The sequence below is a fragment of the Calonectris borealis genome, chromosome 3 (assembly GCF_964195595.1).
Source record: "Calonectris borealis chromosome 3, bCalBor7.hap1.2, whole genome shotgun sequence".
In the NCBI taxonomy this organism is placed as follows: Eukaryota; Metazoa; Chordata; class Aves; order Procellariiformes; family Procellariidae; genus Calonectris; species Calonectris borealis.
The window spans coordinates 37,865,472-37,937,560 of NC_134314.1; the positions used below are offsets into that span (position 1 = coordinate 37,865,472).

General features: G+C 41.6%; 1 protein-coding gene across 1 annotated transcript; it reads right to left on the reverse strand.

Annotated features, from left to right (window-relative positions):
• Positions 1 to 24,505: 24,505 nt before the first annotated feature.
• On the reverse strand, positions 24,506 to 56,580 carry ELOVL4 (ELOVL fatty acid elongase 4). The gene is made up of 6 exons (XM_075145369.1): positions 56,151 to 56,580; positions 38,740 to 38,927; positions 35,318 to 35,398; positions 28,512 to 28,683; positions 26,148 to 26,275; positions 24,506 to 25,632 (listed from the first exon to the last, which is right to left on the reverse strand). Exons 1-6 carry the CDS (start codon positions 56,260 to 56,262, stop codon positions 25,357 to 25,359), a joined length of 957 nt encoding a protein of 318 aa, XP_075001470.1. The 5' UTR covers positions 56,263 to 56,580; the 3' UTR covers positions 24,506 to 25,356.
• Between the last annotated feature and the right edge of the window lie 15,509 nt (positions 56,581 to 72,089).

Genomic DNA, 72,089 nt, shown 5'->3' on the forward strand with positions numbered 1-72,089 from the left:
TCACTCTATAATCATTGTTACAATAGATAATAAGTGGTACTTACAGCTGGTGGGAAAATCACACCAATACTTTTGTGTCGGGGGCCATACAGTGAACCAGGCTGAGGAACCGATCTGGTTAAGAGTAATCCATTAAAGAAGGTTCATTTAAGACCCAGATAAGGGTCATTTTATGGTCCCACAAAAGCTGTGAAGGCAAAACTGAGGAGGTGACATGGGGCTGGGAGTGCTGAGAGACAGGGCAGGATGGGAGCCATCAAAGGGAACCTTTGTCAAATGGCAGCCTGGCAGGCAGTATAGCTGGTGTCCTCACTAAGTCAGTCAGCTGCTAAGTCATAGGTAATCATTGGCCTAAAATGTGCCTTCAGTAAACCTATGCATCTGTGTAGTATAGGCTCAAGCAAATGAACCGTACCCCACATCAGTATCTGACTGGTGCAACCAAACCTGCCCAGGGACACTACGCCAGGAAAGGATTTGAGATGACACGTCACTGAGTCAAGAGGCAACACGTGAAAGGGAAATTAATATTTATTCAGAGCCAACTTTAATTTGTTCAAAATAGCACAGGTTTTAAGTTCTTAAGGGTCCCTGGGTGTTTAATACATTTTAAATGCCTGATGATGAATTAAGTTTCAAGATCTTCTCTTTCTTATATTGATGTGGGTCTGAGGGGAGATAAAAAGTTGGATTTGATGTCATTGTTATCTAATTAGACTTGTTTGGCCTTTCATTAGCCAGTGCAATTGCTCCCTCGGACCTGTCCATGTAGCGTGATTTGTAATTCAGCACAGAATGGGTTTCCTTGGCTTCACCTAATTGCTCAAATTTTTATTTGTCAACTGCTGTAGATCACAACCATTTTCAGTTCTGCATAGACAGGCAAATGCTACTTAAAATAACCCACATCCTGCAATTCTTCCCTCAGGAGCTTATCCATGAACATTTTCAGTGTACCGATTAATGAGACCAAGCTTCCTCCTCCCACTCGTCTGATTAAAATATTTAAAGGAATACTAGACAAATTCAGCATGTCTAGTAAGTACTAGACGTGCTCTTCTCGGTATTAGCTGACTCTTGCTCATCTTGATAAAAGAGGGAGAGGAAATCTCTATAAATCAGAAGTCTGCTACTGTCTCAGTCAGGAATGCTCTCCTCCAGTGAAGGGGACAAGCTTTAACATGTTACAAATAGGTGTCAGATGGGACCAAATATTATGAAACAAGTGATGAAATAGGCAGCAAAGCTATTATACCCTGTAAGTTAAAGAAGTATCTGTTGCAACTGGATTTTTTTAAAAATTAATAATTGGGTCTGCCAAAATGGTTCAAAGGTCTGTAATTCAAAGGGAAAATGAGAAGTCCTGGTGTGAGAATTTAGGGGTCTTGGCATGAAATCTGTTAATCTTACCGTTCGTATATGATAAACATGTCTGACTTTTGGTAATGGGATGTTACGGCAGGCATCAGGCGCTGCCCATTTCAGCTGCTCATATGTGAATCACACAGATTCTTCTTGTCAAAGGCAATGGTCTCTCTTCATCTGCTCATCATTTTCGATACCAGCTGCACTCAGCCGGTATCACAGGACTAATCTATATATTCCTAGGAGAGGTATAAAATTTATGAGAGTGCCAAGTGAACTGCATCCAAATGGGCCACTCTGAGGTTAGTCGTTAATAACGAAAAACATTTCCTCTACAACAATGATTTAGGTATCCTAATTTTCATATATCTGGACATGAAATCAATGGGCAGGCATGTGTGCTATGCTCAGCACATGTAAGCAGGTATGTTTGGGAAGGCATGAACACAGAGCAAGAAACAGTGACTTCTGTTACAAGTATGGCTCCTGCAAATATATATCCATATACTGACTTTAAACTACCTTTAAATGTATGTGCCTCTGCATCCTCTACAACCTTTAGCCTCTTGAAACTCTCTGTGAATCACCGTCCCTTCGTGAAGTTGTGAAATATTGTCAGTGACATTTTGGAAACAGGGAAGAGGGAGGCTGAAGGCTGAGTTCACAAAGGCAAGCTGGAGCTGAAATACAACCGTGTCATGCCCCAGGTTACGTGCCAAGTCTCCGATAAAGCTCAGAAACAACCAGGAGCCTCCTGAAGCCAAAAGCACGTCCTCGGCAGAATGCAAACTGCTCGGCAAACCTTCCTCTGCTACACTTGCAAGCAGACAGTACGGCTTTGCCCCAGCCCAGGAAACCCACGTGTGAGGGTAGGCTCCAGCCCCTTTGCACCGGCCAAGTCAAAAGAAGTGAGGCTGGAGAAGCAAGCGCTACAGAAAGGAAGAAGTAGACTTTCTTACTGGAAAGCTCTTCCCGTATTTTAAAAAAATATATTTTCAATACTTCTAGTAAGAAGGTTAATGGGAACTTTAAAAAGAGCTTTCTATCCTACAATTTTCCTCTGATTTTCCTGCTAAGAAAGAAAAGTGGCGTGTGGGAAGAAATGCTGACAGGAGGTGTTTCTGATGGAGTCAGTGGTGACCAGGAGCAGGATGCAGCTGCTCGACCATGACATAATTACTTCATCTCTCTATCAAGAGAAAACCCTGATAAGACAGTATTGACTGGGGAGGGAAAATTTAAAGCTCTGCTGATAAATGCTGAGTGGGAATGAGACAAGCTGCTTGGACAGGAGATCCCCGTGGAAGAGGGTGCATGAGATGACAGTGACATCCAGGTCTCACCACTCAGCTCTGGGGCTTCTCATCTCCCTGCAGAGATGTCCCCTCCACGGTGGGTCCTGGGGTCCGCGGGGCAGGAGGACCATGGGCAATGTGGGTTTTGATGCCAGTGAGCTGAACGTGAAAGTCAAGGTATTAATGGTCCTACCAGGTTTGGGAGCTTGAGGTGTGAACCTCTACCCTGTTACTGTAGTGATGCGGCACCGAGCCTTTGCCGTCCGCTGGCCAGCCGAGCCCCCCTGCAGCACCGCAGGCTGCCCTGGGTGGGCACATGGGCTTCCCACACAGCCCACCCACCGAAATGGGTGGGAGGAGGAAGAGTGAAAGGAGAAAGGAGGGTGAGAAGAAAAGGCCAGGAGAGGTTTGTTGGGAGGAGGTGCAGGGCAGGCAACGGAGTGATACAGAGACAAACGAGCAGGCGGAGCGACCGAGCCACGCGCGTGCGGTGTGCCTGGTGCAGCTCCCATCCTTCCAGGTCAGGAGAGGCTGCTCTGATTAATGATTTCACCAGCACATTGGAGAGATGCTAAAGAACTTTCTGCTTAATCCACAAGCAAGGCACAAATAGTTTTTGATGGAAAGCAATATTAAAATTGTTGATTTTTACAGAAAAAAATAACATCCATTAATCAAACAAATGGCACACTCAGGAATTGAGCAGTGTGGGAGAGCAAATTGATTACAGGAGTTGTCTATTCCCCCTACGTCTCTCAGCATTTCAAAGTGTACATAATACCAAGCTTTATTATTTGCTGGCCCTTTAAGTTGGAATTGAAATGCAATTAAAATAGCACTTGAGAGAGCCATACATTTTAATTAATGGCCTGCATTGCTGAGAAGTTGGAAAACAAAGAGAGCATTGCCCACTTGCAATGAGTAAATCAAGACGGATGCGTTCCTGGGCGTCCATACATCAATATGACGACATAATCTAGTAAAGCAAGAAACCCATCTCTGCTGTAATATCACTCGTTTTGCTTCAGAAATTTAGCCCAACGGGTGCGTATGATAAGTTGAGCACCAGCTGAACAGCCTCAGTTTTTAAAAATGGGACAAAATATATCTAAGGGGATGCGGTTCTTCTGCAGGGCTCCAAAACCAAAAGGAGCCCCCGTGAGACTCAGCCCGCAAACTCCCCTCCCCACCGTGCTGCTTCTCCTCTTGGTTTCCAGCCCCCAGAGCTCTTGCCCTGAGCTGCCAAATTGGCAGCTCAGAGGCAGCGGTCGCAGACGGGGGTGACACTACGAGTGGTGTGAGAGAGGTGCGAGCCCCGTGATGTGAAGTCCGGGGTTTGCTCCAGCTCAACAAGCTTGTTGGAGCCTGGGCCAGCGCGTGCTCTCCCCAGCAAGCAGGGACATTGCTGGGAAGTATCCTGGCTAATCCCTGCTGCTCCCGGCGGCACCGTTCCCACGGACAGCTTGGATGCAGCATCCCTTTTTTGGAGGCTACCTGGATTATACAGTATATATATATGTGTGTGTATATATATATGCATATTTATGGCAAAGACTGGTACCAGGCAGGTTTGCAAGCATCGATTTAGACTTTATCTCCCAGTCCCTAAGTTCATGAATATTTTATGTGATTGTCGTGGTTTAACCTGGCAGGCAGCAAAATACCACGCAGCCACTCGCTCACTCCTCCCCTCCCCGGTGGGATGGGGAGAGAATCGGAAGGGTAAGAGTGAGAAAAACTCGTGGGTTGAGATAAAGACAGTTTAATAGAATGGAAAAGGGAAAATAATAATAATAATAATAGAATATACAAAATGAGTGATGCACAATGCAATTAATCACCACCCGCGCTGACCGATAACCAAGTAGTGATCGCTACTTCCTGGATCACACCTGGCTTCTATCACCTCTGCCTTTTCCTTAAATATGGTTGGAAAATATTTCTCAAGTGGAAAACAGTTGTTTGTACATTTTGTTTATTTTTTTTCTCAGCATTTAATAGCTCTTTTTAAATGCATCACCAAGGTTTTCTAGCAACTGGCAGTCATAGTAACATGCGCCCACTTCAGAGTGCGTGATTTATCCCTGAGATCAGAAGAAGGTGGGTGGCCCTTAATCCACACCTGCGTATTCACTGGGGAAGCAGCAAAGCTGAAGTGGGAAGTCTGCTTGAGTGTGCAGGTCTCCTCCTGACAGCATTTTAGCAGGATCTGGAATATCATATTGTCACTCAGACTTCTGAAAAGAAGCCCAAACAGGCCCCTTACCAGTCCCATTTGGTTTTCTGAGGTATCAAAAAGCCGGAACGGGAGATGCACATGAAATGTTACTAGCGGCTGAAGCAAAGGGACCTAATTAGAGGCCTAGATAAGTGCACTGAAGTGAAGACAGGGAATTTAGATGAAACAAAAAGACGCCGTGTAATTATTAAAATAACTAATGTGTTGCTTTATAAACCATGATGAACCACGTACTGAGGGTTATGCTGTGTTCTGAACTTTGATTGACTCATACAGTTATGTCTTAACTGCCAACTTTTATAGCAAGACAAAACAAGCACAGCCAATCCCCTAGTGATCGTGCCCCTGTACTCGGCACTGGTGAGGCCGCACCTCAAATCCTGTGTTCAGGTTTGGGCCCCTCACTACAAGAAGGACATGGAGGTGCTGGAGCGTGTCCAGAGGAGGGCAACGAAGCTGGTGAAGGGCCTGGAGCACAAGTCTTATGAGGAGCGGCTGAGGGAACTGGGGTTGTTTAGCCTGGAGAAGAGGAGGCTGAGGGGAGACCTCATCGCGCTCTACAACTACCTGAAAGGAGGTTGTAGCGAGGTGGGTGTTGGTCTCTTCTCCCAAGTAACTAGCGATAGGACGAGAGGAAATGGCCTCAAGTTGCGCCAAGGGAGGTTTAGACTGGACATTAGGAGAAATTTCTTTACTGAAAGAGTGGTCAGGCCTTGGAACAGGCTGCCCAGGGAAGTGGTTGAGTCACCATCCCTGGAATTATTTAGAAGATGTGTAGATGAGGCGCTTAGGGACATGGTGTAGTGGGCATGGTGGTGTTGGGTTGACGGTTGGACTGGATGATTTTAGAGGTCTTTTCCAACCTTAATGATTCTATGATTCTATGATTCTATCTGAGCCCCCAAATCTACGTGCTATCATTGATGCCAAGGAGAAAATTCCCTTCTCTAATGATCAAAGACTGAAGGTGAACTTGAACTTTCCAAGAACCTGAGGTGGAGTTTGAATAAGGATTCGTAAGGAACATGGCATGAGCCTTTGGGTCAGGTACCCAAGGTGACATACTAAAAATAATGGAAGATATCTTCCCTTCTTTTGTCATCTGTCCATACTGCTGTGGGCACTCAGACCTGACCGCTTTCCACCTCAGAGGGCCATCCCACTGGCCGTCTTCTGCACGTTCATTGCTTTTGTCCTGCCTATTCTGCAAGTGAAAACCATGAAAACCAGCTGTCGGTGTAACTCGTAAAGAAATGGCAAGTTCTCCCAGCTGGCATGCTAGAGAAGTGAGAAAATTGCATTATCCCGAACTAAAAGTGGGTAAAATCCATTCACCTACAGTTACCCTTGAGTATACCTTTGCTTTGTCTGAGTTTTGAATCCAGTCTGCAGGTGTATTTAAGCAGAATGTTTGCAATGGAACCTAATTGGGAACAAGTTAATATGGGAGGAAAAAAATAAATCCCCTGGGAAGCTACTGAAGATCTTCACTTCCAGCATTTAAAAGCTTTCCTTAAAAGCTACACCACGTTTTCTGGCAGCAAGTCCTTACAGTGCTCCCTCATCCATGCTCATAATCAGCACTGGTTATTTTTGTCGCCATCACCTCCAGCCCTCTCAGGTGCTCTCCCCACCGGTGTATTCCTCAGAGGAGGCTCCGACAGAGATGTAGCACATGTACTGGAAACGGGTAAAGCCATTTCACGGGTATGTCTGTGAAAGAAACAAACCGCACACCTAAAGCTACTCACAGCTATCAATTGGGGTTTGCTAATCAAAAATGAGAAGAGTCAATTTTTTCAGGAATTCATCCCTCTTTTTTTTTGTAAAGCCAGGCAGCTTGCGTGCCTATCCTCAAAAGGTAAGCTTTCAGGGGAAAAAACAGGACCAAAATCCTGAGCTTCTCAAGATTCAAGATCTGGTACAAAATAGAAAGCCATAGCTAGACTCAACTGGGAGGATGGTGACCCAAAATGTTTGCTTGCCTCCCCACTACAGCCTTTCCGTGACTAAAGCCACTCGTGATTATAAGGCACCATCGATCGGACCCAACCTCAGGAAATCCCAATGCTATTGACTGGTTTCTGGCAGGAGAGGAAGGATACCCTAAATGTGCCCTCTTTTTATACATCTTCCCTACAGACGTGCTGTCTCCTGGCAGAGCCCAGGCACTGAGCTAGGTGGACCTTTCTCTGGTCTTTTCTAGGGTCCCCTCTGGTGTGGCAGTCCCTATGTTGCTGTAACAACCCCCAGATTTTCTTCTTGCTGCCTCCAAAAGTGGCACCTGCTCTCCTAGGTGTTGCACGCTAGTCTATGTTTGTCTCAGTTTTGCCTTCCTGTTTGCTTATTGCTAAGAAGGATTTCAGGGTTGCAGGTGAGCCTCCCGCAGCCCACCAGGACCTTTGGGCTTGGTGCCCATGACCCATGGCCACAGGCAGATGTGATTCACAACTACTTCTTCAGCATACTGCAGGTTAATGGCAAAGCAGCCGAGGCTTGGGCTGCCCCCAGGAAATTGGGACATCCAGAAAAAGAAGAAAAAAGGGCTCCAGGATGATTAAAATGACACCCTGCAGGACCAAGCCACTGCTGGGGTGGAGCGTCCCTTTGCAGGACCCCAAACTGCATTGATAACACCTGAGGTTTCCCCGTGGGGCAGCTCAGGGGCTGAACAGGTTAACTGAGAAAAAAACACATTAGATCTTTAAAAACAGTATTGGTAGGCAGCCCTGCGCTGTGTAATAGAAAGCAAACTTGGCACAGGCTGGGTAATCCTGTGATATTTTGAAGAAATCGTGCCCCCTGCTGATTTAATTAGATTTTTTTTAGCCTCGGCTCTAAACCTGGTGAGAACATTCAAACATACTGATTAGCATTCAAGGTCAATAACTCAGATGTCCTGCTGGATAGTAAAAATCTTCTCTTTCAACCCTGAAATAAGATGCTTATTATTGATTTTTTGGAAGCAGAAAGCAAAAGATGAATGTCATACCCTTGCAGGGCCAGCCTTTCTGAGACCATGCCTAGCATTTGCATGCCCTTTGTAGCATTTAATGGGGAAATAAAAGCCTGGAATAATAACACAAACAGAAATTTGTGACCAGGGGATTCGCCAGGTTTATAAAGCCTCCGTGGATGTTTGTGACTTACCTGCATGGTAAAATCATCTCATTTTCTAGCCTGCCTACAAAGGCGAGTCATCGGCTGCCCATTTAAAACGATCTCGAGTGATTAGCACAAGAAAAATAGATTGCTGTGAAATAGCAATCACTGTTGTTTTACGAGATGTTTTTTTATACCCCAATATCTCAGATCAACTCTCTCAATGGCCAGCAGTATAAAAAAAATGCACATTTTTTTTCAGAAAACCTCAGCTGTGTCAAACTGGCTAGCAGGAAGGTCACCTCCAAAGCTTCTCTCCTTGCAGGTCGCACAGCAAAAGCAGGAAAGAAAGGAAGAAAACCCAACGGCGTGCTGTCATGGGGGTGCAATCTGGGCTCCTGGCCAGCCCCGCACTCCTGTCCCGCAGCGGGGCTGGACACAGGCTCACGCTCCCCGCTCCGCTCCCCGGCAAAGGGCCACCAAATCCCCATTTCCCAGTGCCCAGTTTCCATCTGCCAACTTGGGGTTGCTGGAGCGATGGTACAGAGATGTGCCTGCCGGATTTAAGCTAGTCCAGCATTCCTTTCCACTAAACTCCTCCTTACTGTGCTCTCTGGTCCTGTATTGTGCTCTGCTATTGTTAATGCAACTCAGTGACATTTTCTTTTGGCTTTCCTCTCCCAGTCGCCAGATTGCAAACCTGCCTTCGCTGGAAGGTCATTGAGTACCCTCTAGTGGATATTTTTGGAAAATATAGCTCAGCTCTTTATTGGTCTCCGAAGGCTTAGCAGCAGCTCTCTGGAAAGCCTTGTGTTTATAGTTAAGATACACAGGGGATGGATTACAGTAAGTACAGCACATGCTAACAGTTGCAAACTCTTACAAGAGCTCCTTCTCTTTAGTTAAATCAAACTCGAAGGGCAAACAAGATTAAAAATCAATACTTCAGAGAGAAACTGCTTGAGTTTTTTGAACTAGTAGATGTGTACAAGGGCAAAAATACCTGTAAGGAAAAATCAATCTGCCAATAGCTTTCATTTTCAGCTTTTGGAATAGCCTGGGACGGCACCGGGGCCCCAACTTATGGCATCCAAGGACAGGCTGGAAATTATGGCAGGGAGCTCCTGGGAGGAGCAAGGATATATCCCCATGATTGGCCTCCTTACCCTTTATTTATTGATTTTATTAATCATCCCTTTTTAAAAATTAGCTAATGCGTTTGATCTTTGCTTCCCGTGAACTCTATGCGGTGGATTAGCCTTCGCAAACAGCCAAACTCCCACCCAGCCACTCACTCACTCGCCCGCCTCAGAAAACAGGATGAAAAAGGTCTTGTGTTAAGGTAAGGAGAGGGAGCTCACTTGCCAGTTACCATCACAGGCAAATCAGACTTGACCGGGGGAAAAATATTTTAATTTGTTGCCAATTAAAATAGATTCAGGTAGTGACAACGAAAGACAAACATTAAAATGATACCTTTCTTCTCCCCCTTTTCCCAGGCTCAGCTTTGTTCCCAACTCCTCTACCTCCTCCTCCCCCCACGTTGCACAGGAGGGTGGGGAATGGGAGCTGGGGTCAGTCTGCAACAGCTTCTCTCTGCCGCTCCTTCCTCCTCATGCTTTTCGCCTGCTGCAGTGTGGGGTCCTCCATGGGCTGCAGTCCTTCAGGATAAACCTGCTCCAGCATGGGTCCTCAACTGCATGATGGACATCTGCTCCAACTCCTGGAGTACCTCCTCCCCTTCCCCCTTCCTCCTCCTTCTCCGACCTTGGTGTTCCCCTCTGCTGTTTCTCACTTTTTCCCTCCTCCTCTGCCCATCCAGCTTTTTCTGCCCTTTCTGATACAACCTACTGATAATATTTTCACTAAAATATTGTATGGTACTGGACCAAAAGATTCACAGAAAACCAAAAATCTGCCTACACAGAGTGCAGACAGTCTCCATGCAGAAAAACCCTCCATGCCTTTCTCCTCTTCATCACAGCGAGCAGCGTTCGTTTCCGTTCCTGTCATCTATCAGTCCAATCCCTCTCTCAGCAGTCTCATCGGTTCACCTTGGGTTGATGTCAGACTAAATGTCGTACAATTACCAGGCTCATCTTTATGCCTTTTTAACAGTGGCTTAATGCTAATACTCTGTAAGGCTTCAGAAATTTCCCCGGTACACCAGGATGTACTGAAAATGAAGATGAGTGGGCCAATTATCTCCTCGGCAGATCTTCCAGGCCTCCTGAGTGTGTAGCAAGACTTAAACCTATTTATGTCTAATACAGATTCTTAATGTCCTCACTTATAACTTAGCAGCTAAAAAATATGACTTCTCTCATTTTGCTTGAATATACCATCCTGCTTCTTGCTAAATGTGTAACAGAAATATTTCTCTGTCTTTACCTTTTCTCCCCCATCTCCTCCGTAGGGAGTTGCTGCGGCTGCTGCCCGCTGTTTTTCAGGGACATCCGTCAGGCTTTGCCCTTTGCGTGTCTCATTTCTCTCCAGGAGCACAAGCTCCATGCTGGTCTGCTGCATATTTCACAAAAAATACAGTACTTCGCTGGCTTAAAAGGACCCCTCCTGGTTGTATGTTGGCTCTTCACCTCCTTTTTTAACGTCATCTTTCCTTGTGGAGCTTTTGGCTGTGGCTCCCAAAGCTGAACCTCATGTGCCACTTTTATGCCAAATGTTGGTCACTGTTGAAGCTTCAATTTCTGAACAACCCTGATAGGCGGAGTTTTGCTTTTGCTGGGAATCACCGTTATTTCCAGCAAGTAGCTGGTTGTCCATTTGCCATGATTTAACAGTAAACCAGACTCTCTATACATGTAGGTAAAAGACCAGTGGAGCCCTGAACCCTCTCTCTAACCTCCTACTTTGGATCCTCCATAGTCCACCCTCTCCACTAACAGCTGAGACACCTCCAGCCTCCCTCTGCCCCATCCCTGGGTTGGTCAAGGTTTATGAAGAGGCTGGGACCCCGTGGGGGACCCACGCTGGAGCAGTCTGTTCCTGAAGGACTGCACCCATGGAAAGGACCCGCGCTGGAGCAGTTCGTGAAGAACTGCTGCCCATGGGAGGGACTCACATTGGAGAAGTTCATGGAGGACTGTCTCCTGTGGGAGGGACCCCACGCTGGAGCAGGGGAGGAGTATGAGGAGTCCTCCCCCTGAGGAGGAAGGAGCGGCAGAGACACCGTGTGATGAACTGACCGCAACCCCCATTCCCCATCCACCTGCGCCGCTCAGGGGCAGGAGGTAGAGAAATTGGGAGTAAAGTTGAGCCCAGGAAGAAGGGAGGGGTGGGGGAAGGTGTTTTTTAGAGCTGTTCTTATTTGTCGTTATACTATTCATTGCAGGGTGCAATAAATTAATTTAAATTTCCTCGAGTCAAATCTATTTTGCCCGTGATGGTAATTGCTGAGTGATCTCCCTGTCCTTGTTTTGACCCATGAGCCTTTTGTTGTATTTTCTCCCCCCCCGCCCAGCTGAGGAGGGGAGTGATAGAGCGGCTTGGTGGGCACCTGGCATCCAGCCAAGGTCAACCCACCACACAGGGATGTGCCAGCTCAAGCACCAAAGAGACAGTCTGTTTTACAGAGTAAGCAGAAGTGTTTGTTTCCGTGTGATTTCAAGCACAAGCAACAAACACGTATAGCAAAAAATAAATTGGCTTAGCCAGCGCTTCGAAGGGCGTGAGCTGCCACCCATGGTAATTTCAACATGACACCTGCCGCCTTCCCCTTCGCAAAAGGCCGCTCGAGTGATTCACGTGCTTGTCTACTGATGTTCCCGGCTTCTTAAACCACACCACTTACTCTTTGTCTTGGACCCAAAACTTTCAAATGGTTTTTAAAAGGCTTTGTTTTTTTTTTCCCCTGGTGTTCACAGCACCTTCTTTTGAAAGAGAGGTGTTCCCAGCCTCTGCCCCGAGAGACAGGGCTGGCAGCGGGAAGTCGCCCTCCTCCCCTGCCTTACTCACCTCGCTCACGCTCGCTTTTCCCCACGAAGGGATGATGGAGCCGCCGCCTCCCTCCCCACGGGCGAGAGTTGAGACACCCAGCCGCCGGGAGCTCTCCGGTTCTCCCCAGCAAGGGGTGCCTTGCCCTTTTCTGATTAGGCTAGAAAGTTATAATGCTGATGTGCAGTCAGGCTGCAAAGTTACGACGCTGATCCAAATGGAACGCCAGGACATGTGGGCACCTCTTCCCCCTGCTTTATTGCCGGGTGGAGGAAGGCTGGGGGCTGCAGGAGCATCGTGCTTCCACACCCTCCTCTTTTTTGTGCTGGATCCCCCCGTGCCAGCCCAGCCTCTCACCATTTCAAAGAACCTTCAAAATCTGTCGTAAAAAGCATCACAATTTTTTTTTTTAAAATTAGCACAGATGGCAAGGACTACGTTTTAAGAGGAACAAGGAGCTCTGCATCTCTCCAGCCCTGCAAGGGGAGCCATAGGGGGCTGGCACAGTGGGTGGGCTCCACGCTCAGCGACGCTTTCCCAACGCCTCCGGTGACTGATCCACTCGGCAAAGCGGCAATTCTGGTTATGTTCAGTTCCTTCATCCTTTTTCTCTCCCTTTCCAGAAGTGACAACTTTTCTGTTTGCACCTCCATTGCATCACCACCCCCCTCTACAGCTGCCCTGCATTTTTTTGCCTAACAGCATGTAATTAATCAGCTCAGGTTTGTAATAAAACATGACGCCCATTTAATAGACTGAGTCACCGGGAGAGCCAAGCAAAATGAGCCGATGGGAAGGATGGCAACGGGAGATAAGGCAGGGCTGTCAGCAGGCGAGGGGCAGGCCTGCCTTGCACAGCCAGCGCTCCGCGGCAGCAGCCTGGGCGACACCGAGACCAAACCTGCTCCTGTTTCCTCGTTGCTTGGTGATGTTTTGGCAGGTTTTCCTGCTTTACCCAGCGTTTCTGCGGCGGGAGCCGGATTGGTCAATCCTTTCCGTAAGCGATGGGCATGAGCGCAGGGTTAGGCTGGGAACCGGGAAACAAACAGAACGGGTGGAGCGGAGAGGTGACTGCCACCCCCGTGGGGACACCCACCCTCCGGGCAAGGGGAGGGGGCGGACCCCACCGAGGGGATGAGCCTTTCGGGGGGAGCCACCAGCCTGTGGCTGGCACTTCAAACGTTGGGCTGATTTCTATTCGTAGCTTTTTTTTGTTGCCAGCTGCAGTAGTCACATCGTTAGTCTTCATTAGGGGGTGATAAAATACACGCAGGTAGAACCCAGGGTAAAACCAGCTGATCACCAGCACTGTGCTTTATGAGCTCTGGAGTCGCAAGACAAAGCAGTTTTGTGGCATGATAAAAGAATCTCCCTCTGGTGGCTCAGAGATCGTCAAAGCTAACGAAGAGTTGTCCTTACGCGGCTGACAAAGGCTTCAGGGCTCACATACAAACTGCTGAACTGATGTATCAGGGAGCGCTCCTTAGTAACACCAGGAAGATGTTGGGGGTTTGTACAATTTAGTTTAAGTAAAGAGATGCAGAAAAATAACAGCAACAGCAGATTAGTTTCATTTTAACATTAGAAAGACAGAAAATAGCCCGTATAGACTCAACGTAAGAGATGATACACGCACCTTGGAAACAGAAGGATTGACAAAAGTGAAAAGTGCAACATCGTAATTTCAATAATGGGGGTGTCTGGGTGTGTATATCCAGACACACATAGCACAAGTAAACACTCATTTTATGGTTAACACAACTGCAGTTGTGTTGAAGCTTTTTAGGCAAAATCATTTTAGCTTTGTTTCATTGAGTTATGAGTATTTCCATATGACTGCCTTTCAGCTGTTTGTTAGAAAAGGCTTATCTAGAAAACTTTTATGATGTCAGCTAATTACATCCCAAATTAAAAAGATTTTATTATTCGTGAACAAGACAGTGGGATTTGGCATTTGCTTTCAGCATTCAGCGAAATTCCTATTTAATCTTGCGCAAACTGATTTGATCTCTTATCCCAGACCAGAAACTTCAAAAGTTGTGACGGTACAAATGGCGCGTTGCAGGATATTCATTGCACAAGGAGATTCCGGCTGCTTTGGGGATGGGCAGGAGAGCAAAAGCTCTGCCAGATCTCTGTATGGCCATGCCCAGGGAGGCAGCAGCAGCTGGGGGACCTCGGTTCCAGTCGCTCGGTGCAACGAGTCCCGTACAGAGCTTGCAGCCGCAGCAGCAGCCACCTTGTGATAGTCTGCCACAGCTGTGGAAGGAACAGGATCAAAGGAGAGAGTCACCACTACCCAAGTTCTTGCAAGTCTTGTTCCTGGTTGTTTACCAAGTATTCCAACCACTTCATGAATATATCTTTTTTTAATTGGAAAAAAATATTAACAAAGAGCTAGCACTAACACAAATTACCTACCCCACTTTTTATTGTTGAATAAATAATCTCCTTACTTTATAGCGCTGCCAGGAGGGATAACGCTATGGTTAAGGCATGACACTATGCTGCAGAAAGGGTGTCTGCTCAAAACTTGTTCAGTCCTCTCTCATCCTTGCCTGTAGCCACTGGAAAACATACAAACCTCCTGCAGTTAAACAGGTAGCCATTCCAGATAAACTATAGGTCTTCTCCTTTGGTTTTCTTTTCCTGTTAAGGTGAAAAAACCCGCAAAGCTAAACACCTGAAAGGGGCCTTTTATTGATGTTGAGAAGCTCCTGAAAGAGCAGCTGAAAGCATTTGCTTTTGGTGGTAGGTGAACACTAGAAAAGCCACTTTAAGTTTACCCATCAGTTAAATTTTTAAAGCCAAGGAGGTGGAGCTGCAGAAATGCCCTAGCTATTGCTGCCAGAACATTATTTAGCTGTTCCTTAGAAAACATCAGCAATTAGGAAAGGCTCCAAGTTTTCCTAAGGAAACACTGTAGTGAAATGCATCATGAAGCTGGCTGTGCCTTCACCTGTGTCCGTCCCTGGGCAGTGCCATCTGCTAACAGCTCGCAGGTTGTGGGAAACCGCCGTCTAGAAAATGTTTTGCAAGAGGATGCAGTCTCCGGCTAAATCACATGCAGCAGAAATCCAGCACCTGCTATTTTTATTTATTTATATATTTAAATCACTGTTGAGTCAATCCAGTAAGCCTCCACAGGTAAACCAGTCCCAAGGAATAGGAATGACCAGCGATGACAACGTTGTAATTTTAAAAGGGGGTCAGGGCCAAATGTTCCTATGATTTCTAATTCTTTCACCTTCCATGGGATGCCAGGGCAATGGCGCTGGGCGTGTATGGATTCCTCCTTGCTAACATAAAATGCTGCTTCTGCTCCAGAATTTCCAGCTTCAGGAACTGAAATTCTGGCTCAAACGTTCAGACTGCATTAGAAGAGTTGAAAAAAGAAATCAAGAAATACAATTAGCCCACCCCTCATCTCTGAATGAGTGCATCATTAATCTCTTTTCTAAAGCATTCTTCACCAACATAAAGGCTATTTTATTTAAGCAACAAAGAGAAACAGGTTGCAGCTGGGGCTTTAAAACCTGAGATACTGATTTTCTTAAAATAAATAGCATTAGTAAGCAATAATGAGGACATTTCTTAATTTGGTTGCTTCTGCTACTAAAATAGCAGAGGACACAAAAAGAACACTAAGTAATTACCTCAGTGAGCACACTCTTCAGGGATTTTTCTTCTTTACCTTATTCCTCAATGCTGAGGAAAGAGATGACAAAGCTGTGTTGAATGTAATGACTTTAAAAAAATTACTATTTATTTAAATCAAGGATTTAGGACACAAAAAAGCTGTGTTTTTTTCTGAATTCCTGGTTCCTAAACATAACTTTTGCAGCTAATAATAGCACATATCTCTATACCCTGGCCAAGCCACAGTGCTGGAAAAAAGCTGTTGACTATATCTACTTTCTGGCAGATTATGGAATATTTTTAATTTATAATTCAGATCCAGAATACACTGCTCACCAGGTCATAACAATGTTGATAGCTAATCTTAGTGTCTAGCATTATGCTTACAAAGGGAGTTTTGCTCATGAAGGAGGTACTGTACAGCTTTCTGTGCCTGTTCTAACAACAAAAAAAGAACCACATTGCCTCAAGATGTTATGTTGCCAAAATTGCTACACCAAAATTTAAATTGAGAACAAAGCCCAAAATCACTTGACCGGCTAAAACGACATGTTATTTTCAGCATCCTTGCAATTCAAAAGCAAGCAAACCAGTAACGCTTTGTGCATCTGTTTGTAACCCAGCATATGTTCCTACCTCCCATGGAAAACATGCATCAAGATATGATGTGGAAAAAATACCAAGAATCTTTTGGTCAGATTAAAATACCTACATAGGCCCCAGTCAGTCATTAAAATTCCAAAGAAAATGCATTACAGACAAGTAAATGAATTCCTTCTGTTTAACGCATCACCTGCTAGGGTTGCTGAGCAGCCACCTTCTAATAGCTGCAATGAACCACTGAGAGCCCAGTGCTGCTCCCTGGTAGCCGGTGGCAGGACCAGATGCTCAAAAAGTCAAAGAGTCAAGGTGTTGAAAGGATGAGAAATTGCCTCAAACAGGTGCTGAACCATACTTTTGCAAGGTAACATGTCAGTCTAAGTATATTAAAAAACAAAACAAAACAAAACCCAGGCTTGCACAATTTAGAATTCAAGTTGTCGTCCTAATGGTTCAGTTCCTAACAGTGCAAGGATTATAATAAATTGGTACCTCTGTAGCTTTAAACAGGCTTTAGACGAGACTTTCTAGATCCAAGGGATTTATAGATCTGTGAGACAGACAACTTATGCCAACTGCTTATCATTACGGTAGTACAGGTGTGTTCTGTAGTGCTGGTGCAACCAGAGGCATTCAAGAGTATGAGCTACAAGCGTTGCACATACAATCTCATATCTGAGCCCTTATCAAAAGAATATTTAATAAAGTGTCAGAAAGCAAGGGGAAAAAAAAAAAAATCTTCCCATGCACTTGTCTGCAGAACAAAGCAGGTTTCTTCCTCAGTAAAGAATCTGCCACAGCCAGCACTGCCTAAGTTCAAAATACATTGCCACTTCTCCAAGTGTTTTACTAAAGTAATTATACCTTCATGGTAAAGTCTTTAAAAAAAAATCTAAACAGAAAAAAACCCTAAATTTTTTGGTACTTATTTTTCTATTATTCTCTGAATATCTTAGTGTGCAATGTAAAGTCTAGATGGTAAGTGAGCTCTTACAAATTCTGCTAGCATCATGGAGTGTCCTTAGCTAGTGAAAATTCTCACTGAAGTAAGTGAAACTTCACCTAGAGACACCAAAAAGCATCGAAAAGTCAGGATGAGAATTTTTACCTGTGCAAGAAAGTATTTGTACTAGTTACCTGACTTTGAAATAAAAAACAAAAGTCAGATTTATATAAAAATCCATTTTTTATTAAACTCTGTTCACAGAAGAGAATAGCTCAGTATAAAATCTCTAACAAAGTGATTTTATAGCGCAGTAAACTCTCTGCCTCTCGCAGCCATAAGCTCTGGTTATGAGTGTACAATACGCCTTCGTATCATAGAATACAAAACTGGAGTTTGTCCTTGTAGCCCTGTATGTGTTACGTGGGAAGACAAAAATTTAATAAAAGCTGATCCTTTTTCTAGCTTATTGTATCCAGAACACCCAGTTTTGTAGCGATGCTTTGAGACCATTATACACGACGTATTGTTATTAGTCAACCTTCTCAGACCGTGCGGCTGCTATTAGGTATTTCAGCCTGTAAGAGGAGTCACTTCAAATGCCCCAGTGACAAATCCCAGCAGTAAAATATTTCCTGAACACCCAAAGCAATCTTCGTCCAAGGGGCCACCCTAGCAGAGCGGAAGAGCAGAAAGGCATGCACAGGGCTTAAAGACAGCAAAGGGGAAAAAAGGGGAAGTTTTCAGTAAAAAACTAGCTATTACATAAAGCCTCACTTTCTGAAGAAATCCTGAAAGTTTTTTTTTTCCTTTCTTTTTATTTAACTGGAGTATTTACAGCACATTTGCTTTACGTCAACAACTAAGAACTGAAAAGCATGCTAGGCTCTCTACGAATACTGAATCCAGAGCAACATGTTCCTCAAACTCTGTACCTCAAGTTGTCAGTGGAAAGTGTTCAAACACCCCCTGCCAAGTTTGGTGATTTGAGAGCAGGCAGAACTGCAAAAAAAATTTCTCTCTGGCCCAAGGACTTCTCCTGCCCCTTCTGCCAAATGTGTGGAAACCAGGTCAGACACCAAATCCCAGGTGAGAATCTGCTGCCCAGTAAATTCACAATGGGCTAGATGGACCCAGACTGCTGTTCCCTGTGCCCAGGAGCAGCATTTGAGGAGAAGCCACTGTACCAAGTGATGCCATGGACTTGAAACCCTTGACTGTACAACACCCCAGAGTCCATTTCAACATTTTACTCACTTGCAACTGCTACAAGATCTTTCTATGAAGTACATGCCACTCTGGAATAATTTAGTAAGCAAGCACCTGACCTGAAAACACATTTACAAAAAGAAACAAAGCAATAATAGGAGCTCTGCAAAATAGGTTTTTCGTAGTTATATAGCAATTTTCATCTTCACAGAGCTTTCTGTTATTGCAAGAAGCTCCTTAGGAAGCTCTGAAAAAGATTAAACAGAAAATACAGAGCAAATATTAATTATTTGTGAGTCCTGCCAATACAGGACTACGGCATTTGTCATTACTTCCACTGTAAACGTTTGTGGTTCGATAAATAGCTCTCTTTATTGTAATTTAAGACAAAGCAATTTTTATGTACTTCAGAATGTACTTATGCACAAGTACACTACTTGTATACTGTTACAGCATCTAGAAATAATAAATACACGGCAGTAACAGTTAGACTAGTCATTAAACTCCTGCAACATCTAAAGGCAAGGGCAAAAACTAGAGAAGCAACTACTCCACGTTCTCCAGCTTTTGGCCAAGTTATTTCTTGTATTTCTCTAGTTTTCTCTCATAAACGATACCAGCACAAAGGTGGTTTTCTCATGAAACAAATTAAGACGATACACTGCAAGAATAAACAGTTCTCAATCTAAAGATAAGGTCAGACAACATTTATTTTTGAATCATTTCAAGAATCAAAGACAACTTCTCATTTAGCAGACAAAAACCTACCCAATAGTGATTTGACAGACAGCAGTGATGCCATACGAGCTCGTATCAATTCCCACGTATTGAATCAAAATGCAAATAGCTTTTTCCCCTTAAAGCTGTACTGACTGTATGGTGCTCTGGCAGAAACTACTGGCACTGTTTTAATACTACCAGACCAGCGTGCACTAACCAGGCCCTGGACAACTAGCACTGAGATGATCAAAAGAGCCATAATCTTGCCCATCAATAAGCATCTTTGTAATTAAGTCAAATGCAATGTCAGTGACGCATTAGGCAATCAATAGAAAAGCGTGTGCGCATTCATCAGGCTACCTAGAAGTCTCAAGCATAAAAAAAACACTGAAAGGCACTAGTCCATAGAACGTACTACCTTCAAAACTGTCTTTGAGTACATGCTTCATTTGCATCCAAGACTACAGCGTCCGTTCTCCCAATCTCTTGCGGTAACTCCAGTGCTTTCAGCTGAGCAAGCAAACAGGTAACAAAACCTTTCCCCCAGTCCCAATTTCCTGGACGTTAAGAAGCAAGTGATACAATAAGAAAACCAAACATGAAAAACAAAGGATCCAGTCTATTCCATCCAATCACCTGATGAATCTAACTTGACCAAGTGTCCTTATTTTTAATGACTGGAGGGGAATAAGTATTATTCAAAAGATGCCTGGACAGAGTGCGCACCACCAGCATATGTTAGTCTCTGAACACTTCGTGTATTTTCCGATTTCAGGGAGGATGTAAGCAATGAATTGAAGCAACAGCTGTGAATTATGCAAGAGATAATTGACCACACCGTATTTTGCCATGATGTCAGACTTGATTCTCTGCTACCCAACATCCAGAGTAGCTATTTGCACTTAGGTGCCAGGAGTGCAACATCAGTGCAACTCAGTATTATAAGGTTGATTACTGAGATCATACTTGGTGGACTAGCTATGAAGGAACTTATCGTACACAGCAACATGTAATCGTGAATTACGCCTACTGCCAGGAGTGCTCCAGATTCGCCGGGATGAGAGACACCACATTAGCACAATGCGGTGTCCAGCAAAGCTAAACCACGCGTCTAATTGTATTCCTAATTGTTGATACTTTCAAGACCAAACAATCTGGAGCCTAGAGTACAGCATGCAGATTCTTTTACCACCACCTTTTCAAAATAGAAGATTGATTGAGGAGGTTTCTTAGCTAGAATCATTATATTCAGGCATTACATCCATTTTTCACTTTGCTGATCCTTCCTCTCCTGCATATCCAAGGCACAAACCATACTGGGGTAGTAGCAAAGGCCAACTCCATCCGACGCTTTCACTTTATCCCAGCCTTAAAATGATGTTTAGACCGAATGTGATGCCGATACATGTGCTGCACAGCCAGAATATATTCCAGGAGACTTGTTTTTTGTTTAAATGGACATCCTATTTTCAGTCAGTTCCCTAGACTTCAAAGCCACTAGACTACCATTTTGGGGCAATACTCAAAATTAGAAAGTCCCCTAGACCTTAAAATGGGAGGATGTGCCACAAAAGTGTTTCTCTCAAACTTCTGGGCTACATAACAGATTACATCAACAAAACCTGCACAACACTGTAAAATTAGCAAGCATCTCGAAGCAAGATGGGACCCAGAAGAACATTCTATGGAATACATAAAACCAAACTCAAACAGCATGAAAAAAGTAATTTTTATTTTTATTGTTTACAAAAGCATGAACACCTTACGCAAAAGCAGCGTCCTGAACCATACATTTCCCACATCCTCCTGGGATATTGGCAGAAAGCAAGTATTTTCTTTGTTCTTTAGGGTTAAATGTACACTGCTGAGGTAATTGGGAACCACCCCACTGATTTCCATGGAGCTCTGACTGCTTACGTTAGCAAAGGGGCCAACTCATCAGAGTTTTGCTCTAGGTGCCAAATTGGCTTAGTCTGTGCTTCTAACTAAGATGAATACACTATCCAGATACTTAATGAGCTCTCCATTCTCTTTAATTTTAACTGAAACAGATCTAATTTTAAATATCTGTTTAAACATTATCACTCTCATCCCACACCAACTTCATGCAAGGTTTAACTTTATGCACCATAAACAATTTTACTCAATTTTTTAAGACAGAGCAAGTGTGCTTATAAGCTATTTAGGAGTGAGACCTTTCAGCACAATAGCCATTTACTCCTTTCTTATCTGCCTCCCCAGCACATGGAGGTCAAGCGCTTACTCTGAAGAAACGTGCCCTAAGGTTAACCTGAAAAAAAATGTGCAGCATTTTTATTTTGCCTTCATCTTTTTCTCCTGATCTGGAGCTGAAAGTAGTTAATGGTCATATAATCAAATAGGCCATGCTTTTGAACCTACAGAGAAACATTTATTTATTTATTAAAAAAGTGTTCTGTTAAACAGAGAATTTGACTGCAATGACTTCAAAAGACTTACCTGGAGCAAATTACTCATACTGTTTCCTAAAACGATCCCTACTATAAAACAGCATAATTCCTCAGCTCCTCCAAATTGAGGTCCCTCCCCTCAGAATCTACAACTGATGCCTCAAAATACTTATTACACTGGGAGAAATGGCTCTGGCTGGTCTGCCATCCTATGTCTAAAATGACTGACAAATGCTATTTATGTCTGCAAGACTGACATTGGATCTATGGATCAATGAAAACTGCTTCATTTTACTGCTCGAGCTGTAGGAACTGTTCTATTAGCTCCTGCCAACTTCACATTAAAGAAATATAATTTACTTCACATATTGAAAGAACCTGCTAAGAACCCATATATATATATATACACACACACACTATGTATGTGTACACATATATATACACACACATATATAGATAATTTGTATTTATTTTACACTGACAAAGTGCTAAAAGAATCCAACAACTGTCACTGCTAGAGATGAGGCTAAATGAAATGGTATCAGTTATATGGCATCAAATAATTATGAGACTCTGGTCCAAGGGCTTCAGAACTGTTAGCAAAAATGCATCTTTCATTGGCAAAAAACCGAAAAGTTCCAAATGGTTTGAATTTCACTTTTAAATAAACTGAAAGCATTTAGGAAAAAAAAATTAAAAAAACACCATGCAAAGTAGATTTTAGAATTTAAATTTCAGTTCTGTGTATAGAAAACAGACATTTATACACATATTCTAATACTTTCGTGGCAAAATCCTGAGGTGCCTTGGACTCAATGATGACTTTAATGAATCTGGCAGTATCTCACATGTGCATCATTGCTTCAAATTTTGAAAAAGAAAAAGCTGTGCAAGTTCAGCCTTGTATTCTGTGAATCTGGCTGCATAGGCAGAAACAGAAGTATTGCACTCAAGACCACGCCTACAAAAATGCACATTTAATAAGGCCATTATATTCAAGATCATACTGGGACTCAAGTCACATGAACAATCAAACACATCAAAAATAGACCTAGGAAAACCATATTGCAAAAGATGGACTCAAACCAGCAGTGTTCCAGCAATTTAATAACTGATTTTTTTTTTCCCCATGAAATGTCAATCTCTCAAACTGTTTTTACCTGCAGGGCCTGACAACACGATGCGTATGTATGCATGCATTCTCACAATGCGTTGTTTCATTTTTTCTTAAAAGTTACCAAGTGCTCCGGAGTTTGAGGGTAGGATTCTACTCAAGTTCTGCCAATAAGGTTCAAGTTGTTATCAACTTTAAGCAGCTTCCATGCATGATGAGGGGAGAGAAGATTTGACTTTCAGTTATTTAAATATTTGCCAACATGCAAGACATAATTCTTACTTTACAAAGTGTAGCAAAGACATAATTGAACCTGTGCTGGAATACTTCTCAGTATGCTCTTTCAGAGCTAGATCACATTAGGAGTATCAGTTTATCTGGTCTGGCTTACTGAAAGAAAGACAGAGCAAACAACCAATTTAACACAATACAAGGAATGATACAGGTTTAGAAGTTAGCTGCCCACATCCCATAGCAAATAGAAAGAAGCTACCCTTTAATCAAAGTGGGGTAAGCTACCTTGAATTTACAGTAGGGTAAGTGTATTCACACCAGCCATTACCTTGGAGTAGCAGGTGTGTTGTAAATCTGCTAGTTTGCTTTGTAGTTATTTGCTCCTTTAGCCGTCCCAAAGTTACCCAGCCAGCCAGCATTTTGGCTTGGTTAAGGGTAGTGGCATTTGTTCAAGAAGGAAGGGTAGACCACTATCCCTCTTCCCCATGCCACAATACATAAATACATAGTTATGCAAATGCAAAAAGCATCAGTACAAAGGCTGGAAGAATCACAAGACACAGCAGATAGGAAACTTAATGGTCACATGCATTACAGGTCAGCAGAGACATTCTTTCACAATCCTATATTCTGCTATAAAATCCACCGTGGTGGAGATTATGAATGAACTACCTTGCAGCTGAATCAACTCCAGCATTAGGAATTATTTCTGAATACAGCAGACTATGTCCAACCCTTTTTTTCCTAGGACCTATTTTTTGGGTTTAGACAGTTTTTAGTACATAGACAAGAGACAAACCTGAGACACAGAAGACGTGACCTGTTTGCATATTATAAACAGACAAATGGATAATCAAGATGCAAAAACTATTAAACATGTCACACAGCTACACCTACAGCTCTGTGTACTTTTCCTGCAACAATGGTGTCACTTGCTGGATGCAGGTTTGTCACTAACTACGAATATGGTTTTGACCAGAGCTGGGAGGAATGCATTTAGACAGCAACAACGCAGCTCTTGCAGTGATGAGCAAGGAACATGGGAGTTCAGGATATGCTTTCTAATTCCACCCCTGTCTTATACTCCTTGCATGCTGAGCAGCTCAAAACATGTCTCTTAGTAATCACATTATTTGGAAGGAGAATAACTCTTTCCATATTTTCTTCACAAAAGGAGCAGTAAGAAGTCCATTAATGTATCACGCAAGAGGAAAAGCTGTCTAGAAGGCTTCTACTTACTTTAGCAGTTTTGACTAAAAACTGATTAGCAGAATCACTTTGTCAATTAGGTTGAAAAGAGCCGAGAATATTTTGGGAATAGAGTTTCAGAAGCCCATCTCTGACATTCACATTAAAATGGTGGCCTGATTACTAGCAATACTTTGTCTGCAAGTGTCTAAACAAATAGAGTTTTGATGGGTATCAAGCAGTAGCAGCATTTTCAACATTTTATGTTTGCTGTATTTAGTACTTTTTAACCGAATTCTCTCTCCCAATAAAGTGACTGTCTTGTAGTTAGCATGACTACCCATACACACGGCATTTCTAAATGGAATTACATATCGTTGTTTTCTCTCCACCATAATCTTATCTTACCATTTTCAGTATCAGTCAGCATCACAGGTTCAATGCAAGTCACAGACAACAAGCAGCAGACCTACTTTTACTGCTTCCTTCAAACAATGTATTGTTTCATATTTATACATTCTTAAAATGTTTTCTTCACTTAGCTATACTAAAAGTACCACTCCAAAATTTAAGTTTACTTTGAAAAAGGTTATTGATGACTTCACCAAAAAATACCGCCAAAAATCCCTTTTACTCCCACAGGAAATCATATTTTCTCCTGAATTAGTGTTAACGGATATTTATATTAGAGGAGTCCATATTTCAGAAACCAGTTATTTAATGCTCAATACTCTTTTCAGCAGATGAAGAGGTAGGTATATTTCCATACAAGAAAAAAAAAAACAAAACAAACTGTAACAGACAATTAAATCAAGTAATGTCTGAAAAGTCAAACACTGTTCTGACAGCACATAATGTGTCTGAAGATACTCTCCAAGGAGGACAAGAAAAGTTGCGCATTCTGATAAGATAATACGTCATAATTTGAAATTTAATAATTTTCTGGAAAGAAAACACAAGTATCCAAATGCTACTTCCTTCCCCTCCCTCCCCCAAAGAAATGTGGGTGCCAACAAAACTGCCTGTATCAATGGTAGTATTAACTTTTGGAGTGCTAAACATGGAATCAACTGCAATTCTTCCTTACATTCACCAACACCAGCAGTCTACAAGTTTACACAGAGACCATATGCATGATAATTACATAATTACAATAGAAATTCAACTTTAGTGTTGTTCTTAAAACAATCTTCATAAATAATGAAAATATCTGTGTTCTAGCTCTTCAGTAACCTAAGGTTAATTGGTACAGATAGTGTTTTTTTCTTCCTTTTATAAACCAAACTGGAGGTTCCTCACTGCCAACAATGGTTAAGGCCTGGATCAAGTTATTCTCCTTTTGCTTTTCCCTTTTTCTGCTTTTTTCCATTTTCCACCACTGCATTATTTTCTGGTTTGCTTACTCCATTTGCAACAGCACCATTTGCTATTTTGCCATTCTTTACAGGTTCCTTGGGCAGCTTATATGTCCGATAGTAGAAGTTACCAAACAGGAAAATGAAGGTGACAGCATAGAAAATTACACCCCAGTGCATCCATTTAGGGAAAGGACAATCAATATAAATAGACAAGGCTGTGTGGCCAATAGTCACATGGAACTGCACCTGAAAGACAGAAAATACAGAATCAAGAAGGTCTGGATATATTCTGTAGGTCTGACTGCACCAATGTATACCGATCGATTAAGTTATGAAAACTGCTAAATTGGGAGGCAGTAGGGAAGCTGGATTTGGCTGTCACATCATGCATGCACACATATGCTTGACCAGGGATATCAAATTTATTGCAGTACCTGGCACCAGTTTTCAGAAATAGGAAAATGAGAAGACATTAAGAGATCTGGATTTTCTCTACCTTTTGAACAGGTTTTTGCAATTCAGTTGAAACAACCAGTAAGTAGTATTAGACTTTACTCACACAACTCTTATCTATGCTGCATATTTTTTTTTGAGAAATGAAATAAACACTTCCATCTCCAGGAAGTATTCTAACTTCAGCTGTGAGTATCAGACAGCTAAGAACTTCTGCAAGAAGCAACATCTGTTCCAAAGCTCTGCAAATGCAAATCCAAATCCACTCAGAGGCAGTACCTTCTGAGATACAGCGGAATTTTACTTACCAATTGCAATATAGTCAAATATCGTTTCCACCACAGGTATTTCTGAAATTTAGGGCCACAGGCAGCTAATCCGTAATACATGTACATAATGACATGAATAAATGCATTCATCTGAGCTCCAAAAAAAGCTGTCCAGAAACAGAAGGGAAGATTGTCATGTAATTTTGACCAAAAAAAAAAAAAAAAAAAGAGAGAAGTCTTTTCTAGTCTTATTCATGTGATAGTAAAAATTATAAAGCACAGGACATGCCAGGATTCCATCTTTGAAATATTCAATAGTATAGTATGCACCTGACTGCCAACATGTGCTGACATAAATAGCTGTTCAAGCAAGTAGTATGTCACATCTTTCATGGAACTACTTATGCAAAAGCTTTTCATAAGATTTTTGTTGAACAGAGATAAATCACACGGATTCCACATTAGTTATTGTAGTATAACTGCAATTGTTTTGCTAAAGGATTATTAAAAGCTGTATTTGACAATGTGAAGTATAAAGTATTAGGTTCTGAACTTAAATCTTTTAAACTGTATTTAAATGCACAAGATTCACTTCTCAGGAAGAAGTCAAGAAACTTATATGGAAGTCTGATTAAATAGGCCAAAAAATCATGCAAAGCAAAACTTCACTTGTGGTTATAAGACATCTAAGGGCATTGCCAAGTGAGTTTGTCTAAATTGCTCATCTTTAGTTTCCTTATTTATGACTTAAAATATCCAGCATTCTTAAATACATAAATGTATAGTGTAACTTTTTCCAGAATGATCCATGCTGGAAACGAAGATGACAGTTCTCATTTGCATTAAGATCTCTTTGCTCTGTCAAGATTAGCAGCCATTTAACAGAAACAAATTATATCTTGTTAAGGTAGTCTTACACTGCCAGAGAGGCTCAGTAAGGCTCTAATGTGTAAGATTAGGGCAATACAGACAATAGCTGCTGACATCAAACAGCTCAGATGCCCATGTGGTCTAGACTCAGTTAGTTATAATAGGGTCTCGTTTATAATAGATCTGTCTATGTAAGCAATGTGCTATCAACTAGAAAACAGAAGAACATAGATCTATCCACATTTATGCAGTAGCACTAATAAATGCAGAAGAGCAACTATTGCTCTTCCTTTTGCAGGGGCTAGACACTAAGAGGCAGTGCAAGAACACCAAAACTTGAAATAAATTTGGAAATAGTTGCAACTGTTGTATTGAAGACTACTGATATTTAGCATGAAAAGTCTGAAAAGCCAAGAAGAGGGAGGGCATTTTGAGATATCCAGGGAATTTCTAAGTAAGACTACAAGTAAGCATCCAGTCTCCAATAAAGTTATTTTATGGTGCAGTAGCCAATAAAGATCAGAAGTGTCTGGTTGAGTACCTGCATCCTGCAGATTACTTGGGAGAAATTCAAGGATAGTCACAGATACTCATTTTAAATATTTCTTCTTTTGAATATAAGTAACCACTCACTACAAGATATCTATAGTAAATAAGAGCATAAACCCCCCCATGCATTAAGTATTAGTGTGGTTTGACAAAAAAAACCCCAAAATATTAGTTTGGTGTAGTGTTTACAGTATGTTATTTTCAGTGTCTTAAGCCTACAAAGCACATTACAAACAAAACAGGGTATTTTCCCTGAACCCTCAGCTCTGTAGAGCTTATAATTTGAGAGAGACAAGGCAAAACAACAGGAACAAGGGTACAATGCAGGCAAGGGAGGATGGGGCAAGTACAATGGAATAAAATTCTTTGATGGGGGCTTTAGAAAGGAAGCAAGGAAAAAAAAAAGGCTGATAATGAATTACAGACTTGTGTCATTATGAATAGGTTTTAAAAGTTAATCGACTGATTTATTGGCTCACCTTCACGGGAAGGTTTCAGAATTTTATACATGCCTCTCTCTAAAAAAAGAAGGCAACCCCCAAACTCAGATACAAGGCCAAAATAACGTCTCCATTAACTTCATTACGTTTGCACACAGATTGTGGCCCGTAATTAGATTTTGCAGTTCTCTGTATCTGCAAAAATTAAAAGTTAGGCAAAACACCTTCATCTTTCTATTTCATACAGAACAAGGATAATTTTGAAGACAGAACTTCAGGCTTCCAATTGATGCCCATGAGGAAAAAAAAAAGTTTTGCAATTCATTAGATTATTGCCCTGTTATCTTTTCCTCCCCCAGGTTTCCCACAGAGGAAGACTGTATGCGTTAAAGCTACTGCACTGCTTCAGTGCTATTTAAACACTGTATATTACACACTTGTATACTATAATGTTAAGTCTATGAAAACTTTTCTCCATTGCTACCAAACAATAAGAATTCTCTCTTGTGTCCAGTGAAAAGGGTATGGAAGGAAGGGAGCTCACCTTGTCCACCTGCAACCCACTTAATACCAATCCACCACAAGGTGAACATGGTAAAATGGTGATAGACATGAAGGAAACTAATTTGGTTAAATTTCTTCCTCAGGATGAAGAATACTGTATCCAAATATTCAATTCCTTTAGAGACATAATACCACCATAAAGCAGCAGCTATCTGAAATGAAAGAAAAGACAACACAGACATTTTAGTGATTCCAAGCCGAATGGAATAAAGTTCTCTCTACCTATCTGCTGCAAAAGAAGGATACCTCTTCCTTCCCCAAATCCTGGTAAGTGTTGAGGTGGAGTCATAAAACATCTGACGGTATGAGAATAACAACAAAACCAATACTCCATTCATCTATTCTGGATATGGAAGTATTATTCCAAGTCTACTGCTCACAAGTCACAACCTTAAAAAAGAGCTAACATAATTAAAAGCTTTGCCATCTCTGAACAGTTACCAGTTAAACACAGGGAGTTTGTGTCCTCATTCTCTATCCTAAGCTTCATGAGAGAAGACTACCACAGGGCTTCCTGTACTAATGAGGCAACACTTTGATGTGGTCAGAACAACGAGGCAGAAACATTATGATAAAATGAAGTTGCAAAGGTTGAAACCTTATATGAAATTCTTTCAGTACCACAGGCATATAGGTGGGAAGATAGCAAATCACTCTTACAAGCTAGGTGCGGTACAGATTTTGCATCCCTTAGAGCAATATTCCCCTCAGCTTCTTCTGGTCTGCTCAGGAAGCCCCTCTGGAAAGCAGTATTCCCCCAGTGGCTCTGTGCCATTCAGGAAAGAGAAGAAATGAGACCACAGGAGCCACACAAGCTGTAGAGATAGAACCCATCTGCCCAACAGGGCAGTGCTACACACCCAAAATTCTTTTTCTAATCCACCCATCACAGTGAATCTTCCCAAGATGCAACATAAACATGGCTTCCTGCTGAAATCAGGATATTGTTGTACCAGGTAAAGCCCAGAAGCTCTGCACAGCAATTTGCTAATACTATGATATGGGGGTATGGAGGTGGTGGGGACTCGCTTCCAGATCCCAAAGCATAGCAACAAGTCTAGTTCCTGGCACTGTAAGTCATCTAGCTCGTTATGCAAGGGTGGGACCAGAACATATCCCAGATGGTGACTCACAATACAGAATGAAGGGGGGGGGGGGAACCAAAACGTTGGAGATGGCACCACCAGCAAGGAAAGCAGGCAATGTCACTACACACCTATTTGTAAGAAGTTCACCTGGTTTTTCAGGACTCATCTGATGGCAAATCAGACTTTCTTACCTTAACATGGTGTGAAATAACCCCACCACCCCCTCAGTCCCCAGGGGAGACAGAAGAGAAAAAGTTAAGACAGCAGTAGCTTCCGTTCCCAAATACAGACATACTGTTAAGCAAGTGAGAGAAAGGGGAATTAGGACAACGAGCAGTACAGAGCAATGCTACAGCCTTGCATGGTGTTTTCCTCCGCCTCTCCAAACCAGTGGGAAAGGAACGCATCTCTTCTCAGAGTAAGCTTGTCACAGCCATCATTGGACTGGTGAACAATTTAGGAGAGATTACAGCAGAAGCAAAAAAGCAGCACGGGAGCAGAAGAGTGAGGCAGATCTGCATTGCAGACTCTGCAGTTTCCCAAAGGGACTGCACAACTTACTGTTGCCAAACTGCAGACTTCTATGTATCCATTAATGCATACCCTTCTCACTCTCTGGACATGATTTAGCTTACTTCAGGTCTCAGGAAGAGGAGGCAGATTTTGTCAATTTTACATAAAAAGATATAATATCTGTTGAAGCTGGACAGAGGCTTAATGAGAGAAAAGTGACTCCCACAGATCTTGGAGTTCCCAGACTCACAGGCAAGCTGCAAGAACCATCAATGTATAGATATCTATGTTGCTCAATATCCAGTACAGTTCTGCCTCTGGGACAGGTAGCCAGGTGTTTAATAACACCCACATCAAGGCTTTGTCTCACACCCATGGATTAGCATAACAGTCCAGCATCTTTTACAGATCTTTGCTAAAGCAGCATCTCTTAAATAAATTAAGATAAGCATCTTTTCATCTCATGAGTTAACAATAAACACTTTGGACTGTATCTATAAAACGACAAGCCAGCACTACAATACTCAAGCTCTTTGGAGGTCCTTCCGTCCGAGAAACTTTTAAAGAATCAATAGGTCAGTTACAAGCAAACTGCAAAGTTGATGTGCATTTTGTTAAAGAATCAGTGGAACAATAAGCCAAATAGCCAATTTACTGTATGACATAGAGCAAAATGTAAGTGGAGAAAAAACCAACAAAAAACCTTATGTTTTATGCCCAAGATGCCACAGGTTCACTCTATGCTCCTAGATAAGTCATTTACACACCTCATTCCTCTTCTTTTGAATTCCACCTGCCTTGCACAGAAAGCAATTACAACCCACGGATCAAGATCGGCTGAACTTTTGATCAAAATGCTTCCCATCACTTAAGAACAAAAATAGCCTCCATTTCTTTGCAGGATTATACCTGTTGATTTTTGTGTTCCTGTAGATTTTTTTGCCTGACAGCTCTTTTGCTCTCTTCCTATCATAAAATCTTATTACCATTTATTCTCAAACCTGATAGGTTTTGTGTACTGATGATCTATTTCAGTGCTCCCAATGACTTATACAGATGTTTTGATCATCAGCTTATAGATGCAGAAAAAATGAAACAGATGTTAAGTCATTTGCCCGCAGCCGTGCATGCAATCAGTGACAGAGGGCAGAAATAAAGCAGGACAATACACCGATGCGTAAGGTATGTCAGGAGCAGATGGCTACTATTAAACTTCTTTTGCAAAGCATCAGAAGTTAGGACCTAACCTGCAGCCTTTCTTTGGACACAGTATGAAAGAAAGATTGAGTTTAAAAGAAAATATGCATTGAAAAGGCATATTCCTAAAATGAGTAATACTAGTCACAACCATACCTTTTCTGGCAATTTTCATATGTGCCAGTCTAAGTCAGTTAAAACACCAGATGGCACAGAAAGATTACATTACAGCCTAGGATTAAGGGGGTCAACAAGAGGTCCAATCCCATGACCTCTGCCTGCTGCAGCGTTTTTGAATGGAGGGCTGTTTTAACCTGGGACTCCATTCCTGCACTCTCCTTCCACGTTTCAGGTTGGAGACAGTTATCCGCTAAGGGGTTTGAAGGGACAGGTATTTCTTAGAAGGTAACAGTAACATGAAAAATTAAAGCGGCTTTTAAAGAGAACTCTTTTCCCTGCTTCAGTTTAGAATATTTGTTTACAGGACCATGAAGTCTATTTTGTTAAGTTAGGCTCCCTTTTTACGTAAGTTTAAAGTAAATTATTATTATATTTATTTCATAAGAGGAAACTACTCAAGGTCTAGACATAAATACAAACAATGCAGATTACAATTACAATACAGAAGACAACCACAGCTCAGCTTTATGATTACAATCAGCACACTTAAAACTAGGAGCTAACTAATTCACATAGCCCCAGATTCCTAATTCTCAGCTCTCCAGAAATGCTAATAAATAGATGAACCTTGACCTGGGAAACAAGGACACACAAATGTAAGCAGAAGAGGAAAGTGACTACTCACAGACACTAACATGCCTGAAGTTAGACAGTATTAGGAAATTGTTCACTCCAAATACTGGAGCTTCCAAAGGAATACTACAAAGTATGGATTTAACACCTCAGCCTTTTGCATTTATTGTTTTGACTCCTCAGCTATAACCAAAAAAGTTCTTCCAAGATGCAGCTGCAGCTCCTTCAAAATCCCTTCTTGGAGATTTCTTCCCCCTTTTCTTTCTTCTCTACTATGAACATTTTGTAATAATAAATTACAAAACACGCTCCTCAACTTCCTGCCAGCAGTCAGTAAGGTGGCTATCTACTACACCCAGAAGATAAGGCCTTTAGAAAGGAGTTTATTTCTGCAACTGTGGAATCTAATTTCCACCCCTGCTTGTTCCAGTCGTCCATTGCCTCTTGTAGAACAACAGCCAAGAGAGCCTGGATGAGATTAACAGGTGTAGGTAAATTCAAAACAGTACGTAGGAGGATCAACTTCTTCATACTATGTGTAGACTAATTACAGTATTAATTGTCAGTGAAAGCCAGAAGCTGGATAAAGCTGAAGAAAACATACAAATTCATGGAAGAATATCCCCTTAAAAACTGGCAAAACAAAGAGGCTATGTCCGACTTAAGAGGTCTGTGAGCTGCAAATCGCTGGAGTTGCTAGACTATACAGGGGAAGTGTCACCACATGCCCTCACGCTGTTCCCTTGAAATCACCATTGGCTTACTGTCTTTAGACACGATGTGGGTTGGAGAGGAGAGGAAAGACGCTCTCTGACCCCGAGGATAGCCAAGCTTTTTTTTTTTTTTTTTTGAACCATTTACCAGCTCTCTGTACTCCCTTGAGGAACAAAGGATGGTTTCTTGACCCTTCATTTTGAGCAGGAGCTCTGGTCAAAAGGGGCCACTACATGGCAACATCGTAGTGGCACATTCGCAAAAAGGTAGCAACAGAGGTCATACCAGGACTTCTAAGTTCCCATTTAGACTGCTACATGCAATTAGTTTCACATTTCTCAATATTTGTTCCAGCTTTTTAAGCCCCACAATAAAGTCATGTATGAAGCTGTTGCTTTCCAGAGCATGTTCCATAATGCATTCTGGGCTCAGTGCTGTTTCCATTTGAGTTAGTCCCAGTCTCCTTTATTTGACTAATACAGGACTCATGTACTCATTCTCTTACAAATAAAGTTACTGCATTTGTAATTAATCCTACTGTTGCAGTGCAGCTTTCCTCTTCAGAGAAAACCCGGCGCCAAGAGATACTAGACATTTAGTACCGAGATCTATTAAAAAAGAGATTTATCGATTCTAAACTCAAATCTGCAAACAGAAGCTCATATTTACTTACATTTGAAAATTGCTTTTGCAGGTTTATATTAAGAAAAATGATGGTGAAAGGAATCTTGAGGAGGTTTGGGTTTTTTTTTTTGTCCTATGAGTGTCAAAACCCAACAACGTACCTTCTAAATGCAGAGCATTGTACTGTAAAGCAGGCCAGAAACGTGTCCTAGACTCTTTAGTTAGACAAAGTACACTTGTGGAAAGCGTCGTTTTCTACTTGCAACTTATTTACCTAAACTGAGAATTCATCCAAAAGAACTACCGGATAATGATCACGATAAGGGTCTTGACTGATAACATACTATACAGTTCCTGCAACAATTTGAGAGAACTCAATTTTCCCTGCTTCCTCAACTCTCTCAGTTGCAAACTGAACATGTTACAACTTAAAACTTTAGAAATAAAGTTTATGCAAATCCAAAAGTTTGCAAAAAAACTGAAAGAGTCAGGAAATCCAAAGAGTAGATATTGCTAGAGCAACCTTTCTTTTCTGGACATATCATATGCAATAAATACATTGTGCAGGTCATTTTGCCTTTATTTCATTGTATAATAATGCTTTGTTTGTCGTAATGACCAAAACAGAAGATAATTCTTTTCAGCAAGTCTAACCCCCGCACAGCCTTCCACAAACAAGTGCACTTAAAAGTGAGGCTATGAAACAGAATTTTTGCATACTAAAAGTCATTACCTTTTGTACTTAGCTATTATAAAAATTCCTTCAATATATGCCATACCAGTCCTTAATATCATCCAGCTGAGTACAAGGGCATTCTATTTTGCGTATCTACTGAAAAAAAAACCTGTCAAGCATTTGTTATACTTGGCTAGATTTTGTTTTTAAACAAAATTATTAACAGAAGTATTCTAGTGACTGGAATAGTGAGTGCACAGTATTGGCAAAGGTGAAAGATAGGCAACTACCATAAGGCCAATAAAAATCTGCACACAGCGTTGTTCTGCAATATCAGCCATTATACATAAGGTGTAAGTCTCAGACCTATCCTTCCTACTACCATCTCTGCCATGCACACAAGCTTTTGAGTAATACTACCCATGAACCCATGTCTACCCTTGTAGATATTTTTTGAAATGTGTTATAAATATTAAATGTATTTAGACTATAACACGCTTTCATTACATTTTCAGGAACATGTTCTAATCTGTAGATGAAACTTGCAAGAACAGCTGAGAGATTCTCAAGTGTCAGCTCTGCTGGAAGGTAAGGCTTAGTTAGTACATGAGCTAATCAACAATGTTACAGAAGTTAACAAGCATCTGCACTTTGATTTTAATTTGAAAGCTTTCCAAAAAATACACATTTGAAATCTAAGCTTCTGCAATGAAATGTACTGATAATACATTTGCCAGAAGCCAGCAAGACCTCATGAAGCCAAATATGAGTAAAGCAGACAAAAAGTTACCTCACCAGTACAAGTGAAGTGCAACCACAGTGTATGCTGACAAATCTTACTTGCTTCGATCTAGCTAGAACACTACACCTTTACTGTGGTTACCCTGGTATCATAAACTTCAGCAAGGTCTAGGAACCAAAGTATGTATACAAAGCTTATCCTGGATTGTACAACCGCGGATGAAGCCAAGGATGGTATCTTTAAGACTACTCTTACTTGTAGCAGTCAGATGAAAGTTAATGCAAATACACTGATGCACTTTGATTAAACCTGCTATGTGCGATGTAGTCCAACCTCAAGCGATCCGTGAGAATATAACGGGATACAGTCATGGCTGACAGCAGAACTTTGGAAACACCATTTTCAGACAAGACTTAAACCATCATGTAGTGCAATATATTACACACATTCATATACAAATACAAAAAAGAAATACTCACCCTAACTTCATAAACATTATCTGAATAATCCACAGTCTGGCAGACATAGCTGTACCCTCGAGCTCTTGATGACAAAAACAGCTGAAAATATTAAAGTCATACATGAGGGGAAAGATGCTACATAAAACGTGTTCATAACAATTATCAGCAGATTTCTTGCTACATCAAACTTACCTGAACAGAAATATTGAAAATATCCTTATTAGTCTTGAGAATACTATTGAAGAATACTATTCTAACAACCTGTTGTTACACAGTACCTATTTTTTTCTTGCAAATTAAAAAGAAAGTACTGATTTGTCCCTGCATGTATCTGCCCAGATAATTAGAGCCCTGTACAAATTAGTAAGAATTCCAGTATGACCTTAAGCTATTCAAACAGGAGTATTTACTCTGACAGCTCTAGCTTCAGAGACAGAAAATACCTAATTGCTTTCACTACGAATGACAGAAAGACTATTCCCATGATGGATTAGAGAGAACTCTCTCCAATAGACAGGGATTAGATAATTTGGATCTACTTTTCTTAAAATAGTATACCAATCAAAATCCAGGAAAAAAGCCCTGAACAGCCAATGCTGAGCACCCATAAAACATATTGAGAGAAACTGGATGAAGAAATGTTCCCCATTTTGTGCCAACAGAAATGGCCTAAAGCACATGAAGTGCTCTTGTAAGGCCACTCCAAATAAACCACATTGCAGTAACTGAACAGGAGAAGATAAACTTGACATTTGAGCAAGTTCCCATTGGAAAAAAGAACACTTGCCTAGAGCTGTACAAGGTTCAAGTAATACTTCCAATCTTGACATTCATAAATTTTATGATCCAAGATTGTTTAAAGCCAGGTAATCCCACCCTGTTAAGGATCAAAAAAGACAGCAGTGGAGCAGACATAACCTGTAAATTGTGAGCTGTAGAAGTAAAGAAGAGTGATACAAAAAGATCTCCAAAATAAACATAGGTAGGCACTAACTATTCTTACCACTAACCTGACTTCCATCTCATTCCATCTCAGATTGAATTCAAGTTTACTTCAGTATGTCAACTAGCACACAACACTAGGAGCGCGGACAGATGCGGAGATAAGTGTTATCCAGATAAAACCAACATACAAAACGTTGTGAAACTCTGGACTGACTTGCTGCACATGTCTGTTAAGGAGGGAAGTGAAAGAAACATCCACAGAAGTGATCCCAAGAAGGAAATTGAACTACTTCTGCATCATCCAAGTCCATTTACAAACTGCTGTAACACCACTACTCTCCAGTGTGGTCCCATACATGCACGAGCACATTTGATAGTATCAGAGAAAAGCAGGGAACAGTTTAGTCTGCACTGTTACAGAAACTAACCAATCTCTACTGCGACCTACTGGGTAATTTGACCAAGGTTCACCTGGCAAAAGGCAGTAAATTGACTTCACCAGACTGCCTCAAAGTAGAATAAAAAATTCAAGATTTTGTGGCAAAATAGGGGCAGCGCATCTGGGACTTCTGCATGTTCTAAGCAAAATTTGCTCCTAATTTGAATCTGAACTGGAGTCCAACGTATGGGAGTCTTGGACTAGACAACCAAGCAGTGCTTTATGGACTTACCATTTTAACGTAATTTATCACGGATGAACAATACAGCTTGCCATCAGGATGATTATTTAAATAACATTTAAAGGCATTTCACATTCAAATTCTGTTCTCAGCAATAACTGGAAACTTTACAGTCATTCACAAAATACAAACTGTGTATCATTGTACTCATAACAATTACACTACTCATGCAAATTACAACAGTGGCACACTGGTATTGTAAACCTCACATAGACTGAAGCAGAAGTTGCCTGGTTAAAGAGAACAATTGAAACTTGAACACCTTCCTCCTATCAGTCTCTAAGATCAAGAAAAGACGCTTCCTGTAAATGTTGTATCCATAGCCTTAACATCCATTGAATAACAACCTACCATTTGAAATAGCAGGAAACCAGAACTTCTGTCTATGTCTAAAACTATGAGCTTTCAGCCTATCAGTAGTAAACGCATATTTGTGGGCCCATTCATTTCACGTTAATTCAGTGATTTGGAAATGCCATGCCAACACACGTGTTATCCTATAAGCAACATAGGTTTGAAAATGAATTGACCACAAGTCTGGTAGAATTCAGCTTACGGATAAAACAAACAAATTTAAAAGAATAAGTGAGAAAGACAGACATGGCAAACACACTGCAGAATTCATTTCAGAAGCGTTTCAGTTTTAACCTACCAAGATGATTGGATTTCATCCATTCCCACAACTATCCTTGGGTGTCAGCATTAAATTCTGTTGTACCTGTAGTATTTTATAACTTAGTTGAATAGTGCAAGGAAACAATTTAGAAAAAATGATGACTGAGGTGTGATGGCTAAAATTTTACCGAACTATGTCTTAAAAAAAGGCTGAAACCAGCTAATGATTTTATTATAGAAGCTCTGGGGAAGGGTCAATATGCAGATCATCCAGATACGCCATGCTTTCCAGGCAAAAGTACAGAACAGATGGGCCAGAAAAAGAGTTCTGCAATACGGTAATTTAACTGCTCTGTTCATTTGCTTAGTTCTGCAAACAGATTTTGCAAATTTATGATCCGAGGTCTTCCAGGAAGACGACTCTCAATCCACATGAGCAAAGTCACAGCAGCATAAACTACTCCTTAGCATCAGCTATATTCTGGACAGCTATCCTTGAATAATGATTACCGAACTGTTAAAGTAATCCCACTTAGCTACTGCTAAAGAGCTGGTCCACTGCATTGTTACTAGTCATTTCCTCTGTACAGAAAACTTAACAAAGGAGAAATGCAGCAACACTGAAATTTATTAAAATTAACACACTCAGAACATTGCAAACCAAACATTAGAAGATTGCATCTTTTTATTTTTATTTGAAGATACAGTACACTTCATTTTTATTCTTATTCTAAAAGATAACTTACAGACAAGATACTTTTCCTCACTACAGACAATGGACAACTGAATTTCTAAAAATGATAAACACATTGAAGGCACCAACAAACAGCTCAATTTCTAACAAGATACATTCTGACACCTTTTAGGATTACTAAAAAGAAAAAAAAATCAGTTACAAGTGTTAAATCTCTACAGATTTTAGTTAATCTGTCCAGTATTTACACTAACATAAGTCTAAGAAGAACTTGGAATAGCTAGTACACAAATTATCTCTATAGACTCATTTAGTGCATTTCTTCTCAAACAGAACGTACCTAGCTACAGAAATACTCACATCAAAGGCAAACTCAGCTTTAAAAGTCTGTGCAAAACATTCACCCTCAATAGACATCATGAATATGTAAGATTATTTTCATTTTGCCATCTGTAGACACCCTCAGACTTAAATAAGAATTCCCTCCTGCGAGAGAGCATACACACCTCTTTGAAAATGAAGAAGTTGAGTAGAACCATTCCAAAGTTGTAAACAACCAACAGGAAACGTAACTGGAAGGGCTCTCTTGTCTTCATCCATTTAGGGCCCAGCCAGACAGTGAGGAGATAAATAGTGCTTATAGTCAGTGTTGGAAATGGAGACTGCATCAAGGGCCAATCATCAACACGTTTGTCTGGGGGGGGGTGAAGCAAACAGAAGGAATCAGTAAGGTCTGAACAAAATATATTTCATCATCATTTTAAGCATTGCATTTGCTAAGTATTATTCTCTCCCGGAATAGCTGCATCGGATAGTAGAAACATAATACACTCATTCTTTCTAGGAAGGTTAAAGAAAATAGTTTTAAAAAACCCCACTATATCACATTACCTCACACAGAGATTCATCATGTCATGCAAGTTCTATTGTGCAGTTCTACAATCGAAAACAATAATGCAAACAGAATCGCATGAGCCCAAACACAACCCAACCCACAAATCCCCCCAAAACCAATTTTGCTTATGATTAACAGTGACTGCAGCGGCAACATAACCAACATCACTGCAAATGAAAGATACACAAATTTGGCAAAATACTGATAAAATTAATAGCTTTTATTAGTTTAAAATTAGGCACTAAAAAGCCTCCAATTAATTTTATACAGTTATATGACGCTAACCAAGTACCTTTGCTATTTGATGTAGGTCAGTCTCGTGTGTTTCAGACAGAATACTAACAATGTTACTGGAAAACAACTAAATAAAAGAGTTTAAAGGGATGGTTCTAGTTAATTAGAGTAATCTCTGCTGCATAGGGGAGACAAAGGTTTTATTTACAGTCTCCTTCAGTCACTCACGTGATCCAGAGTTACACATACTCTAGGGCCCAGAATATGTTATATTAAGTTCTGGATCTGTATCAAAAAAAAGCACTCTTACCCGATGAACCAGTGACATCTAGGATTAGAAGATGGCTCTGCTACAGAGGAGGGAAGGGAGAGCCTACAGTGACACCGCCTTATTCAGTGTTTCCTTTCCCCCCCTCCCCCCGCCCCGAAGGCTAATCTCTAGTTATAGCAAGAGATAAGAGGGAACTATTCCATAACTATCAATACTTCAGATACTGCACAGCTCTACAATACTAACTGGATTGTTTTCCAGATGCTTAGGCCAGTTGGAGTTCAGACAGAAATCATCCACAGGGCTCCTTGGGAAGCTCAGACATCTAAAACACCTGCCTTCAGTCATTTGTGGGTAAACTCACAAATAGCAATACAGTTGCCCACAGACTTACTTAGAGGACAAGTTTCTTTTGGAGAACTGTTTTTCTTCATGGTAACCCAAAGACAGTGAAAAAAACCTATACCATAAATTAATTCCTAATTCCAGGCGTACTAACAGGTAAGTTAGAAAACCCTTCTTATCTACAAAATGAGGAACTCTGATACAATGAGGAAAGTACAGAACAGCACTGCCATTACTCCTCCACTTCTTTCTCATTTCCTTAGTTGCCCTTAAGATCATAAATTAGAACCTCATTTTAGGAGCAGATTTCATGTGACCCTCTATTTCTAATAAACAACACATATTGTGATCTACAGAAAGACAGTGTGCATGACACTGACTCTTTTTGCTTCCAGTTGATTTAACAATACTTGACCTGCACATTGCAAGTAAGATGCTAGGAGGCCTAAAAAGAAGTGAAAAAGAAGAAAGAAAAACCAGCCAAGCTGCTTCCATTACGGCTGTTAATATCAAAAGAGAGAAGTCATCCTAATGCATGGAAAGCTTCAGCAAGCTGACACTGCCAGAATGATGGGAGTCAGCCTTGTGACCGCAGCCACCAACAGAAGCCAAGGGCAAGATAGGGCAAGGAATACAGAGAGGAGTGGCAAAAAATTAGATAGATCGGCTGTAGAAACACAGGCAGTGAAACAGAACTGAAGAAAGTGAGAGAAGACACTTACTTTTCAGCAAGTCCCTGGAACAGATACTTCTATTATAATATAATGTACTTTCTGTAAAACATGAGAATGATTGCTTTATAGTACAGTATAGTGTCTTGGGATGTAAAGGAACAGCCCCATTTTCCAAACCTCACAAAATGCAACCTATTGAAGCTGCATTGCAATTATTACACTACCTCCCTCACACTTTAGTTCCTGCTTGCTTTTAGCAATCGCTCTACCAATCTGAATTTAAAAGTAAAAGATAACACCATTTAAAAAACAAGAGAAATAGAGAACCGCATCATCCACCTGATACGAAGTAATGGGCAAAGACTCATCTCCACCAAGCAAGAAGAAAGGTGTCACTTCTTAATTAAGAGACAGCTGTGGGAATAGCCAACATGTGACATGCTTTAATCAAATCTGCATCTCACTTCAGACACTGTAGCGTGCAAAGAGTTAAGAGCAGGTGAGGCAAGAGACCCAGTTGCTTTCCCAGCCTTCTTGCACTAAGCAATATAAAGAGGCAAGGACATATTAAAGAATCTCTTTTCTATTTTCTAACCCAGTGTTTCATGGTATCCTGAATGCTAAAGTGACAATACGAAAAACGTGAAAAAGGAATAAGATTTGAATTTTACCCCGGAGCTGAATGTTACCACCCACTGCTGAAAATAGGAAACGATGACCTATTCCAGATTCCTTTTTGGGACAGGAGACAAAGGTTTCTAGAGGGAAGAATGAGGATTCACTAGAGGATGAAAAGAAAGACAAAGGGACAACTTTTATGAAAGCCCAGCTGCAAGTGAGTTTTGCCTCACGTTTCATCAGCACTGTAAACAATTCTTTCACCTACTTTCCACAAATACTACAAATAGAAGAACTTAATTGGAGAAGACCAAGAGATATATTTAATTAACTCTGACAACAACATACGAGCACCTGGGCAGCTGCCATTACACTTCCATACCTGTATCACGGTTTCAGCCTGTTACCTTCACTCTGCACAAGATTTCTGGGCAGTGAGCCACCACATCTCAGAGACAAGTCTTAAAGTATTTGCAAGAAAAGCATAGCTTACTGGTACAGACCACATAACACACTTCCCAGGGAATCTATCTGATTGTGATTTTAAGGGCCTGACCTCTCCTAGGACAATTAATTGTGCTTTGAACACAAAATGCCTGTATGACAGGGAATACAGTAGGCGAGTCAGTTCTGGAGTGCATCCTGGCCAAAACAGAAGCATATCAATAGTCAAAAAGTTTATTCTAATTCCTACTGTGCTAACTAAGAACAACACCTTGCACTTATTTTGAGGGCATTTAGGAGACTCTGCATATGATTATTTTTCACTAATACTGTGGCATCAGAAAATATGCTATTCATCCCAGAACTTTCTAGATTTAGAAACTTGTTCATCACAAGATCTTGCCTGGATAATGCCAAGTAACTTGTTCAGTTTTAAGTAAGTTCCACACACCATTCTTGTTGCACAGAAGGTATTACAAAACCAATTTCATTTCAGTTTACCAGGCAAGCCTGCTTGTCCGTGCTCTACACAGAAAACACATAGTTACATGCAGACCCTTGTTCCAAACTTCTTTTCAGATACCCTCTTTCAAACCAAGATAAATTCACTCTCTTAAGTCATCTGCTTAAGTGTCAAACCTCCCAAGCTACTCCAACACCCTCCTCCCTCCCACCCCGCACCCTGTTTTAGCAAAACCAGCATAATTGCATCCTACTTACTAGCTGGTGCTGATGACCACAAATGATTTCTGCAAATTACAGAGAACTGTGATAGCTTAAAGGGACATATGAGTGTATTAAATCCTGCAGTACTTCACACGCAATAGGTACATTATTACCTGAAAGATGAAATAAGCTTCAAATAAAAAGGCCAGCTCCCTGAATTAAAAAATCCCTCCAACTGCTTTGAAGCAAAATGACCAATGCCTTTACCTGATTAGAATTGACAGAGACTGACTGAATCTTTCAGAGGATTAACGGGTTTGTCTTTCAAATCCTAAGACCCACATTCTAATTTGATCACAAATAAAATGTCTGTTGTGATGGCACAGCCTGTAGTACAGTGCTTTTTTTGTAAAGTGGGAGAAGTTTTAGAACAAACATTTAAAGTTGCACTCAATTGTAAAAGTGAATCCAGAGTAGAATAAGGCATCTGCTAACATGTTCCTGATAGAAACTTACTGTTATGTAAGGAAAGAATATGAAATGTTTATACACACAAGGTTTTCCTGTCATTTTGTGTATATACATTTTAAAGTTTCACATTGCAAAGACAAGACAAGAAATAGAAGAACATATCTATATTTTTTTATATATATATTTTTATATATATATATATATATATATATATAAAAAAAAAAAAATTGAAATTGCCCTGAGGCACTTACCCTTGCAGGATTTAATTCTTTACATGGGGCAATTAACAGGAAATACACACATAAAACCCTCTGATTTCTTCCTCCAAAGCAAGAACAAGAGCAGGACCAGTGAAAAGGACTGAATAGCCTACCCGGTAATGTCCAAAGAGGACATAATTAATCTATATTGAAATATGGAAGGCAAATGAAGATGAATTTCAGTAAGTAAGGCTGCACTGATGGTGGTCTAGAGTTAAAAATCACAAGAAACTTCTCTGAAACATACCGTAAGTGGTTTAATATGCAAATGCTTCTGTTAAATGTGGTTCAGCATTTCCTTTCCAACAGAGAGGATTTTAGATCATATTACTGAGCCTATGATCATTTTTTTTTCTTTCCTCAAGAAGGACAAACTTTAAAAACAAGCAAACAAATGCATAGCACGGTCGCTCCTACATTCATCAGGAGAAATCCTGAAACAATTCAATGGTGATTATCTCTGCTTTTAATATTAGTTTTAGATAAAATATCACATAAATAAAATATATGACTTTTGAAATTCCCTGCATTCATATTAGATTCAAAATCAGCACTTAGCAAGTCTTTATTTTTACTTTAACAACATATGTATTCCTTAGCTATAAGGTCACTACTCACTAATTTATCTGGAGAGCCTTTCGAAGTTATTAATAGCTATTGATACTATTCTCAGCGCAAAGGCACTTACAGTGCCAATCCAGCACATCCATCTGTCCAATTACATTTCTAAAGACACTGCAGAAATGATGGTGACTGTTTAAAAGTGGTTCTTAACAGTGAGAGCTCTCTGCAGATCAAGCCATTTATTTTAACAGGAAGTCCTCTCAAAGCCCAATGTCAAGTTTAAGAAAGATTTCCTTAAACGAGTGAAATTTTAATTCCACAACATAAGGAAGGTAAATCAGTATCATCTAATTGGAGTATTGTTCTATGAACTACACTGTTTTAATTATCTAAGAATTTCACAGATCTTGTTAACTCTGCTAGCACTATAATGGAAGGATATTACAAAATGAAAACACGCATCATATAAGAAAACATGTGAGAAACATAACTTCATGCACCTTAAAAGGTTTACAGAGCTTTCACATTAAATTCCTTTGTAGTATTATAGTGCCCCGCTCCCCCCCTTTTCTTTCTGGTTACAGATTAATATTCTATACAACATACTTTTCTTTCTGCATTTGTATTAGAAATACTGGCTCAGTCCTGTAAATATTTACAGGTGAATATAAGGTTCACTGTGGCTATACAACCACTGCAGACTGGCTCAGTTGAAAGTAAACTCAAATAAGCATCTACATGATTAGACCCTAGGCTTTTAAACTAAATGGAGTAAAGCATCAGAATCACTTAGGAGTACATTTACTGTTACCAGTTTGTAGAGATTCCAAGAAAAAAAGCTCAGTCTTTGACTCACTAAAGCCTCAAAATGTACAAATGGAACAACAACAGCTGAAGCTATAAACTTAGCCTTTAAAACAGTACATAACTAACTACATGGGCTGTGCAACTTGAGACTGAAGATTGTTAGAGAAGTACCATTGCAGAGTCAAAATTGAGAGGCCATATATCTTTGGATTGAATACCTACAGAAGTTAAAATTTTCTATTCCCTTATTTACTACAATTTTAATAGAGCAGTTTATATGGCCCAAAATGAATCATTCTTTTAAAGGTCTCCAGTTCTTGAATTAACTTGTCTACTTTGATACCGATTATTCATTGCATATATTGCACTCTGCTCCTCAATTATCTCAGTTTATCAAGTTTCTTTATGATAAATCCTACGATAGAGGATTGAAGCTCGTGCACGAACTAAAATAACATGCCTATTGCCTCACTCCTGTTCCAATCAGAAAAAAGTCTATGTCCTCTAGGACATTCCTGCAGACAGATTGCTGCAGGAAAGCAAAAGGATTGGGACACAAGGAATGTCCAGTTTATGCTTCTTTCTCACCTTTATATCACCTATCATACTTGGCAATATCTGCAGTCTTCCAGCACTATGGGTATTTCTAAGGAGTCTGACAGGGTCAAAAGATACCTGTACCTAACTCAGGAACATTGCAATCTAGTATAATCTACAAAACAAAGGCCATGAAACTTCCCTTAATGCATGTTTTAGCTAAGAGATCTTCCTTAGAAGAATTTCCCATTTTACTATAGGATATGTCATTTCAGAGGCAGAGAACCCAGTAGAACATGCAACAGCTTGCTGTAAAATGTTAACTAGACCCACTGCATAAATTTGCTCCCTAAATCTAAAGGATTTAGGATTAAACTTTAATCAATTTGTGATACTTTTCCCTGCTAGACTGAAGACCCATCTTTCACCAATTTCCTTTTTCCTTCTCATTTGGGTAGTTATAAGCAGCTATCAGGTCACTCACTAGCTGCTTTTTTAAAAATTATTTTATTTAAAGAAACACCTTATTTCATTCACCTGAAGGCATATTTTCCAATCCTTTAATGATTTTCATGGATCTTCTCTGGATAGTCTACAAACATTTAAATCAGCCTTGGACCTGTTTGACAGGGAAAATTAACTATACCAATCAAGTCCCTGCCACTTTCCCTCACAGAAGAATTCTGTATTATCACAATAACGTCATAGCATCAGTGGTGGTTATGACCGGCAAGAAAACAAAGAGGCAAGTATGTTACTGGTAAAGCTAAGGATGACATGCACACAATGCTATATGGCCAAAGGTCCCCAAAACCTGGCAAAAAAAGCACAACAGCTGGCCTGATTTAAGTAATTTTTTTAAATACAGACCAGTACGGAGAAAACATGTTTACTTTGATCTTCAATAATGAACAGAAATATCTGAGTTCAGTATTTTGTCTATCCTCGAGCTTTAACTAGCCAAAACCAAACTAATTTGTTTGGGCTGAGAACAAGAGATTAATCAAAACTTTATAACAAAATTTTATGGCAAAGCATTGTTGTTTTAACAAGCTATGAAACATCAAGCTAAGATGCAAGAATAAAAATATTCAGTCTCAAGCATAATGAACAATGAAAGCATATACTCTGAAAAACAAAAGAACAAAATCCACAGATTTCAAAAGTTTGCAGACGAAGCTGTACAAATCCTGTTGCACTGAGAAATGAGACATGCCTGCCCCAAAACCAAAAGGTCTACAGACAGGACTGACAGGTACTGCCTATAACCAGATGCGACTTTGTTTTAAATTTCAGGGCTTTGTAATTGACTGTTTAGTCTTCTTTAACGCTATATACAGCAACATAAAATCAAAATACCACGCAGCTAAGAAGAACATCTCCTGCAGCTAATGAACACCTGTGTAATATGCATGTGTTTCATAAATTCCCATTAAAGTAACAGGAGTGCCTAATCCCCATTTGTTGTTAAAAGGTCAGATGTATTTTAACTAATATTCGCATTATTCTAACTAGCATTCCAGTCTTCCTGGGACTCCCATCATAGCATATTGTCTTTGTGCCTGTACACAGCAATTACAGGATACACTTGTTTCAAGACAAGGATAATAATGGCATTATTATGAAGTTCAGGAGCTGTATCAATTCACCATCAAGTCTCAGGATTTTCAAGTCTAAGAGATTGCCTTGTTCAAATTATTTTTGATTTACCTCCTCAGTTGATTATGATTATTTGTGAGGACAGTGCAAACACTCTGCTTCAAGGAATAATAAAAATATAATCCTCATTGAAGCTTACACAAGATTTGCAAGATAAGAAGCCCTTGAGGCACGTAGCATTCTTCCTTCCGTTTGTCAAATCTTAGTTTTCCAAACGTCACAAAAACAAGATGCACTCCCAATGCAGCATGCCTTTTCTTAAACGTTACAAGTGAAGTAAACAGATGAAAAAAACAAAGGAAAAAAAACACCAACCAACCTACAGGATGCAATTTTATGAACTATTTGCAGAACCCTATGATCCAGCCTATGTCTCTGTATTTCTAAAGAAATAAAAGTGCTGCATAAAACACACTTCAACAAGCTTTCCTTCTACGTTGTTTTCTTTATTGAAACTTTTATTCAAACTTCTCTGGTCTTAGCCAAAACTATTTCCGAGAGCTCTGACTGGAGATGTCATTACTTCACACAAAAGTGGTGGGTTTTGGTACTTTGAAAATAGTTGTAGGGCTATCAATAAGCAGTAATACAAACACAGGATTTATGCACATTCAATGTTGCAATAACAGATTAGACTATTGGCCCATCTGGTATGATTCAGGGTTTCATAATGCCGAAGGGGATGATCATAGAATAAATCTTCTCTATAGACAGATTTTTTTATTGGCTTCCCTCAGGTAGAAGCTAACATCCTTGAAAAATGTGAAGGATTATTAATAACAGTTTAATAATAACTCTGCAAGGCCTTATCCACTGTAGAGAGACATGTGTTACATACTCAGCATACACGGGACAGTAAGTTCAGCACTGATACACGTCTTGCTGAAGTGCTAGCACAGCGGAAGGATACTGATGCTTAACTACACAGCAAATGTAAACAACTTATGTTGCTGCTCTCTCAACACAGAATGATTTGGGGTTGCAGATCAACATTTAGAGACTCCTAGATGCAGTGATTGAACACGTAAGAAAACCAGCAAGTGAAATCTACGTAAAAATAATACCAGAAAGCTACGGGAGAACATTTGCAAGGAGCTGCACAGAAATCTCTCTGATAAACTACTGTTTTTTCTGTTTGCATCAGCATGAGGATGCTGGTCATCAATTTGGTTTTACAGAAGGATGAATGAGGTGGGAATTCTGTTTTGACTAAAAACTACAAAAGGAGTTATTGAAAGATATTAGCTCTTATCTGCAAAGTTCAGGGGCAGTAGTAAAATTTACAGTTGTGAGGTACATTAGGTCTTCTGTTAGCATAACACAAGTACATCAGTCAAAGCCTCCAAAGAAAAATAACACTGCAAAACATTTTCCTCAGCATGCCTTCGGCATCAACAAAAATGACAAATTCAAAAAAAGAGACTAATTTTGAAATGTTGATTTTCAAAACATGAACTTAATGAGAAAATGTTCTTATACCCAAAGATGACCAGAAGAATGATCAGTGTCTGAATCTTTCACTGATGAAGTATACAGTAGCAAAATCATCCATCTGGCAGCTAGATAATGCCATACCCAAGTGACTATTACAACTAAGTCTTTTCGCTTCCACAATCGTGTTACCTTTCATGGTAACGTATGGCCCCCAAATCTAAGCTTTTCTAATGGCTTCTGCAATACAGTTTCTCACTCTTGATCAAAAATTCATGAATCACTGAAACTGATATTAGAAAGAGTAGGAAAAAATCTGACCTAAATATGAAAGCAGTTTGGGGTAATCTATGTGTAAGTATTTCTATTGGGCACATCTGTTCCTAGTAAACCACTAAATATTACATGCAAACTCAGAAAATATGGTTATGAAGTCTCTTATTTACAGCCCAGCTATTCAATTTAGCACCTGTATTTCTTTTTTTTTTTTCCTTTAGAGATCTTAAACCATTTAAAAACAAGATGTTACAATGATGCTCTAGGAACAGAAGGACATAAAATCTTGTCTAGAGAGGTAAGATTTAATGGTTCAACAGAACAAGTGAGACATGGGTTATAAAATCCCTTCTTCCAGCACATTCTGTAAGCATTTAGAAAGCAATAAAACAATCTCTCATATTTGCTATAACTGGGAGAGGGAAACAAGGAGATGATACCAATAAGTAGATAAAAAAGAAAAAAAAAATATATTAGAAAAACACCATGGTCAAGCATGCAAACCGAAGCGTAATGTATACAAGAGCTGGAAGAAGACACTTTTGAGATACTGCAGAAGGAGATAAGAGGAATAGGAAAATATGATGGAAATAAACCAAATAGTCAAGAGTACACGGTTATGCTGAAACAGAGGCGTACATGTGGGAAGTGGATGGATGGAGTGAAACTAGGGAAGAATCTCCTGGTACAAGCAGACACAATGCCACAGAGAGAGAGAAACTCCGGGGCAGGAGTTAAGGATCAAACCACTGAAATTATTCAAGTACATAAAGAAAGGAGTTGAGTTGCAGGCACGTAAGCGAGTTAACCTGACACAACCTGGAGCAGTGAATGCCCACAGGCGTGTCATTATCTTGCATCAAATGCAAGCCAAATTGAGGTAGCTTATTCCCCCTCACCTTCCATGAGAGAAAGGTAAACTAGCTCATGTTTATCTTGAGATCCAAGCACACACAATGGGAGTTAATATAAGACACGCTGCACTCAATTCATCTCTAGGCTTGCCTTGGAGCTACTCATTGCTTTACCTACAGTCTGGGGTGCAGTCCTGAAAATCCCCACAGAGCTGACACCTAAGTCTCGGCAGGCCTGAATTTCAGAGCTGCCTTCATTTATGCCCTTAAAATGCCACAAGACCATGAAGTCCACATGCTCAGAAGCACTTGAGTCTTGACAAAATTAAGCACGGTTGTACCCACTTGTCATCTAAACAAGATCCAGAAACTAGGTATCCCCCACCTACACCTTCCTAAAGGAGATGTCAGTCAGACACTCCCACACATGAGTTCCTTATGAAATGAAACGGTAGCTTCAAGTTTGTTTTCAAATACAGCAGAGCCCTGTCATGTAACAGTTTACGAGTCAGAGAAGTCCTACCTCATGGATCAGATCTGCCCTTAAAAGCACACTGCCCCAACTTCTGTGCTCCAGGCACACTCCACTCATACCAACACTCTTTAAAAGCCAAAGCTCTCATCCTTTTTATGGCCAATTCTTTTTAGCTAAATGAACTCTCATTTAGCTCCAGTTTTTCAGGCCATTCATGTTTAGCCCCATTTGCCTTACCTCAAAAAACTCTTTACACACCACAGCCTTTTCCCCCCCTAGTCTTGCATCCTAGCAAATTCTTCCTCCTAAAGTTCTCTCCATGTCTGCCTGGAGCCTTTTCATCTATTCACTTTTAATCTAAGTGCTCCCTTAATTCTTTCCATGTGAATCAAGTAACTCCAAAAACCTGTCTGGACTGGCAGAGGAAAAAGTGAAGTCCTGCTTCACCCACTCCTCATGGCTCCTGATCTACAAGACCTTAAAAAGAACTACAACCTATGTTTCCTACACCTTCCTCCACTAATTCTCCTTATGCAGCCTTTGACAATCTTTCCTGGTTGCACAGGACAGTATAGCATATCTGCCTTGAATACAGCCTATTCTGGCCTTTCATAGCTATAACCATAGCCCTGCTACATGCCTCTTCATCCTGAGCACAGCGTAAATACAGAATGACTACCACAATCAAACTTCTAGTTGAGTTTCTCCAAGTAGAGACAGCTACCTACGAACAACAGTTCAACCACTATGCTCAACCAATTTATGCAACAATGCAGTCCCCAGGATGAATGCATCTGCTTCATGCCACAGATATTTCAACTGCTCAAGAATTCTTCACCTCTTGTTGCAGTATGTGGCTCCAGGACCACATGCCAATTTGCACCTCACTAATGGCATGCAACCTTAGCTGAGAAACATGATCTGCTGAGAAGTCCACAACAGTAATTTACAGTCTGCTGCAATTTTAAACATCCAGTCATTTGGCCTTCTGCAGTAGGTACTAAGGTCATGCAATCAGCTTGGTTAAATTTTGTATAAAGCAGTTTCCCAACCTTTTTCCACGGAATCTGCTTTAAGAGTATTCGTAACATCTTATTTCCGCCGAGGTTTCAAGACATGCTATCTACACAGCCTTAAAAGGAATTTTCAGAAGTTCAGTTATGCTCTTACCATTTTGTCCAAACATTTCCTTTTGGTTCTGGAATATGCTGATGAGTGCTCAAATAGAAGTTTGTATCACATTCTTGCTGGTGCTTTTTGAAGGCTTTTTTCTGTTTCATCACTTTGCTGGAGCTGAGAGTTGGACATGATCACCTACAACTCCTCCTCCTTCATTTTAGGAAAGGGAAGTCTTCCACTCACAACTCAACTCCTTTTCCATAGTGTCAGCTTTGCTTTAGGCTACTCCCTCAGGCTTGAGTTCTTGAAGCTTGGTGATCCAAAAATCTCTAAGCAGGCATTTCCACTTCAAGTAATGCACTTTTCTGAATGATGTTTCCATTTCCAAAGGTGCTTGGTATCTGGTTTGTTCTGATTATCTTTTGAGTTCCGCAATCTGATAAAATCTCCTGGTCATGAAACGTGGGTGGAATTTCCCTCAAACACCCAGCAAATTGTCTTCAATACTGACAGCTGTTTTCTCCTCACTAATAAAGTCCCTCCCTCCACTGACAGGCAGTTAAATGTGATGCTTAATGACATGAATCAAGTAAACTGGGATGCTCCTATTGCTCAGTTTGGTTGACAGTAGACTCACATAACCTAGCCTTTAACATTCTTTACTTTTGTAATCGATTTCTCCAAGTGCTGCTTCTGCCACACGTTTTTCTTTGTGTTTCTGCCACAGGACAGCCAAACCCAATTACCCTAGCTTCTCCAGTTTCTGGTGTGTTTCTTCCTGTCTAATCCTTGTGTTTTACACAGTCATGGTCACAGATCGAAAAAACTGTTCCCTTGAGAAGAAAATTGTATCTGCAAGACAAATATCATGCCAAATCACCGAGTCCGATGCTCAGCCAGCCCTCCGAAAGCTTAGGAACACTGCTTTGTTCTGCTTTGTTCCTGTGAAACAGGCTTCATGAACCTTCATCTCGCCCTTCGTTCTCTCTCCCCATCATCACCCCCTGAAGAACTTTCATCGGGATTCTACTTGCCTCCAGCTTTGGCGCAAATCCTCAAATACAACAAGGTACCACTTGCACTCAGACTGTTCTGCTAACCACCCCAATGAACTTTCCTCAAGCATAAACATTCAGGATCCTTTGGCCATACTTGGTTTCTGCATGGCGGAAAGAATGAGGAATAAGAAGAAGAAAGGTGATTTCTTCCAGTTCTGTTCCCTGGACTGAAAAAAGAAACTGAACTCGAACTTCCTAAGCATTCTTAACTTAGTCCCAAGATCTTCCTGGCAAAAGTTTTTATAGCAATTTGAGTTCCCATGGAAGCTGCTCCACCTGATCACTTTTAAGGCAAGCAGCTGTAAGTTTCTTGTGTTTCCCATACTCATCGCCTTACACTTCTGACCCAACTGATAAAAGCTTCGATTGATATTGCTCCTGAATAAGATGCTACTTAGAAGACTACCACTAAAGTGAAAGTTTGCATCTTTCTCCTCTCTCCTTTCCTCCTGATGGAAAAAGTCTGTAATCTTATTAACTGCAACAGCTGTAAATAGTTGCTGTTCCAAAGCAGTCCCACGTGGCCTGGGATGGCCCTGCCTTCTTTTAACTTTGAGCTCCAAGAACAATCATTCTCACCCAAAGTCTGTAAATCCTTCTGTTCTTTAGCTCAATACATTCAAATTAACTAGTTCCTCTAAAATAAATCTTTTTGATACAGGGTTTCACAAATCTCCTTTCAGAGCCACAGTCTCCTACTCCCCCTCCCCAACTGCCAGTGGTCTCTTCACCCATGTCTTGAGATTTCCACATTCTTCTTTCCTGGATTGTGTCCTGAGTTATTCATCTTAATAGTTCCCCTGGACTCAGCCTGGAACCTCCCTTTAAGTCACTTGCTCAGTCATCTAATCATACCCTTAATCCTTCCTGGCAGATCTAACCCCAACCAGCTACCCGAGCCGAGAGAAAGAAAGAAGCCCTGCCCTACCTATTACACATTACTGGTCCCATGCCCTTACAGAAATAATGGCATGGAATTCCTAGATCATCTTTCCTGATAGTAACTGTTCCCCCGACCACCTTTTTTTTTTCCTGATGACCGCTAAGACCATGTTTTTGTCCTTTCCACCTCTCCTTGAAGTTTATGGCTTCCTAAATGATCTCCTTCAGCCTTTTCAGGTGAATATATGGTTACAACGGACTTTAGGCTTTCATGAAAGGGGTCTAAAAAGATAGTCAAGGAAGGAGAGGAAAGAAAAAAAGTATTTCAACAGATTTACAAGGAAAAACATATTAAGCTAAGGCTGAAAATGTATTTGATAATATATATGGGGAAAAAGTCACAGAATACTGTTATTATTCCCAAATGCAAGATTTAAGAAAAAAAACCAAAAACAAACCAACAACCAACAAACCAAACGCACAAACAAACTAGCTTTAGATAACACGCTTAATGCTAAAAAAAATTGTGACATCATTAAAAAAAAAAATCCAGTTAGGCTTATCATATACTAGGTCTTTTGGGGTTCTTTTTGGTCTCAGGAAAGGTCAATTGCTTTTTCAATAGCACAAAGCAGGGGAGGGAAAAGACCAAATCTTTACAGCACAAAAATAAAGCAGCACAAGACTCAGTGGGATGTTCTGGCACAGTTCTACACAAGTTTCATCACAGGAGTCCAGGGCAGCATTTAGAAAAACACCTGCTGGCAGGACAATCCTGCTGAATACTGAGAACAGGGCTAAAGACAGACTTAGGTGTCCAATAAAAAATGGAAGCAAAAACTGGAGAGAATAAGCAAATTTGGTTTTATATGAATGAGAAGTTTTTGTGTGGGAGTAGTAGTGGGAATAAAATTTCTTCACATTTTATTGTGTAATTTTGCTGTGTAGTAGCGTTTCAGTATGATTTATTGTGTAATGCTATTGCATGGCATCATTTGTTGAGCAACTTTGCTGCGTGGTATAGTTTTTTATTTAATGATATTGAATGTTAGGCAATGGTCTTGCATGCCATAATTCGTGTTTTCTGTTGAGCAACATCACTGCCATAGTTCTTGACACAAAGGTGAACTGCATGAATTCACATAACAGTGCTGAATTCATGATTTTAACATACATTCACTCAGAGATGGCAAATGGAGACTATTATTTTTTTCTGAACGAAGACACGTGCAGAAAAGTCGCAAACTGAGCAGGTATTTAAGCAGAACTTAGGGCATTAAGATATGTTTTCATTAAATAGCAATGCAGCATTGCCTCATAAATGACACTTCCTTATCCGGAGCTACCTTGTAACTACATCGTGTGATATTACATGTTTCAGATATCCACACCTGACTGTAAAAACTACAGGAAGACCTTGTTTTATGTACTACTGGGTATAAGTAAGAAGAGTAACGTGCTTTTGATGTGACTTAGGCTCTGTCCAAAACTATCCTTGCAGGGAGCTGCTGAAATCCAGAATCTGAACAAGAAACTCTCCACCCACACTACTGAACTTAGAGCAATAATTTAAAATTTGCATTAGTAAATTAGTAAAAGACTTAAGCATATTTTAGATGCCATCACAGTGTCATCTTACTACTGCTTAAGATTGTCCAAAGCAGCAAGAGGAGGAAAGAAAAGTTTGCCCTATATGTAGTATTAATGTAAGTTACTTATCTTTACATTTGTTACATAAACTTCCCTTTTCATCCCTCTTTTTTTCCCCCTATCATTTTTGCTTATAACAAACGTGGTCCGTATATAGACTTAAATAACATGTTTGAAGTTCAGGAAATGTATCAGAACTTGAAATCTTTTCCCAAACAAATCAAGTAATCCATAAGAATATCAACTTTGTACCCACATCCATTTTTATATCCATTTGAAAATGCTGTTGATTGGCTAGAACAGCATCTCTTTCATGCATTACCTGGCAGTCTACAAACAATTTTATGTTGCAAGAGACAGAGAAAGACAGCAAACACTGGTAGGTTACAATGCAGTGCTGCTGCAAGCATTTTTATTTGATCTCATATTCTGGCAGGTTTTAAATACAGAAGAAAAAAATATGCATGCAGGCCTAATTTTTAAAATATGGCAAAAAACTCAGAAGATAGGCTAGGAAGGCAAATGGGGGGGGGGAGAAAAAGTGAGCTCTCTCCATCTATAACATAAGATTAATTTATTATCTGACAGATGGCAGAAAGGAGGGGGGCGGAAAAGAAAAGACTGCTGATGCAGTAGTGAGCTTCCCGTCTGTGATAAAGGCCTCACATTCTCACTTATCATGCTGCCACAAAATACGTCTATAGTCGCATTCACTCCAGAGTTTTGCTCTGTATATTTCTAGGTTTAAATCAAAATAGCCTAGACCTCATCGCTGTGTGGACCACTAGAAAGTGAAGAAAACATCCAGAGAAGTGATTCTTCTGCCAACTGCCCAAGGCTACTCACAACAGCAACTGTGAAAGCTGCAACTCTACCCTGCTCATTTCATTTGACCAACGAGAGAGAACCTTTCATGCTGACCAATGCTTCCAGAGCTACCAGTCATTGTAGCAAGTTACCATCTCATCTGCTGTCCCAGCACTGAAAGCTGCTTTTTCACATTTCTCCACGTTCCAAGACATTTTCTCTTCCTTCAGCATCTTCCACATTGCAGTCATGGGGTGCCAATACAAAAACGGAGCATATTGAAAACGGAAAACAGCAGAACCAACCCAAACGCACTTAATATAAAACGAAAAGCTTCCACGTTGACAGTAACAATCATTTCCTCATTTAGTTTGCTGAACTCCACGCGATGCTGTCACAGGATTCCCACCTGCCGCAGAAGCCAAAGGCCGCCTGAGCTCCGGCACGAATTACCGGAGGGCCTCGCTAACCTCCGACATCAGATTCCCGTATGACCACCCCAAGGCACGCTGCGGTGAGAGGGAACCAGCGGAACGACGGCTCTGGGAAGCGGATTTTGCTACGTCCAGCCCGCAGGCGCCCGGGGGACACCCTCACCTTGCCGCCAAGAGATGCCCGGCGCACCCCGGGCCGTTACACGGGATTAAGAGAGATAAACAAACAAAGCACCCGAGCACACCCAGAAGGACGAGGAGGAGAAGCGGGGGCGGAGGGCCTGGCCCTCCGCCGCGGTCCCAGGGCCGGGGACCCGGGCCCGGGCCCGCCCGCTGCCTCAGCCCCCTTGGCGCGCGCCGCCGTCTCCCGGGAGACGGAGCCATTTTGAACCGCTGCGCCTCAGTGACAGCGGGCGGAGGGCGCCGGGCACGGCGATGGCGGTGCCGGGGCTGCCGGCGGGGCCGGGGGCCGCCCTGGCGCGTTACCTCGGATGCTCCAGGTCCAGCGGTAGAACTCGAGGGTGTCGTTCACCACGCTGGACACCAGGCCCATGGCGCGGGGGGGCTCGGCGGCGGCGGCGGCGGCGGCGGCACCCATGGTGAGCAGCAGCAGCAGCGGCGGAGCCGGCAGACCTGTCTCGGCGCGTGCGTCCGTGCCTCTGCGCCGGGGCTGCTGCTGCTGCTGCCCTTCTACAGCCGGGGATGTGATTTAAATCTCTATCTCTCGGTATCTTCCCTCCAGACTCCGCCTCGCTCCCGTCACCGGCTCCCGTGCCCCGCGGGCAGGGAGGAGGGCGAGGAGGCGGAGGCGGGGGGCGGCGCGGCGGCCGCGGCTCCGCAGCACCGTCCGCAGCGCGCGGTGCGGTGCGGTGCGGTGCGGTGCGGTGCGCTCGCGTCACGTGACCACCGGCTCACTGCCCGCCGGCGGCTGCCCGCGGGGTGCGCGGCGGCCCGGCCCGGCCGCGCAGGCGCACTGCGGGCGCCCAACCGCCTGCCGGCTGAGGGGAGCGCGGCGGGAGCAGGTGCAGGGGGGCTCGGCGGCCTCTGGTGCTCCCGTGGGGCCCCCTCTCTTCCATCAGTGGGTGTCCGGGGCGGAAAAGAGGTGCTTATTATCTGAATTTGCCTTTTTTTTTTTTAAAATAGGGGTGTTTCTACCAGACGGGGGAATAAATATTTCAACTTTTTTTTCCTTTCTTCCTTTTCTCTTTTTAGCAGTTTGGATTTTTCTTCCTCTCTCCTTCTCCTCTTGCTCCCCCTTGACAGACAGGCCGAGGCACCCGCGTGAGCGGCGCTCACTTTACCTCAAGCTGTTCGAACTGCGGTGTCGGCTTTTCAGCCGACCGCACCAAGAAGCCTCCGCTAAAATCCCTTCCCCTCCCAACGCTGATAAAACCAGCAACCGCAACGGAATCTCGCTATCTCCTTGCCCCACCGGCGGTGGTTAGTGGCATTTCCCTGACCAGCAACCTGCCCAGCCTCCTCCAGGCACCACCGAGGTGCCTTCGGCACGCTCTCCCCTCCATCTGCTGGACCGCAGCCTTTATGGTCACTTCAGGGCGCAGAGAGGTTCGCCTGCCTGTGCCGTTGCTGGGTGCTGCAGGAGAAGGAGCCTCCGTGGCAAAGGCCGGCAGGGCTGCCGGTGCAGTCCCGGTTCATCCATTCTGCACCCTATGTTTCAACCCCAACAAACTCTCTGCCTGGTGTGGGTGCATCAGCTGCTCCTCACACCTTTTGCCTCTTATCTCCTCCTGCCAGCTTGTCTCTCTCCCTCCCTCTCCCATGATCCGCGTAGTGCGGATGGCTGCATGACACCCTCAGGATCGGTTTCCCCTCTGAGGGACAGGAGGGGAGCTGCTCCACCCGAGTTGCGAGCTTTCCTCCTGGCAGACAGCAGATCAGATGTTATCTACCTCTCCCTCCCCCAGTGCACCAGCACCTGTGTCACTCGTTGTCACTTGATTTTGGTGAGACAGCTCGCACTCCTCCTCCTGGGTGAGTCACCCTCCACTCAGCTCCTGGACCGCCCTGGCTGCTGCGATCCCAGCCCTATGGACAGGAGAGGCACACTGGCCATCGCTAGTTACTCCACCGTGAGCAGAGCGCTGCGCCTGGAGCTTGGAAACCAGCAGGTGTTTGGGAGTAGGGACCACCTGCACTGGGAAAAGGAGGAGCTATGAAGAGGGCATATGTCAACCTCTGGAGGCCTGGATGGACAGGGCGGTCCAACTTATCCCAAAGCTGCCTGAAAGTCGGAGCCAAAGCAAGGTTACCGCATACTGGTATATGGACATCTGCTACTTCTCTCACGTGAGAAGAGTCAATCAAAACTGTGCATGCATTGCACTGACTTGAATTACATTTTATTTTGATGGCCCTAATCGTGGCAGGAGGTCCGGTGAGAGCTCTGAAATGGATGTGTCACTGGGTAGGGCACAGTGAACACCAAACTGCTTCCCGAGTTGCAAGCAGACAGCATAGTGTTAGCTGTAGTTCCTGTGCCTCCTTCAGGTGAAACCACTGCAGCGGATTGTTGGGCAGTTAGAAACTTGATGAGTGTTTTTAACATTATGATTTAAATCAAAAGGAAACCAGAAGAATGAGTCATAATCCTCAGATTGGTATATGGCCATTTGCCTTGGCCACATGTTTGAAACAGAATGGTCTACTGAATGAATCAATGTGACAAAGGATTGCACTCCCCCACTGTCCTTGATGTCAGGCAAGATGTGGACTAAGCAGAGTGCCACCAAGACAAGGAATAAAGATCCACAGCCTACCCCAGAACAAAAAGGAATAAGACATATTGGCAATATTAATACATATTCATAATAATTATTATTTGTATTATACCCTAGATATACTTACTTCTTCATTAAAATGATTACTTATTTATTCCATGGAAGTCTTTTTTGCGCAATCGACACTGATAATTATTGTTTATAAAATATTTATACAATCCAGTTTAGTGTTTCATCTATTTCAGATTAGATGACTTTTCCTTGATTGCAATTAATTCCTTTATATTGGCAATATGATTGTACACAGATAATTTTACAGAGCAATTAAGTCTTGAGAACAGCCACAACAGAGCTGCAGAGCATGGAGAACAGGGAGAAGATGAACAATCTCACCAGAGTAACTTCTTCTGTGCTTCAAGAATTTACATTGGCTGTAGAAAATGCGATTAAGTTTATGACAAACTATTCTCATTCGTTTAACTTTCAGCCTGCAAGCATGTGGAGATGGTTTTAAAACTAGGTCTGTGTCTGAGGGCTTCCAAACACATCCCAGCTAGTTTCCTATGTTTGTTGCACCCTGCAGGATGTGCTGGTTCTAAGAACGCTGAGGCCCATGTCTTCTACTTAAAGAGACCAGAAGGAGGAAGGCATCCAAGGGCATAGCATCGAAGCAGCCTCCGAGGAAATCTGCAGCATGGTAGTCAGAAAAAGAAGAATTTTTAAAATCATTAATTAGCCAGTGTTGTCATCTTCTACCTGGTAATCTACATGTTCCTAAAGCCTGGACATCTCGGATAGGCAAATTGAATCTTGGAAAAGGCAGGCCTGTGGCACCTGACCCCAGAGGAGCACACGAATTCCCGACTGTGCTCCGGTCATTTGTCCAGTGCTCCAGGGTGTTTGTGGTGGCAGCAGGCAAGCCTGCGTGCTTCAGGACAGATGCAGAAGGTAACAGGAAGTTGTGGGACAGCCTGCCCCAAGGAAGGTCTCCTCCCAGATCCCATTCCAGGTTTGCTTATACTCTGGGATGCAAACTGTTTGTTTTCCTTCCAGACCTTTTTGTAAAAAAGCAATTAGATATCTCATTTCAGAACTATTTCAAGCCATTTTCTGCTTCTTCAAGACACAAATAAATAGCAATAGAAATGTTACAAAGTCCAGATGATCAATGCATTTAGTAATGCACGTGAAACAGCATTTATTCATTAATTTCAGTGAAACATATTGTACCGTAATGTTTGATGAATGAGCAGATGCTTCTGCACTAATTGAAAGTATTCCCACTTGGGTTTTGCTTCAGGTTATCAACGAGATTGTTCTAAGGGGAAAGTGAAATACAGGTATGCTGGATAATATTTGTGAAGTGTAGTAGGAAGCAAGCAGTCGGAGCTTTTTATGTTGCTGCCAGTGATCTCTCCGGGCAGCTCACCATAAGATAAAACCAGCAGTAAAAGAACTGTGCTTAGCTACAAAGAGAATCACAACAACCAGGAACTTTCCTGGTAGGAAACCATAAAAGTGCTTGAATCAATGCATTTGACAGAAGATCTAAATGTTACACCATGTGGTAAGAGACAACCTATTCACTTACCAGTAAAGGCGGGATACAAAGTATTGTATGTGCTAAGCATGACCAAATTAAAATTGTTTAAAAGACCTTAACTTTAGAAATGTATGTGTTTTGATTACTTTAACTATTGAACGATCATATTTTTTCATTTGATTCCATTGATGTTTTAAGAGGGAAAATGATGAAATAAATCAGCACATCAATTTGCAGTGTATGGGATTTTCTTGCACAGCCTGTCAAATTTATATGCTCCTTGCACTGAAGCTTTCTAGCTGATATGCCTTATAAAGACTGCTAGCTGTGCCAAAAAAGCTCGTCTGATCTTTGAATCAACAAGTACAGGCTTAAGTGTATGCATATGCAATAGTACAACTGCTATCTGCTTCAGTACAGAGGCTGGTTTAAGGCAGCTTTATACTATACATGCTTAAAGGAGGGTGTTTTCAAACAACCATAATTTTTTAAAAATAATAACACTAAAACCAACAATGTGTCTTTCAGCACTAATTAATTTTTTTTTTATTATGTAATATGTTGTTAAGTCCATAATTTGAGGTGGGGTAACTCAGGCACACAGGGATTACAGAGCGTTTGCACAGGGAGTCTTCCATAGGATCTGAAACAGATCCATCTCTTTTGACTTCTAAACCGTTTGCTAGATGCCATCTGTCTTTTCATACATTCAACTGCATCAAAACAGGTTTCTTCCAAACCAAATATATTGGAATGATGCATCAGAAAGTATCCAGAGACATTAATATTTAGCGCAGGCTTTGGCCAAAACTTACCTTTGATGTGAGTTCCCACTAGGTTCCACCTCACTTGCATCTGCCAGCACCAGCACTGAATTCGATTTCTGGTCTGTACCAATTTCATGTTTTGAATGTCAACCATTTTTGCTGTGGTTGTATCTGAAATATCAGAATTAAAATGTGTTTAATATCCTGGCTTAAATGCTCAAGGGCCAGAACCAACAGAGAGAATTCCTAGTGAAGTTAATACAACCTGTGTTTCCTCAGGACTCTATATACATATTGACATCTTTCTACCCAAAAATTTGGTCCCGAGAAGAAGACCAGGGAAGTGGTGGACATCTTTCTCCCAAGCTACATCTCCCAAGTTTTATTCCCAAGTAAATATCACTATGGTTTGGCTTCAGATCATTATGTTTACAGGTTTTAAACTGCAGAATTAACCCCATTTACTGCAAAACTGGACAGTGACTGGAAGTGTTGGCCTGCAGTGCTGGCTGCATCCTACTTAAACTGTACTGGTCCAGAAGAGGAGCCATTAATCCAGTGCTTCCTAGCCCCACTCTGAGAGAGTAATTTGTAATCAATTAGGGAGATTTCACCCTAACCAAGAAGCTGATGTGTAATACACAGTATATGAGATGTGTTGTATACTCAGCAAGTACATGTTCATAGCTTTACCTGTGTTTCAGCTTCCTTTTAAAAATGAATGTTTCATGGACACAGGGATGATAAAACCCTGTATGCATATTATCTCATTCTGCCGTAGTGGTTCTTACATGGTTTCTCATACTTTTACACAGCTAAGATTTTTATCTGCAGCGATATCTGTCACAGCATCTATCATTTGTGAGGTGTGGCAAACACGCTTTTGCAATGAGGGCTTCATATGTGTACATGCTGGAGAACGACTATGCCAAACTATCAGCTGATGTTTTGAGGGCACTATGTTGAAACGACAGCAACATGTATAGTCAGATCTGCAGCACCTCGCTAACTACCAAATCCAGCCTTTTCCATAGGTGTGTGTCACTGCTACTGCACCCACTTCACTGGGTGTGTCAGCCTCCTGAAGGCGTGAAGCTGTTTGTAGGGATGATTTTGCACCTTTGCTTCTGCGCTAGTAATGGCCTGAAATGTAGGGCATGGTCCCCTGCAGAAGCTGCTTATAGCAATATATTTAGGTGGAGGGGTGCTGGTTACGCAAGCTGTGTGCTGTTATGCTGTCTCCGGCTGCTGCTGCTGTAACTGGTTGAGTATGGGTGGCAACGATGGTGCTGGGCATACCCTTTATCCGTGTGATATGTGGAGGACAAAATTGTGGTAAAGGAGTGACATAAAGGCTGTGTCAGCCTCTGGGCCTCTGAATCGGTGCAACCTGGCACACTGCCTTTCACTCTGCCAGGGGAATATTCTGTAGCTCCGTACGGTCTTGATGGACAGTCGGAATGCCAGTCCTCATTAGAGGCTCGCGTTGTCCTATCGCCAGAATATCATGTGAAAGTATTTGCCACAGGGTTATACATTTTATAAACAGCAGGTTAGCCCTATAACACCCTACTGAGATAAGCGGGTATTATTAACTTCATTTTATGTATGGTGAAATCAAGCCAAGAGAAAAGCAATGACAGTTCCAGCTCTTTGGAATGGAATAGAGCAAAAATGTTGGGATCTCCCTTAAGTTAGCTAAGTCTTGTCCACTCACTAGTATGAACCCATGGTTCACTGGTCTTTCCAGCACCATATTCAGGCATGATCAGTTAGGGCATAAGCCCCAGGACCCTGCTTTGAAAGAACCTGAAGACCCACTAGGTAGTTGTAGGCAAGCCAGACACATACAAGACAGACCATTTCCTACGCTGTATACTGAAATTCCAAATTTCTCACAAAATGTTTAAGAGTTTTCTTGTACATTTTCATGCAGTGGCTGCTCTAAAGCTTTTTAGTTGGCAGGATTCTCAACAGAAATTTTTGTAGTAGTAGTGTGTGTGTGTATAACACAATGGTGTTTTAAGAGAACAAAAGACAGCAGAAAAAGATAATACAAGAAGAATATTTAGTTGTTGAAATCAGAAAAACAGCCATTACCTTGTAAAGGACCTTGAAACTGTCTTCTACAAGCTCCTGTCTCAGCCCAAGTTGCCGTACATCCATCTCTCCGGCCTGGGGATCGGCAGGGAAATCCCGAGGGAGGGCTGCTCTGCAGGCGCACCGTGCTTCTGCTGGGGTTTCCACTGGTGTTGCAAGGTGTGTGGTGCTGGGCTTGGCATTAGCCTGTGAGCCATCCATTCTTAGTGCAAGAGGCAGTTAATACTCAGGAAGATTTTACCAGGATTACAAAGCTCTGGTGGGAAGGAAGTCACCTGTCCCCGAGGTAAGAGTCACAACTCTACATGGCAGCTAAATGGATTCCCAGAAGGGAAGGTGACAGCCTAAACTGTTGTGCTTTTTAAAAGGCAGCTATTGCATATGAGTAGGTGCACAAAATATGCACATTTTATCTGCCATGCACATTTTATCAACCTCGCATCTAGCCACAAACCTCTATTTTGCCTTGGGTCTTGTCTCAAAATTTTATCTATGTAAAGACGCAGGATGCTTAAAACCAAAACCTGGGAAGCCTGACACTGGAAGAGGATCTATCTGTTAGAGGCAATATTAAAGTATGCCCAAATGACAAAGACCAACCAGATACTGTAATACCCGCCCCAAAATCACAGGAACAGAGGCACTTATGGACACAGAATTACTTCAAGAATTCATGAAACAACAGTTGGAACAGATCCTCAGCTTCTATAAATGAACAAGACTCTGTGGACTGCAGTACAGTCTTTATGGACTATTTTATGTCGTTTACAGGCAGAAGCACCAACAGAAATATAATAGTTGCCTTTTCATTGAGAAAGTGGCAACTGAAAATGTGAGGGAGGCCAAATATGCTGCACTAAAAGAGCATAATAAAATGTTTATAATTATATTAACATACTCCGAGGATCAATTTATTAATACATGTCAATGTGAAAAAATTCTTTATTTTTTAAAAATAAAGTTGTTGAATAATAAAATCTGTTTTTATTTCTTCCTAGCTGATTCTAATAACAAAAGAACTGGGCTTGTTTGGTCTACTTCTAGTAAGCCATAAGATTTGAAGACGGAAAGCAAAAGAAGCAAGTAGCAATAATGACTCTGAACTTCAATAGAGAGGACTTCAGGGAGATTCCTGGTGCACTAGTTCCCAGGGGCTGCTGCTTTGAAAGACAAAGGAGCCCAGGAGAGCAGGTTGATATTCAGGGACAACCTCCTCAAAGCACGAGAAGCATCCACTTCTGTCTGCAGGACATGATGCAGGTGTGAGGAGGCCAGACTAGCTGAATGGGGAACTCCTGACTGGGCTTAGATGGAAAAAGGAAGCCTACGGGAGATGGAAGCAGGGATGGGCTGCTCAGGAGGAATAAATAAGGAATGCTCAAGCGTGCAGAGATTGAATTACGAAAGCCAAAGCTTAGCCTGAGTAAAAACTGGTGAAGGACATGAAGGGTTACAAGAAGGGCTTCTATAGGAACAAAAACAGCAAGAGGAAGACTAAGATCAAGTGGACAGGTGACCTAGTGATGAAGGAGAGGAAAGGCTGAGGTTTCTATGCCCCAGTCTTTACTGGCAAGGTCTGTTCTCAGGCTTTCCATGTATTTGGTGGAATACAACCAATGTTAGAGGAAGACTGAGTTAGGGATTACTTAAGCAACCTGAACACAGAGCCAAGCAGGATGCATGGCTGATACCACTGCAAGGCTGTCCTCTATCTCTTCAAAAGTCTGCAGTGATCAGAAGTTCCCAATGACCGCAGAAGCAAATGGCACACCCATCTTCCAGAAGGCCAAGGAGGAAGAGCTGGGGAAATACAGGCCAGTTGGCTTTACTTCAGTCCTTGCAAAGGTTATGGAGCAAATCCTTCTATAAGCCATGTCCAGGCACATGAGGGAGAAGAAAGTGGTTGGGAAAAAACAGCATGGATTTACCAAGTGCAAATTGTGCTTGACCAATCTAATTGCCTTCTACAATGTAATGACTAGATTTGAAGATGAGGGCAGAGCAGTGAATGTCATTTACCTTCACTTTGGCAAGGTTTTGACTTAGTCTCTTGCAGCATCTTTGGAGCTAAACGAGAGAGATATGGACTAGCTGGGTGAATTACAAAGTGAGTAAAAAACAGGCCAGAGCAACAGGCTGAAAGTGTCGTGGTGGCTATAAGTGGTATTCCTTTGGCATTCATATTGGGACCAATGTTGTTTAACATCTCCATTCATGGCTTTGACAGTGGAACAGCATGTGCCCTCCACAAGTGCACAGATGATATCCAACTGAGGGGAGCAGTCATTGTGCTGGATGATATGACTGCCGTTGGAGGTACCTTGACAAGCTGGAGAAATGGGCTGACAAACATTTTATGAAATTCAACAAGGGAAAATGCAGTCCTGCATCTGGGATGGAATACCACCATGCAACAGTACAGGGTGGGGAAAGAGAGTGAGCCAGAAAGCAACTTTGCAATGTAAAGTGTAAACGTTGTACTTATTGTAAGAATGTAAAACTGTCCAAGCAAAGGTAGATTGTGTCTGGTAGAAAACAGCAGCAGAATAGAAAGTAACAACAGGAGAAGCCAATGAACGGTAATTCTCCAGTAGACTTCCCTAGCTGCTAGCAATCTGTGACTGTTTCATCTATCTTTTAAATGAGTTTTATGGGCATCCTTAAACAACAGAACAATCAGCCTTATTTCAGCACCAAGGAACCCTGTCTGAAACATTAAAAAGGAAATTTTAAAAAGCATGGAATATGTTAAGACTGTAGCTACTTGGTAGCATAACTTTCTGGGGAAGGAAAATAGTTTCTTTGCTAATCTAAGAAATTTTTTAGCATGTCCAAGAAACTATGGATGACTCAATTTACCTGTATTTTCCAAAATCCTTTAAAGAGATCAGTTAAAGTATGTTAAAGAAAAAAAGTTGCTGTAATGCAATATAACAAGCTGATCTCCTTCTATGACCAGGTGACCCGCCTAGTGGATGAGGGAAAGGCTGTGGATGTGGTCTACCTGGACTTCAGTAAAGCCTTTGACACTGTCTCCCACAGCATTCTCCTAGAGAAGCTGGCGGCTCACGGCCTAGACAGGTGCACTCTTCGCTGGGTAAAAACTGGCTGGGCGGCCGAGCCCAGGGAGTTGTGGTGAACGGAGTTAAATCCAGTTGGCGGCCGGTCATGAGCAGTGGTCCCCAGGGCTCAGCTCAGGGGCTGGTCCTGTTCAATATCTTTATCAATGATCCAGACGAGGGGATCGAGTGCTCCCCCAGTAAGTTTGCAGATGACACCAAGTTGGGCAGGAGTGTTGATCTGCTTGAGGGTAGGAAGGCTCTGCAGAGGGACCTGGACAGGCTGGATCGATGGGCTGAGGCCAACTGTATGAGATTCAACAAGGCCAAGTGCCGGGTCCTGCACTTCGGCCACAACAACCCCAGGCAACGCTACAGGCTTGGGGAGGAGTTGCTGGAAAGCTGCCCAGAGGAAAAGGACCTGGGGGTGCTGGTTGACAGCCGGCTGAACATGAGCCAGCAGTGTGCCCAGGTGGCCAAGAAGGCCAACGGCATCCTGGCCTGTATCAGAAATAGTGTGGCCAGCAGGAGCAGGCAGGTGATCGTGCCCCTGTACTCGGCACTGGTGAGGCCGCACCTCGAATACTGTGTTCAGTTTTGGGCCCCTCACTACAAGAAGGACATGGAGCTGCTGGAGCATGTCCAGAGAAGGGCAATGAAGCTGGTGAAGGGTCAGGAGCACAAGTCTGATGAGGAGCGGCTGAGGGAACTGGGACTGTTTAGCCAGGAGAAGAGGAGGCTGAGGGGAGACCTCATCGCGCTCTACAACTACCTGAAAGGAGGTTGTAGCGAGGTGGGTGTTGGTCTCTTCTGCCAAGTAACCAGCGATAGGACGAGAGGAAATGGCCTCAAGTTGTGCCAAGGGAGGTTTAGATTGGACATTAGGAAAAATTCTTTACTGAAAGCGTGGTCAGGCCTTGGCACAGGCTGCCCAGGGAAGTGGTGGAGTCACCATCCTTGGAAGTATTTAAAAGACGTGTAGATGAGGCGCTTAGGGACATGGTTTAGTGGGCATGGTGGTGTTGGGTTGACAGTTAGACTGGATGATCTTAGAGGTCTTTTCCAACCTTAATGATTCTATGATTCTATGAACTTATGTCAGACACTGGGTAGGAAAAAAAAACTTAATAATGAACAGTTAACTCTGAACATGAAAACGGCTATCATACAGCGAAAAGTTAATAGATATACATACTGTATATAGTACGCTACTATATACATTATACCAGCATACATTATACCAGCATGCTCTAGAAAGCATATCTGTAGGTACAGGGCTAGCCCCAGGGATGTATTCAAAGTCCACAGAGGCTATTTAGCTACAGAAAGGAAATCATACTTCTAGATTTTTAAAAATTTTACACAGTACAATCTAAAGGTATCTAAAGAACAATGCCCCATAGAACACTATCTTATTATAAGGGGATCTGTCTCCTCTCTTATTGATGCAGGGGTAAGGGAGCACACCAGATAATTCCGCCAAGGTGCAGGTCCGTGCATAAGCCAGTGCCAGCCCAGAACTGGTCAGCGGCTGCAGCACAGAGGACATGGCCCTCAGACCTGCTGGCTATTGTGTCAAGAAGCAGCTGAAACATCTGTCTTGGTTGTTGTCACCACCTCCGCTCTCTTTTCAGCCCAGACTGGCTGCCTATCAAATAACCTCCATTTAACTTTCTGCGGCAAAGCAAAAGGAAAGTCGTATCTTTTATCTCTATGGCATACAAGATGTTCCATTTCTCTTCTATTTTGAATTAAGTACATATGAGTTATTTATCTTCTTTTTTTTCTTGTCTGAATGTCCTGTTGGAGCTTTTAACCACCTGTTATACTTTCTCTGCCCTATTGTATAGATCAGTCTACTGCCAGTAATCTCTTCTCTATGTAGGTATTCATACATCTTCATTTAGTAACCTCTTAATTTTTTATTGGATTGCAAACCAGATTAGTCTTATTTTGACTGTTATTGTTAGGCATATATTCCATTCACCAAAGTTTTTGCAAGTTTTCAGTATTTTTTTAGGAGTGTGAATGCCAGATCTGTCCACGGTATCTCAGAAATGGTCTCACTGCTTACAGCTGAATGGCTCTCCATTTGCAGTTACCCTTTTTGTTTTGTCACTTAACTACTTGTTAATCCATATAATTTAAATTAAGTAATTTTTGCATCTCCATTTTTTTTCCATAAACTCATGCAATTCAGCTGCCTACAGAAGCTTTATCTTATATACTAGTACTATTACTTTTATTGGTCAGACTTTTGATCTTCAAATAGCAAAACCTATCTGACAAAATCTGTATTTCATAATACCAGGCTGATGGACATTAATTGCTTAGGTATTTTATTTTCTTTCTTATGGCATCCTATTTCTACCTTTTTAATTGAGTCCTGAATATGTGTCATGTTAATGAGCTACAAGTTTCTGAAATCAATCAGTTTAACATTTGGACATGTTTTCCCTAATGCACTTGAAATTCATGAGTGGTTCAAGATTAGAGAAAAATTGACTTTAACCTTTCAGAGAGTTTTTTGACCAACTATTTTAATATTTTAATATTTTAATACTCTCAGAGAGTGAATTCTCCACTCTTACATTTTTTAAAAAATATTAGCAACATAATTAAAGATCTGTGTCCAGTTAATTATAATATTACTTCCAGTGTTTCAAGTGTGATGGCTTTACTTAGTGACTTGTGAAGCGTGGCTAGGTGGGATGCAACTTGTATTCTGTTCCATGTGTATTGTACTTAATGTATCAGAAATGACAGAAAAGTTTTTGTATGGCAACTAAAAATGAAATCTCTTCTTAGCTGTATTTTGTCTTTTTTTCTGGTATGTGCAAAAGTATCCTAGAACACAGGTTACAATGTGATGTGTCCTGAGCTATACTTCCAGTATATGCTATCTCACAGTACGTCGTACAGGATTTATGATCTGTCAATGTTAATAATCCCAAATTTGCTCACATTCATGAATGATACAGATAAGACATACTGTAAAGGAATATTTGTGAATGTACAGGTGTGATAATAATCACAAATATATTACTGTATAGGAATTGCAATACTGTGATTAATAATAATAACAGTAGTAACAATACAGCCAGAATATCCCTCATGGTCATCACAGGAGTGTTTGCAAGCCTGCTTTATTTAGAGAATCAAACACTAAACCATATATAGCATATATAGCAACTTTTATTGCCACTTGGGTTCAGATTTGCTATGAATGTATAGGGTTTCTTCTTGCATGACAAAATTAAACATGTCAGAATAGCTTTCAGTATCTGAATATTCTGTATGTCTAGTATATGTATGAATGGAATTTCATCCAACAGTGGAATACATCCAGTGTATAACAACTATGGATTATAGGAGATTTGAAAAATATTCTATTAATTGCAAATAATAATAGTTTAGCTGTAATGCCATAGCAACGAGAAACTCTGGAACTTGTATGCTAGAAATCACTTACACCTACAGCAAGGACACAGCCCTTACCATAAAGACCTTGCAACATAGGCTTGGATAAAAATATCTTATAGGCAAGTCGGATATTGGCAGTTTCAAAACAGTCTGACATGCTTGCCAGAAAAATGCTTTGGCCATAGGAGGGGAGGCTAGGGAAAATGGCATCTGATCCATGTTATGGGTAGAGACTGCCAAGAAAATATTCTTATATAGGTATAGTGACCTATAACAATGATTCACTGATCTTACTGCTGTTTAAATAGGTACCTGAGGTGATTCCACTTCCTTCACCTCTTCCTACTCCTCCTTTTTCCAAACATGAGCTCAGCTTTGATGTTAAGTTTAAATAGATTCTTGCTGCGTATTCGATTTCTGTGGTTAGGGCTTGCCATGCGTTCAACGAAGAAACCTGAGCTCATGCCTGCAGGACTTGGAGTTTCCAGGTGATTCTCCTGTGTCGTGTCTGTACACTAACAGCACATGTGCAATAACAGAGCTGGGTACACGCTTCTATAATTTTTGTTATGTGACTGTCCAACTTGACTTAAAGGATATGGTGGGTACAATGCATATTATCATCTTATATAGGTGGTATTTTAGCCATATCATTCTTATGAATAAATAATACATAGCAGCAGTTGATGGAGCAAAATGGTAAGTCTGTGATTAGTCTCACTTTACTTTGCGCACCTCCATATCTTGTATGAACTACTCTAGGTTTCATAGCCGATGGGGAAAAATAGACACTTGCAGAGGAAGACGCATCCTGCCACCCTTAGATAAAACAAGCCATTGCCTGTGGTTTTCTGTCTCTATCAATAATATAAAGAGCCTAGGATGGTGACTGAGTTGAGACACCTAAGTGTTAGATGGCTAAAGAAAATGAATCCCACCCTTATATGTAGTTTAGGTAAATTTCACCTGTTCTGAGCCAGTGTATGTATTCTCTATGTACATACAAGCAGAATGTGCTGTCCTGTTATGAATAATAAGAATACTTTTCATGTATCTATCTCATTCACCCCAGGATATCCTCTGTGTGCTTTATAAACATTAATTAATGTGGCTTCATAATAATCTCATGAGGAAAGAATTGCCCCCAATTTAGAGATGAAGAAACGCAGCCGTAGCATGCTTAAATAAGTTGTCCCAGGTTGCACAGAAAACCAGTGGCATAAATGTAAATACCAGGGGATGCCTCACAATCATAGCCCAAAGATAAGGTAATAATAAGGCGTGGCTCCCAAATCAATACAAACAGTGTAATATGGTGCTTGCTTCCACCCTATTCAAAGTAAATAGGTTGAGGTGTGGTGTGCACAGGGTAATTCCTGATGTCTTCACATCAGTCATACATTAAATTTGGTATAGATGTAGCCAGACTGACTAAGGACAGAACGACAGGGCAAGGGTCAAATACCTGTTCCACATACTTGAGACATTTGTGTGTCCGTACGATTCTGCAGAATTCAACCTTTCAGCAAAGAAACACAGTTTGAGAGCAGCCCTGCCGAGAAGGACTTGGGGGTACCGGTGGACGAAAAGCTGGACAGGAGCCGACAATGTGTGCTTGCAGCCCAGAAGGCCAACTGTATCCTGGGCTGCACCAAAAGAAGCGTGGCCAGCAGGTCGAGGGAGGTGATTCTGCCCCTCTACTCTGCTCTGGTGGGACCCCACCTGGAGTGCTGCGTCCAGCTCTGGAGCCCTCAGCACAAGAAGGACATGGACCTGTTGGAGTAGGTCCAGAGGAGGGCCACAAAAATGGTCAGAGGGCTGGAGTACCTCTCCTATGAAGAAAGGCTGAGAGTGTTGGGGTCCTATCCCCTGGACAAGGCTTAGGAACAGCTGGGGAGAAGGCTAGTTGTTACAGGCTGAAAGCAGGACGGGGAGTATTTTAGGACCTTGCTAGTGTAGATGATTTCAGTTCAGGATTGTGGAACATTCCCTGACGCCAATTTATTAGTGGGGACATAGGTACTACTAATGCCAGGCATTGTTCACACCTTCAGTAGGCTTCACATCATGACATCCAAGGTTATCGTCAATACGAATCTGCTGCATATTTTTCTCCACACCACCCCTCTCCCCTCCTTCATCCCCTTACTGCCATTCTTGCCCAACGCCTCTTATGCGTGTGTTTAAACCTACCATCATCAGTGTGTGCATCTCCAGAGCTGCAGACAAATCGCTTTGCCATATGGAAGCAGCAAACGCATGGGTACTTCAAATGCTGTTAAAGTAGTCTCAAAGAATTATTCACACAATTCCCTGTTATTCTCCCTACCTTTTTTCCTGGATAACTTCCTGATGTGTTCACATTTGTATAATGTTTCACTTTCCATTTCCATATGGCTGTCTCCATTTGCTACACAGTTAATCTCAATTATGCCAGCCAACAAAATGCCGAGTCACCTTTCCTGCTGCTATCTGGGTCATGGTATGGTTTGGTTTAACTGCTGGTGTGAGCAACCAATAGCCAACTCCTTCAGCCACCATCATTTGCTATGACACAACTTTGAACAGAGGCTCTCTCATGCTTTTCCTGGAGGATGCAGGTGAAAGTAACTGAGAGGTTGCCTGTTAATGGCAAGGAGGAAGGAGAAGAGATCACAAGAACCATGGGCCTCATGGTCAGCCTCTGGAATTGGGTGCACCGGAAGGTATTCTGCTGAACGTTACAAGTGCCAGACTAAGTAATAGCTGTGGACATGTCCTAGAGAATGGTCTACGGCCAGAAAAAGGTCCACTGA

Bases quoted from the DNA above. Each gene is read 5' to 3' on its own strand.
- ELOVL4 (XM_075145369.1), bottom strand. From the start codon at position 56,262: ATGGGTGCCGCCGCCGCCGCCGCCGCCGCCGAGCCCCCCCGCGCCATG. The intron at 35,399-38,739 runs GTGTGTATGCTC...TAATATTTTCAG, and splicing joins ACTTCTTCATTTTCAAAGAG to CTGTTTTTGTCATCAAGAGC. The intron at 25,633-26,147 runs GTAAGTAAAATT...TCTGTCTTTCAG, and splicing joins ATTTGACTATATTGCAATTG to GTGCAGTTCCATGTGACTAT.